This window comes from Schistocerca piceifrons, unplaced genomic scaffold (assembly GCF_021461385.2).
Source record: "Schistocerca piceifrons isolate TAMUIC-IGC-003096 unplaced genomic scaffold, iqSchPice1.1 HiC_scaffold_1886, whole genome shotgun sequence".
Classification (NCBI taxonomy): domain Eukaryota; kingdom Metazoa; phylum Arthropoda; class Insecta; order Orthoptera; family Acrididae; genus Schistocerca; species Schistocerca piceifrons.
In genome coordinates, this window is record NW_025727774.1 from 718,488 (window position 1) to 790,576 (window position 72,089).

Here is a 72,089-nt window from a genome sequence, read left to right on the forward strand (position 1 = left end):
GTAGTTGAGGGAACACTGATTCATGAAGGACTGTGGCAAGCTTTGAGGAATACGTAACTTCTCTTGTTGCCCTGTTAAAATCTGCTTCTTTTGTCAAAACATACCAGAGTGTAGAAATATTCATGTCACTAACTTTCTAATGCATTTGAAATTGTGACAGAATCCTGAGGTAGTGAATTATTAAACTAACAACTGAGTGCAAATCAGGTCAATAGTTAATGAAACAGCCCATGCTCAGTATAAAAATAAACAGTAACCTCTTCAGCTATACTGTTGCAAAAACAGCAGTTCTCGTTTCACCAGCTATCAATGGCCCTAAGTAATTACATTACATCACTGAAAAATCTGTAGTCGCTTTAATATCGTGGTAGATATGGATGTTTTGCATATTAATCATATGGCAAAACACTCATCTTTGCATGCTGTCATTTGCCAAAATCTTTAGATATGAGGAATTTGTGAATATTTCATTCTACTTTTTTCCACCGACACCTGAGTTCGTGACTGAGTACTTTACATATATTGCATTTCCAGACAGCTTTCCTTCAAAATTTAAGAAATAATTCAATATATTGTCAACATTTAATACGTAGCAACACGCAACCTAACACACACACAAAAAACAATTTCATTGCGGCACCTATTTTTCGCTGCAAACTAAGGATTTCTCTCCGGAGTTTACCTACTATGGGTATATCACAATAATTATGCCACCAACAAAATGATAGGGGGTTCACCATGAAGCCGATGAATTAAACTACAAGATATGCGAGAATCAGTTTTTTGTTACAGAATAGTTTCTTTAAAGTAATTTTAGAAAAATCGCAGATCCATCGGTTTGCTGTTCATACAAGTCAAGCGAGTCTGCCAGGTTCCACACTGAGAAGGCCTGACAACATACTGTCGTCACCTGCCGATGCGCCCCGCACATGCTGGCAAATGCGCTTCCCTCCACTCACTCTGTACTGAACTGTCAAAAGCCGCAACTCATTTTAAACGCACTGTAACTCTTCCCCAGACAACAACAAACTGACTGCAGACAGCCTCATACCAGCAACACAATGCCAGCAGCTGGTATCACCTGCAATCTGTCAATGTCTCAGCTCCAACAAATGAGCCATTTACCAACCAATTTCAATAAGTATTTCTACCAACACCATTACATCGAGGTCTACAGTGAACAGCTACATTGACCAATAGGGGCAATGGCAGTTGATCTGTGGATATCAAACAATGACAAAAGGGTGAAATTTACTAATCTTATTCTGAGACACAGATCCTGCTAACTAAATATCTGCTATATTAGGGAATACATTTTTGATTAATTCCAAATGTTTTACATATATGTGTCCTCAATTCTTGTTACATCACAATTCCTGCTCAACTTCAAGTAGGACCTACTTACATTTGCACTTTCCAATCTGTTACCTCATATGTTACTATATCAATAGCAAAACATAGCAGGGACATTTGGTTCCCACAAGAGTTGTGAATCGTAGTAGAGTGAGATTATATCAGGCGAAAAGGGATGTGAGTAGACTGTGGCCTAACTGTAGAATATGTACCATTTTTATACTACCTGAATAACTACGAATTTCAACAAAGTTCTCACTACAAGTAACCATTCTTAAACAAAACCTAGCACACATGGGACACTACCACATCCGCATCCTGCCCCCCCCCCCCCTCAATCCAGCAACACCGCACCCAGACATATTCGTGGTAGTAATAATACTAGTAGTACTAGTAGTAACAGACTAATCTGTAGTCTAGCCAAATGTTTTTGTTCGTGCCATATTTAACACCTTTTTTATTTACAAAAGAGTAAATTGCAAATTCAGGAAACCCATATTAAACACTGGATATGGCTTAACGAATATTTTTACGCATAACACGGGTCGACAGAAGCGTCCGATCCCACGCGTCGGCTTTGACCGGTGACGTAAGGGTGTTGTGTGTGACGTCATGACGGCGCGGAGTTTGGTTTGAGTGTGGCTGTCTCCAGTTCTGTTTTATCTTATTTTATTTACTTGTCTGATCTGTTCGTTCTATCCCGTGAGATTTTTTTTTTTAAGACAAAAAACACTAATCAGCTACTGAAGCATCTTTATCTTCTAAGGGTTGCAGGGGTTACGACCCCTGGGGAGGTGGGTGGGTATTCATGCATGGCTCTCTTCACTTGCACGTTGTAGCTACGCAAGGCGTCTAAATTTGTTTATATTTAGTTTGCCCCCCACCCAAAACACCCCATTTCCCGCGCTTGTCCCGTTAGTGTCATTAGGCTGCTTGTGGAAAGTGTGTGTGTGTTTGTTTTTGTTTCCGCCATATTTGTGACGTCATGGGTCACAGCAGACGGGCGGGGTCGGACGCTTCCGTATTTCCCATAACACGTACACACACTGCACAAACTACAAAAATTCAATGGAGTCCATTACATAACATTTACTATTATTGTCTGTCTTATGAAACAAAAACTATTTATGAAAGCAATGCCTTACTGTAAACGCATTACAGCTAACTTCATTCTGTACATGAATAAATGAATTCTTAATCTTTACGAAAATCCGCCTAGTTCACATATTCAACCTCATTTCCGCTTAAGCGAAATTGAAGACCACATGCTGTTCGAAACCACTTGGCTGTAAAATTAATGATACCGATTACAAGTTTGCAAGGAAGGCCAACAAAATTACTATTGTTACCTACAAAAAAAATTGCATCAATATTACCTTTTCCGTATCCTACTATCAGGACGCACAACTTCCTTGAGCTGACATACATCACATCATCTATAGTAACTATTACGAGCGACAAAGCGCAAACACACTGTCTCGTTAATGTACCATAATCTTGCTGCGGACGAATCTATAATGTATTTCATGCACAATACTAAAGTAAGTTCTCGCATCAGAGAAAAATCCTTTGTAGTACGACTACAAAAATTAGGACTCAACTGTTTCAATGACTGACCAACTCAACCACCAGACAAATGAACGGCAAACAGTAACTAATTTTCGGCTACTCAAACCGAGTCCCAGAAGACAAATGAACACCGATGACTACGAAATGACAGCAGTGCCTGCAGCACCATGAATTGTTTCAACTTCTTTCCGGTATGGTCGAACTTATAGGTACATCTTTGGTTCTTTGTTGCGGCCTAAAGGCCCGTCCACACGCAACGATCTGTCTGCGCAAATGTCTGCGCACATCACATCTGCGCAGACAGATCGTTGCGTGTGGACAGAAGATCTGCACCAACCTAAGGTGTGTGCAAACCTGGAAGTTGGAGTTGGAGGTTTGAGCGAAACCTCTCAAATCTATCGGTTCAAATCACATCTGCGCAGACAAGTTGGAGCGTGTGGACAGGAGATCGTCGCAAATCTGGCGCGAAACAGCTGTTTGCTCAGTCTAGTGTTTGTATTTGTGTGCACAGGGCATTAAAATGGCTGATACTCGTCAGTGTTCTCGAGAGTTTGTAAGTGAATTCATTGAAATATACAGAAATCACCCATGTTTGTGGAAGATTAAAAGTAAAGAATATAGTGACCGAGACAAAAAGACAGCAGCATATAATTGAAAAATTGCGGGCAGTTGGCGCCTCGGCAAACAGAGAAACGGTAATAAAAAAATAATTTCTTTGCGAACTGGCGAAATTATTTGCGGATGGATGTCGAAACTTATAATTATCTTTTAAAGCATGTAACCCCTCATATTATGAGAAAAAATACTTGTATGAGAAGGGCAATTTCTCCTCATGAACGCCTGGCAGTAACATGAAGATTCCTAGCAACAGGAAGGAGCTACAATGATTTGGAATTTTCATCTGCAATATCGAAACAAGCATTGAGTGAAATAATACCCAACACATGTGAAGCTATTTACGCTTTCCTGAAGGATGAGTTCATGAAGGCAAGTCAAGTAAATTAGTCTGTCAGCGAACTGTTTACCGAAAAGAGTTATCCAAAGTTCAGAAATCTAGAAGACCTGGTGTAGGAGTAGATCAAGTATACCAGCTAACGTTATGGTATTTTGATCTACTTGGCTTTCTTAGTGATCAAGAAACGCCAAGACCAAGCAGGAGTACAATTGAAGATGAAATTGGAGTGCCAATGTGCGAGGAAATGGATCACGAGGTTATGTAAAACAAAACAGGTTCGCCCTGCAACTCTCGCAGTAAATTTACGTGACAAAACTGCTTTCGCTTTAGCAGCTACTGTCTGCACCATTTTGACCGCTTTCTCTGTTTCCTGCGGTTGGTCTGAATGTTTTTTGCAACACAAGTTGCGAACACAGACCACAACAGAACTTCCTCCATTTCTATTTTTCAAAATATCTGAATTAAATTTTGACGTTTTCGGGGAGCGTAGTCGCTTGCCACTGATATTTCTTTTCTACACCGACAGATGGCGGGCGAGTAGTAGGTTGGGGTTTGTGTCGTGTGAACACACCACATTTGCAGCGATCTTTTGCATGTACAGACATCTGCGCCGATGTCTGCGCAGACAGATCGTTGCGTGTGGACCGGGCTTAACTCTTAGTTTTTATTGAAATTTGCGCAGCTGAATAAGTATTAAGGAGAAAAAAAGGACACTTTACTAATAACTATATTTGCACATTCAAACAAACAAAATTTACAGCGAACACAACAGAATAATTAGCGCACACAAAGAGTGTTAGACAAAGTCAAAGAGGTCTATTTTACACAGTGCACTTTGCGCCGTCACACACGAAATATATTGTTCACACAATTCCAACACTCCTCCTTGAACTTATATTTTGTGTGTTGCTTCCACAAGATAAGCCAAATAGTCCCACAATCTTCTCAAACGTCTCCCTTTCCAAGGGTTTGGTCAGAAGGTCAGCTAACATGTCTTCTGTGCACAGATAGTCCACGGCAATGTTCTGTCGCTCTATGTGGTCCCGAATGAAATGGTGCCGATATCAATATGCTTTGTCCTAGCACTAGTAACATCATTTTTAGCTAGGTTTATGGCTCCCTTATTGTCACAGAAGATGATTGTAGGTTCCTCAATTAAATTGGGTTCTATTTCACTTATTAATGTTCGTAGCCATAATGCTTCCTGTGTGGTGTAAGATAGTGCCATATACTCGGCCTCTACGGTGCTCAATGCAACAGTTTTTTGCTTGTGACAGGACCATGATGTGAGGCCCCCCATTAATTTAAAACAGCAGCCAGGGGTGGAGTATCTGTCTCCCAATTCACTCCCCCAGTCCGCATCGCTATATCCCTCTAGTTTTGCATTATCATCTCTATGGTATTTTAACTCATAGTTTGAGGTTCCTCTTAGGTATCGGAATATCCTCTTTACATCTTTCCAGTGCTTTTCCTTTGGGTATCTGCAATATCTGCTCACTGCACTGGTGGCAAAAGCAATGTCGGGTCGTGACGTTTGAGACAAATATAACAGACTCCCTACTGCTTCTAAATAAGGAACATTCTTGTCACATTCCACATCAGTCTCATTTACACTTAACTTCATTCCTACTTCCATTGGAGTAGTTATGGGTTTGCAATCACTCATGCCAAATTTCTTTAATATTTTTTCCATGTATGATGATTGACTTATGCTCAATTCTTGTCTTTCTTCATCCTTAGTAATCTGCATACCTAAATAACGTTTGACTTCTCCCAAATCATGCACCTTAAACTTGGTTTGCAGCTGTTCCTTGAAAATTCTCATTTGGCCTTCACTTTCAGTCAGGATAAAGAAATCGTCCACCCATATCGCCATTATTATTATTTCTTCTTTTATCCCTTTATAGTAAATGCTGGAATCTGCCTTGGATTGCTTCATATTCATATTTATTAGAGTTTCATGTAGACATCGATTACAGCAACGTCCACTTTGTTTAAGTCCATAAATACTTTTTCTCAAACGCCAAATCTTTTTACTTTCTGATCTGGTTTTTATGGCTTCCCTTGGTGGAATGACATATATCTATTATTTATTATTTTTTTGAGCTTTTCCTCATTACAGAGGCTTATCTCCAACATAATAATTTACCTGGAAATGACAATGCAAACAATAAACGTTCTTAAACTATACTCTCAAAATATTTCTCCAGGTGTTTCGATCTTGCGTGTCCTCTTCCTCTGCGCCCATTCTCCTCATTGTGTGCTGTACATTTTGGAGCCAGGTGGTCATAGGTCGTCCTCTTCTTCTTCTCCCCTCCGGTTCCCACTCCAGTATCAATTTTGGTATTCTGGCTTCCTCCATTCGTCGTACATGCCCGTACCACTGTAATTTCTTCCTATCCATTACGTCATATATTCTTTCTTTTATTTCCATTCTCCTTATTACTTCGGTGTTCCTTATCTTTTCTTTCCTGAAGATTCTTGCCGATCTTCTCCAAAAGTCCATCTCTAGAGCTTGTAATTTTTTAATGTGCTTCATGTTAATTGTCCAGGTCTCCATTCCATACAGAACCACACTCTCTAATATGGCTTTGTATATTAATTTTTTAGTTCTGCTCATTACATTCCTGCTCCATAAGACTGAGTTAAGCACCCCAATGACCCTCTGTCCGCTACTAATTCTTTTATTGATTTCTGAGTCTGATTTTCCCTCGATTTCTAAAATGGATCCCAAATAACAGAAAGTGTTTATCTTTTTGATTTTCTTTCCTTCAATGTAAAGCTCATCTGAATCATTAGTCAAGTATTCTGTTTTTTGGTAATTAATCTTCAAACCCCAAGTTTTGTATGCTACTGCTAGTTGATTGCACATATAGTTAGCATCCTCCCCATCTTGTGCTACGACTACTTGATCATCAGCAAATAATAAATGATGTAGGTAAACTCCATCTCTTATTTCTAATCCCATACTATTACATTTACGAGACCATGTTCTAAGGCTAATATCTATATAGATTTTAAATAATGATGGTGACATGGGACAGCCCTGTAAAAGGCCTTTGCTTGTTCTAAATTTCTGTGAAAGTTTATTACCAACTTTCACTTGGCAAATGTTATCTTTATACATCTGTCGTATTATTTTAATCAAGGAAGGGTTTATGTTTGCCATATGTAGTGCTCTCCAAAGTAATTTTCTTGGAACAGTATCATACGCTTTTTCTAGATCTATGAAAATTAATCCTATACTTTTTGATTTTTCCCTATGTTTTTCCAAAATCTGTCGTAATGTGAAAATATGGTCTACACATGATCTCCCAGCCGTGAATCCACATTGTTCTTCTTGGGTTCTAAAATTTTTTTCCAGTTTGTTTTTAATTACTTTCGCAAAAATTCTCATTAATGTGTTTGTAACACAAATTCCTCGATAGTTTGAACAAATTTTGCGATCCCCTTTCTTAAATATTGTATTAATGTAACCTAGCTTCATTTCGTTGGGTATTGAATCTCCATGTATCATTTTGTTGAAGAGCTGTGTTATCAGTTTCACAATTTTGTCACCACCATATTTCAGACACTCCAGATTGATATTGCCTGGTCCCGGTGATTTACCATTCTTTCCTGTTCTCAACGCCTGAAGTACTTCACTTTCTAAAATATGGATCTCATCGTCTTCATGTCCTTTATCTTCCCCTGTTCCGTCTTCTCTGTCCTCATTTAATAATTTTTGGAAATACTCTTCCCATTCCTTTTGTGTTATCAGTTGGAGATTAGTTTTGCTTTTTGTATCCTGTCGAAGCCCTTTCAATACTGACCATGCTTCTTTTGCTCTCCCAAATCCTAATTTGCTATTCACCTTGGCACATGTTCTTTCCCATGCTTCATTTTTTGCCATCCTTATTTTTTTTGTCGCTTCATTCTTCTTTTCCTTGTATATTGACCTTGTTTCTTCTGATTTATCATTCAACCACTGAAGGAATGCATTTCATTTTTCTCTAATGAGGACCTCTAGTTCCTCTGACCACCACTCTGCTGCACGGTTGTGGTTGCTATCTTTTTTACCCAACACCTCTGTTGCTATGATTTTCACATTAGCTTTTATATAGTCATATATTTCCTCTGTACTTCCTTCAAATGATTCAACCAGTTTCCTTTCCATCCTGGCCGCAAAGAGTGTTCTGATACTTTCGTCTTGTAGGCTGTCAATATTAAAAGGTAAATTTTCATCTTTCTCAGTCTGGTTCATTTTATTTATGTTACTTGTATCACTCCTTGCATTCTTCCATGGCCAGAAAGACTTCATTTTAACTAGATAGTGGTCTGATCCACACTGGGCTCCTCTATAAGATCTGACGTCTACTGCCTTGAAACTACTTATTTGCCTAATGATAATATAGTCTATTATAGAACGAAGTTCTTTGGTGTTCTGTTGCCAAGTATATTTATGAATGTCCTTATGTTTGAAAAATGTCTTGGTAATTTTTAGATCAAATTGTTCACAAATTGCAATCAATCGTTCTCCATTGTCATTATATTCGTCCTCTACAAGATTCTCTAATTCCTACCCTTCCATTCAGATCTCCCATGATAATCAGTTCCTTTCTTCTTGGGATTTTTTCAATAGTCTTCCTGAGGGTGTCCCAAAATGTATCTTTCTCCTTATCTTTTGTGTCGTTCGTGGGTGCATACACGCCAATAATCACAACTTCCCTAGCAAATAATGTCATTTCAACAGTTATTATACGTTGATTGATGAATGTCCAATTTGTGATTCTTTCTTTCCATGATTTTTTTATCATAATGGAGACTCCTGCTTTGGCTCTTACTGCTTTTGATACCCCACTCCAGATATGTACATAATTATCCAGTTCTTCTTCTCCTTGGCCTTTCTTCTTTGTTTCAGAGAGTACGACAACATCCATGTTGAACATGTCAAGTTCTGCGGGGAGTAAATGTATTTTAGTGGAAATACCTTGCACATTCCAGCATCCAAACATAATTTTCCGTTTCTCATTGCCAGTTTGTCGTCCAAAGTTCCAATTTTTCCGAGGCATATTATTAGGTTTTTTAGCATTTTTATGTTTTTATGTAAGTGAGGAGCTGGCCTACTGCACAACCCCCAACCTGGAGGACCAGGTAATTTTTACTCAAGGTTTTCTTCCTTTAGCCTTTGATAAGCCAATATCATACTACAAGGCAGCAGTTGCTAGTTTTGGTCCACCCCGGGTATTTTATTTCCTCGGTACCCACCATATCTGGTGAGCATTCCCCTATCCGCCACCTGGGGAGGCGCCCGATGGGAGACCAGCAAACTCCACACAGGAATGACATATATCTCCTCCTCCAATTTCCCATTTAAATATGCCGTTTTAACATCCATATGACGAATTATTAAATTTCGTTTTACTGCCAAGGCTAAAAGATATCTCAATAATGCATACTTGACTACAGGTGAAAAAGTTTCTTCGTAATCTACCCTTTTTTTGTGAATATCCTTTTACCACAAGTCTTGCTTTGTATTTTGGTGATGAGCTTTCAGGGTTCTTCAAATTGAATACCCATCTTGCCTGTAGTGGTTTCTTATCTCCTGGCGTATCTACCCATTCAAAGGTTTCGTTCTGATATAAAGATTCTAATTCTCTCTTCATCGCTTCTTTCCATTCTTGAGAGTTTGGGCCACTCATTGCTTCTTCTGCTGTTCTTGGCTCATCATTAAAAGACTGTGCTGTATACATCTCAAAATATGGATATTCCTTCGGTTTTGGTACACGAGAAGAACGCCTTACATTGATTTCTTCATTTTTTTCATCCTCTAACTCGTTGTCATCATAAATTGTATCCATTTGTCCTTGGCTGTCGTCTTCCTCTTCTTCACTTTCTATTTCCTCACACAAGGTTTCACCTTCTGAACTAGGTGCAGTTGACTTAGTGGTTTTGCTCTCTTTTGAGTCCTTTCTATTTTCAAAGAGTATTACATCTCTACTTGTGACAATCTTTTTAGTCAATGGATACATTAATCGGTAGCTCTTTGAATTTTCACAATAGCCTACAAAAATATACTTTTTAGTTTTCGGATCTCATTTTCCTCTTAGCTGTTTTGGAATATGTGCCATTGCAACACACCCAAAAACCCTTATATTGCTTGGATCAGGTTTCTTTCCTATCCATATCTCATTAGGGGTTCTATTCTTTAATGCTTTTGTAGGTGATCTATTGTTCAAATATACAGCTGTTGACACTGCCTCTGCCCAAAAATCTTTGGATAATTCAGCGTCAGTCATCATGCTCCTTGCTTTCTCAACAATGGTCCTATTAGCCCTCTCAGCAACCCCATTTTGAGATGGACTGTACCTTATGGTAGTTTGATGCCTGATTCCCTTTTCTGCCAGAAGTTTCATCAATTTCTGGTTAATATATTCTCTCCCATTATCAGACCTGATGATCTTGATCTTCTTTCCCATCCACCTTTCAACCATATTGCAATATTCCTCAAAGATATCTCTCACTTGGTCTTTAGAACTAAGAAAATAAACATGAGTATATCGTGAGTAATCATCAATAAACGTAAGAAAATAATTACTCCCACCTATGGATTCACATTCCATCGGGCCACATACATCTGTGTGGATTAACTGTAAGACTTCTGTGGATTTACTCTTACTAGTCTTGAAGGGTAACCTTGCTTGTTTTCCCTTTATACATGCCTCACAAGGATCCTTGGACACACTAAAATTCTGTATTCCCTTTACCATATTCTTTATTATACACATACTCTTTCTATTTAGATGTCCAAGCCTCGGGTGCCATAAAAAACCTTCTGCTGAATATACTGAATCACTAACATTTTTATGTTTACTGTCAATGGTATCCAACTTAAAAATACCCCTTTCGTTACTTGCTGTAGCTATAACTTCACCACTTTCACTGATTACTCTTGCACCCTGCATGTCAAAAGTGACTGTATTTCCTTTCTTGACAATTTCCCCTACAGACAGCAGGTTAGTTGCCACATTTTTCACGTAATGAACATTGTGTGCTGTAACCATATCTGATTCACCATTTACACTTACATGTAGATCTAGTTTCCCAGCCAGGTACACCAAAAGAATAAAAACAGGAGAGTGCCTTACCTTTGTTATTGGACCTTCTCTCTGGGCTATCAGTAACATACCTCTTTTGCTGAGTGTCTGATCTTGGACTTACTTTTTCTTTGCACTGAGACGCAATATGTCCCATCTTCTGACATTTATAGCACCTCACCAATTTCTTCTTTTTGTTTTTTGAGTAGAGAGCAGATGCACCTTCCTTCTCCAATGTACAACAGCTTGGAGCACTCTTTACGTCTTGCAGGATTTTCACCTTAACACTGTCGCCTCTGATTTGTATACCCGAGCTTTCAAGTCCCATAATCATAGGTGCATACCTTTTGGGCAGTACTGCCAACAGCAATGTTCCTATCCATTCGTCAGCGATCTCGAATCTGATGTTTCTCAGTCGGTTCGACGTGGTTGTTATTTTGTTAACGTATTCGTCTACACTCTTACATTTGTCCAGACGAGTGGTAATTAACTCGCGTAATAATCCTACTTTTCTCGTAAGACCACCATCCTCGAATGCACTTCGTAAATTGTCCCAGACTTCTTTCGTTGTAGCAGCTTTTTCAACGTGAACATAATTCACCGAATCAATCAGTAATATCAGTTTTGATTTTGCTTTCCTATCCTTACTTGAACAATTCTGATCTGTGAATTTCATTGTCCCATCTACCACGTCCCATAGGTCGTCTAAACGTAAATACACTTCTACTGCGAACTCCCAGGTTGCATAGTTTTCGCAACCTATAAGTCTTTCAATCTGTGGAATTTGTGCCGCACTTATTCTTAACGGTAACTTGCTTTTTATTGCCGTAAAGAACACCGAAAAATAATGCGGAAAAAACTGCGATCGTCTTGTAAGGATAACTCGCACTTCACGTAAATTGGAACTTTTCCAATACTTTCTCCCTACCATTTTATTGATATACTTATTCCAAATGCACACTGGGCCCATAACCTATTGGAATTTGCGCAGCTCAATAAGTATTAAGGAGAAAAAAAGGACATTTTACTAATAACTATATTTGCACATTCAAGAACAAACAAAATTAACAGCGAACACAACAGAATAATTAGCGCACACAAAGAGTGTTAGACAATGTCAAAGAGGTCTATTTTACACAGTGCACTTTGCACCGTCACACACGAAATATATTGTCCACACAATTCAAACAGTTTACCAGTGAGGGTATTGGATGCATCATACAAATTTAAATACATGTCTCCTGACAGCATTTACCCTGCAATATTAAATCACGACTTTATATATATATATATATATATATATATATATATATATATATATATATAGAATCATAGAAAACAGAACTACACTTATCAGGCACATAACAGGTTATTAAATACTTTCAGTTACAATATAGCCTCGAAGATTTAGTTCCATTTTAGCTACTTCCACATGTTATAGACATTTCACATTTTTTTCATAACTGATTTCAGTTGCTTATTAAAGAGTATTTTGACTGCTTCACCAGGTACACTCATCGTTAGTTTCACATTCATCTGTCTAGTCTAATAATTTTTTTATTAGGAGCCATAGTACTGCGATATCCAATTTATAAATGGAAACGTATTTTTCTTGCTGCAGTCTTTATTTGCCTATACTCCACTACAGTTTCGCCTTTTAAGGAATCTTCAGTGGATTTATTCTGGAACTGCACAGTTTTGCTTTTATACACGATACTGGTTGATCAGAAAATAGTATGCAACACAATTTTTACATTAATGAATTACTGCTTACAGTTGTACGTATTTCCAGCCGATATCTACGTCTCCTGTCATCTGATCACACTAAGTGAAGTGATTGTTCCCCTAACGTATAACGAGGGCAGAGAAAATCCAGATTTTTGGCTGGAAAACAAATTTGTTGGTGTGTCTTTAATCCACAACAAATATATACTTATTTGTCTTAGAAGTTAGAAAGTCTTTTTCTTGCGGTATCTACGTATATTTATGTTTAGACGCGTTTTACATGAATACATATTTAGGTGTAATATTTGCTACTGTAGGGTCTTGTACCATGGGAAGCAAGGAGAGGATGTTGCTTGGTAGCTGCTGTCCTCTTTCTATAACACAACTGCACACATATTTTAACAAGGTTCTTTATTCATAAGAAGAAGGAGCTCTTTAACCAAGTTGTTGTGGTACAAGCTCTTCAGTTATAATCCACATTAGCCTCACTGTTGGTGAAGTACAAGTCCCACTATAAATGGTAATGTAAAATGGCAGACGCGAACCAGGATAGTGACTGAGCTAGTAACTGAGCTGACTATGACTGACCGACTTGGTTGACCGTCTGTGACTGACTGGGCGCGGCGGCGATCTAAATACTGAAGGCCGAGAGGACTTTGGCGGCGCATTGCTTGCGAGTCTGTTTTTCCCCTCTCTTCTGATAAGTGCGCTTGATTCATCGCCTATTATCGATCTTCTTGCAAACTCTTTGCCGATCGGTGTGCTGGTGACAGCTTATGCCAGCAACACATAGTGTGTGTGTTGTCAAAATTCGGTGCTGGAACAAGACTGCGGCACACTCAGTGACAAGGTCTTTTTAATGATAAGTGAGATGATAGATAATTCATCACTGTAGCAGTATATGACAATAACTTCTGACCAAATAAAACACATATAGCACAGTAAAATGTGCCCAAACAGTCGCATCAATACATACACTATGTGATCAAAAGTATCCGGACACCTGGCGCCCTGCATCGGCAATGCTGGAATTCAGTATGGTGTTGGCCCACTCTTAGCCTTGATGAGAGCTTCTAATCTCGCAGTCATACGTTCAGTCAGGTGTTGGAAGGTTTCTTGGGGAACGGCAGCCTATTCTTCATGGACTGCTCCACTGATGGGAGGTATAGAAGTTGGTGGATGAGATCTGGCACAAAGCCGGCGTTCCAACACATCCCAAAAGCGTCTATAGGATTCACGTCAGGACTCTATGCAGGCCAGTCCATTACAGGGCTGTTATTGTCATGTAAGCACTCCGTCACAGGTCGTGCTTATGAACAGTTGCTTTATTGTGTTGAAAGATGCAATTGCCATCCCAGAATTGATCTTCAACAGTGGGAAGCAAGAAGGTGCTTAAAACATCAGTATAGGCCAGTGCTGTGATAGTGCCACGCAATATAACAAGGAGTGCAAGCCCCCTCTTTGAAAAACATGACCACACCACTACACCACCGCCTCCAAAATTTACTGTTGGCACTACACACGCTGGCAGATAATGTTCACTGGGCATTCGCCATACCCACACCCTGCCATCCGATCGCCCCATTGTGTACCGTGATTTGTCACTCCACTCAACATTTTTTCACTGTTCAGTCGTCCAATGTTTATGCTCCTTACACCAAGCAAAGTGTCATTTGGCATTTGCCCATTTGATGTGTGGCTTATGAGCAGCCGCTAGGCCATGAAATCCAAGTTTTCTCACCTCCTACTTAACTGTCATAGTACTAGCAGTGGATCCTGATGCAGTTTGGGATTCCTGTGTGATGGTCTGTATAGGTGTCTGCCTATAACACATCACGACCCTCTTCAACTGTCGGCAGTCTCTGTCAGTCAACAGACGTGGTCTGCCTGTACGCTTTTGTGCTCTATGTGTCCCTTCACGTTTCCATTTCACTATCACATTGGAAACAAAGGATCTAGGGATGCTTCGGAGTGTGGAAATCTCGCGTACGGACGTATGACACTGGTGACACCCAATCGCCTGACCACGTTCGAAGTCCGTGAGTTCTACAGAGAGCCCCATTCTGCTCTCTCTTGATGTCTGATGACTACTGAGGTCGCTGATATGGTGGCAGCACAATGCACCTAATATGAAAATCGTGTTTTTTGGGGTGCCCAGATACTTTTGACCAAATGGTGTACTGTACCCCTACCTGGTGATTGCACAGACGTGTACTTTTGAGTCCAAACCATCATAAAGGTGCCAAGTGATGTTCTGTGATAAACTGTCCTGAGCATCTTTTACCTTTTGTTGTAATCTGGCAATGGTTATTCCAGGCTCTGGAGAATGAGTAAGTTATTGCAATTTACTAGAGATGAGGGCAGTTGATGCACATGACGAAGAGCACATTGCACCAAAGCACTCATACATTATCCTGCTAAAAAGGCACATCACCTTCCTGTCGAAGAAATGGTCTATGCCTGTGTAATGTATTGGGCACTGGTTACTTTCTCTTGCAGAAACACCAGATATGACCACTAACTTAAGTGATTGCCTCTCTCCCACCACTACCATCAACTCTGGAATGAGACGTACGTGTCATAGGTGAATGCACTCTAGAATAGGCAGTTCATCAGGTGTACAGCAGAAGTATGTCCATGGCTTGCATATAGACAGAACCTACTCGCTAATCACTGAAGACAACAGCTCCATTCCACTCTACAGTCAACACTTTAACGACACCAGAGTGCTGGTAGCCATGGTTAGTGGTGTCATGGAGGCTGTGGTATCCTGGCCAAAGATGCATGTGATCTTAATCCTGCTGCAAGCTGATGGTTCCCAATTATCCCTGACGACACAGCAGATGCAACATGAGCCCTGATTTCGATCCTTCATGATGTTCGGCCGGCCACCACTCTTCACTCAATGGGTCGACATTGACATTCATCTGTACTAAGTGAAAGTCCAGAACATGGCCTACAGACATGGAAATGATCCACAGCCCACTGATGAAAGCAGCGACGCATTACCAATACATTGTGCCCAACATGTGTAGCAATCTGTCCATCCATCTTCCTGCTGGCTGTAGCTGTTCAGCAAGAGTATGCCCTCTTTGGTGAGGTATGGTTGTACGCCAGAATGAATGTTTCAAACACTTTTCACCTCTAAACTCGACACAGTTATTGCATGCTTAGTCAGAACCCAGGGTCCTCAAATAGCCCTACCGAGCATCAAGAATCTCTAACACTACAGCCGCTCAGAATGCACATCTTATACGCTGTGTGTCTGAACACAGTTCTTGAGAGTGTCGAATTTTTTTTTCTGGCAGTGTATTATGCTGCACAAAGCCTTCCGTACATGACCATCTGTGCCATATTCTTTACAATTGCCTCACTGCTCTTTTATGAACTGCAAATATTCTGTTTTAATTTGGCAACATGTAGACTGCACTGAAGAGAATAGTTTGGGAAACATATGTCCACAGAACATTTTTCAGATAGCTTTGTCATCAACACACAGGCACGCTTGTCTAACACGTTTTTCAGAATATTGATTTAGTTCAATTATCAAAGCACTGACTAGTGTGGTGACATCGACGTTACACTGTTGCTAATTGGAAAAAAAAGTAGATCATCCACTTTCAAACTGTTAGACGTATCAGTGGACATATTAACACAGCACATGGATGCTTCTGTTACAGGTACTATTCTTGTAGTTGATGCAATGATAGCATACTCGTTCTGAAGTACTTGTGCAGCGTTCTCTGCCTCTTGAAATGTCCTGAAACAAGTTTTTAAGCCTACGGTCTAATAACGTCACCAGCATATTAACAGTCAATGTGTTAAATGATTTCACTCTTTCACTGACTAATCAAGGAATCCAGAACACTTTGTCCTTCATTACTTGTCAAGTTGCTTTACAAGTCCGAAAATTTTGCAGCGACACCTCATATAAGAGGTAAAATTAAAGAAGCAGTGATGTATGACTCCCCCGAGATTGTTGTTGCTACTATTTCAAAAGGTTCAAAAAGATCTATTATATTTTGTGCAGCTAGGTAATTATCTGCTGTGAGGGCAGTGCTTTTGAACTTTCATTGTTCACAATGCCAAGCTCACTTCGTACTTCCAAAATTCTTTCGAGCATGTGGCATGAGCTGTTCCATCGAATCAGCACCTCTTGCATCAGTCTCACTTCTTTTTTGTTTGCTCTTTTTTGAACGTTGCACAGTTTGTCACTGGCTAGTTTAGAGCTATGAAGGAAAGTCACAATAGCCTTTATTTTCAATAAAATTTTGGAAAACGTTTCTGCTTAGAAACAATCTTCACTGTTACATCTACATCTACATCTACCTCCATACCCCGCAAGCCACCTGACGGAGGGTACCTTGAGTACCTCTATCGACTCTCCCTTCTATTCCAGTCTCGTATTGTTCGTGGAAAGGATTGTCGATATGCCTCTGTGTGGGCTCTAATCTCTCTGATTTTATCCTCATGGTCTCTTCGCGAGATACACATAGGAGGGAGCAATATACTGCTTGACTCCTCGGTGAATGTATGTTCTCGAAACTTCAGAAAAAGCCCGTACCGAGCTACTGAGCGTCTCGCTTGCAGAGTCTTCCAATGGAGTGTATCTATCATCTCCGTAACACTTTCGCGATTACTGAATGATCCTGTAACGAAGTGTGCTGCTCTCTGTCGGATCTTCTCTCTCTCTCTTCTATCAACCCTATCTGGTATGGATCCCACATCGGTGAGCAGTATTCCAGCAGTGGGCGAACAAGCGTACTGTAACCTACTTTCTTTGTTTTCGGACTGCAATTCCTTAGGATTCTTCCAAGGAATCTCAGTCTGGCATCTGCTTTACCGACGATTAATTTTTTATGGTCATTCTATTTTAAATCACTCCTAATGCCTACTCCCAGATAATTTATGGAATTAACTGCTTCCAGTTGCTGACCTGCTATATTGTAGCTAAATGATGAAGGATCTTTGTTTCTATGTATTCGCAGCACATTACACTTGGCTACACTGAGGTTCAATTGCTTTTCCCTGCACAATGCCTCAATTCATTACAGATCCTCCTGCATTTCAGTACAATTTTCCATTGTTACAACCTCTCGATATACTACAGCATCATCCGCAAAAAGCCTCAGTGAACTTCCGATGTTATCCACAAGGCCACTTACATATACTGTGAACAGCAACGGTCCTACAACACTCCCCTGTGGCACAACGGAAATCACTCTTACTTCGGAAGACTTCTCTCCATTGAGAATGACGTGCTGCGTTCTGTCATCTAGGAACTCTTCAATCCAATCACACAATTGGTCTGATAGTCCATGCGCTCTTACTTTGTTCATTTAACGTCTGTGGGGAACTATATCAAACTCCTTGCGGAAATCAAGAAACACGGCATCTACCTGGGAACCCGTGTCTATGGATCTCTGAGTCTCGTGGACGAATAGCGCGAGCTCGGTTTCACATGATAGTTTTTTTCGAAACCCATGCTACAGCGTAGATTTCTAGTCTCCATGAAAGTCATTATACTCGAACATAATATGTGTCCCAAAATTCTACAACTGATTGACGTTAGAGATACAGGTCTATAGTTCTGCACATCTGTTCGACGTCCCTTCTTGGAAATGGGGATGACCTCTGCCTTTTTCCAATCTTTTGGAACGCTACGCTCTTCTAGTGACCTACGGTACACTGCTGCAAGAAGGGGGGCATGTTCCTTGGTGTACTATGTGTAAAATCGAACTGGTATCCCGTCAGGTCCAGCAGCCTTTCCTCTTTTGAGCGATTTTAATTGTTTGTCTATCCCTCTGTCATCTATTTCGTTATCTACCATTTGTCATCTGTGGGACAATCTAGAGAAGGAACTATGATGCGGTCTTTCTCTGTGAAACAGCTTTGGAAAAAGACATTTAGTACTTCGGCCTTTAGTCTGTCATCCTCTGTTTCAGTACCATTTTGGTCACAGAGTGTCTGGACATTTTGTTTTGATCTTCCTACCTCTTCGAAGTAAGGATTTTCTGCCAAGTCAGTACATAGAACTCTACATTTAAGTTGATGCAGTGGGAAAAACAGGGTGAATGTCGAATCCTTAAAATTTAGACAGATTTTTCGTAATTGCAGTGTTGTCTGTAACCACTACTACTGTCTTATCACGGGTATTGTATTCTAGTAAGATTTGATCTGAAAATATGTAATGTTAATGTAACCTGCAAGTATGTCCGAAATTTTGCATAATATTGTCAAAAAATTTCTTTGTTTAGCGTCTTGTTATCTGAAAAATTACTTTCATACGTAAAAAATAATTCACATAAAAATTTGGCCAATATATTATTTGTCGATGTTACATCGAGCTTCAGAGTCTTAGAAGCATGGGGAAAACAGGAAGAGCAAGAGGAAGAAGAAGGTGGTCGTATGGGATAGGGATGTGAGAGGGGAAATGTTCACCGTTCAGCTACGCAATGTTGCTACGTTAGGTGTGCATGCTTGCTGATGAAGTGCAGCAGTTATGGTATAAACTGCACATTGGAATAACAAGGCTGAAACTGGGTTGAAGAGATCAAGCGTGGCTCCTTCACTCATGTTTTTTCTCGGTTGAGTTGACACTCAGTACGAAACAAAAGGGCCATCACTCTACTGCAGTGCTACAGCTGCTATATCGCAGAGATCGGCAGCACTTGTGATCTTAGTGCAGTTGACATAAAGCATGTAGCTTGTAGAAGTTTTGTTGGGTGTTTTGCCTTTCGTCGGGGGGAAACACACGGAGCGGTATAAAGAGCACGGTATTAATGAAGGATATGGTAAGGTGCAGCGAGAGACCGATGTATTCCTATAATATACCCGCGTTGCTCGAATTATACACTTGACAGAACCTGAGAGATAGCGTTTCGTCAGCTTCACTGCAGTGGCGATACGACAGCTTCCATTACTCAATAGCTCAGAGTTTACCATTACCACTGGTAAGTTTCGATTTGTTAGTAAGGCTTATATTTACAACTTGCTATGGTTAGTCTTTTATGGCAAATATATGTGTTAATTTTTGATGCCATTTTATAAGCACCGAAAGTTTTAATTCTTTCCAATTCGCTGACATAAGGGAAACACTTCCACATAAATCGCCACAAAAGCAAGTTGTTTATATACTCAGAAGACAGCAACATTGTAATTGTAATGCCACTGCAGCTGATTTTTCTATGCTACATTAACTTTGGTTCAGATCGTGTTGGGGTTACCATTCATTTCTCACTTGTTAGTCTGCTATTGCACGAACTCTCAAGAGAAAACTATGGGCGGGGAAGTAACAATATTTTGAGAGAGCGCATTACAGAGACATCTATGTTCAAATGTGTTGTTTATTTGTAGTAATGAATAAGAAAATATACTAAGCCTGTTGTAGCACAATTACTCAATGATCTGTTGCAGCTGGCAGTGTCTAAACAGAACACAAATACACGATAACGTCAGATTTCTATCGACAAGATTGGCGAGTGTAGTGGGGGCGGGAAGGGGACGGGTGAAACTGCCAAGAAATATCTTACAAGTTACGCCGACTTGACTTATACCGACATGTACCGATCACAAGAACGAAACGAAACTCAGCATGGCATTGACAAGTTAAAGGAGGAAACGTTTTTAAAAAATGTTAGTTGCATGTGCATAGATTATGCCTTGTGTAGCCTGTAGTTTTTGTCACTTTTAATATGGGTGAAACTAATTTTTCGTTTATTATAGAGTGGCAAGTCAATGGCAGTATGAGTTATATGTGTCGCTTTTCCACATGTCTGTTATAACACTAAAAAATTACATTTTGCAAGGGCTTACTCCGATTTATTTTTTATCGCTTCTTATAGTTTTGAGATCGGTAAACATTTAAGTGTGGTTTTTATCCGCTGTCTAAGGCACAAACAATTTTTTTCAAGCATTGATGGTCGGAAGTTGTGTATGGCAGAATGTAGATAGCAGTCATTTGTGCATAAAGAGAACCAAGTTCTTTTTTTTACATTTGAACTGGCATCGTACAACTGTCTTGTGTTAAAATAATTGGTTGTAGAGGTTCTCGATGTTTTTGGTTTCACCTCTTGCACTTGATCTAGCTCACAACTCGATCCCTTCCCTTTCGCTTCTATTGCTAATTCATGGTTCCTAGTTTTCACCATGATTTCTTTTTAGTGGTCTCTTAAATTAGTCCTATTCGCTGATCATGTTTATTATCTCAAATGCAGATGGTACACTTTACAAACTGACTGTTATCCCTCGCTTTCTTGAAAAAATTCCACATGGATTATTGATTTTTACGGTTCATTTTCAGAACAATAAGACGCAGCTCTTACATAAACAAAAGCGCGGAATTTCCTCAGCCAACAGAGACTGTCGCTGGCACGCAAAAAGTACTGATCGCTTCATGTCGGCACCATTCGGAAAACTTCTTCGCTACTGTGCTCTTTGTCTCACTGCTGCCGACAGAGGTTGAACAGTTGTGGCACTATAGTTGCATGATCAATAATAATGTTGTGTGGCGTTTAAATAACGAAGTGAGTGACGAAGAAGCGATTGTTGGCATATTGTGGTCGCCCCCTATGGTACCTCGTAGAGCGAGAAGCTTAAGGGATAGAATTCTTTCTCGTGACGTTCGAAAAATTATTCATCAGGTTGCAGAAAGATGTAAACACGAAAAATGAAAAAAAATGGTGAGCTTATTCACCTGCTGCATAAATTTCAAACAAGGGGTTTCAGCATTAACGAGCAAGAGCTTAAGAAATATATACAGGATTTGGAGCTTTGCAAAAACAGCCGTGGACATTCAGTCAACTCTTGGCAAGAAGTGATTAGTTTTGTCTCACATCCACTAAAACATTCACATTTCGCCCGAATTACTTATGAATACGCCCTACAATGCTGTGAAAGCATATAGCATGTAAATACAGCTGTATATTTTAATGTTTGTGACCAGCCATCACTTTACGTATTAATATGTACAACTGAAAACACTTGTAAGTGCATTGAGGACTCAGAAACAGAAGAGGGCAGTAGCAGGTGTGTTTACTTGATAACGACAATAATTGTATTTATTTTAAAATGCATTACACGTTACAATCAGAAACACTTAAAAAATCTTTAAAATGTCATATTTTCCTCTACTAACTGCGTTGTATTACAACAGCATTATTTACATTTGTATTCCATTTTACAAGTAAGTAAGCCCACACATTTGAAGATGAAAATCAGTATAACACACATTCACAATTACGTGTTATTTAGCTGTGTAGTTTTCGCCATAAGCATCTGATCGGTACGAGACACACGACCATGAGTTGTCATCATTGGAAGACAAACAAGAAAATTAAAATTCCCTTTTTCACGAACCCCTCTCCCACAGCGAACAATCCATTAACAACATAGCTTATAAACAACTTAGACTGGCTTAGGCGCCACCGTATTTGTTGTTGATTAAATAGCACCATACAGTCTACATTTCCTCTGCACTCCAAACGCCATGGAGGTAATAGGAACCAACAATTTTTCAGGCGCCAATTACATTATAAAAGATAGGACTAACGATAGTTAAACCAGACTACCGATAGCGCATATACTATCGATTAATCGATAGTCTGACGATGTAAGTAACACTGTCGAATGTTAAGATCATTCCCACCAGGATATTATGAAGGTATTCGTTACTCATTAGCTTGTTGTCGAAACGAACGGATAGGATTTTTGCAGACATAGGTAATTCATCTTTGGTCGCAAGTCCCCGTGGGATGGAAAGAAATGAATTAAATGTTATCAAGGCAACAGAAGAGTGGAAATTTGATTATTCTTTTTCTTGTGCCGCGGTATCTTTGTACACGTATGTTTGCGACAGGACCAAATGTGCATTTAAATGCATGCTTGTAGAATGTATTTAATGCGGAACTCTTAAAACTTGCCCACAAAAAGTCCAGGTCTAGTTTAGCAGGGGATACAACCCGTCGGCTTTGACCAATGGCTTCGGAATTGGCCAGAAATCATGTATTATAAAGATGAAAGAGCTGAGAAGAATGTTCAGAAACAAAGGAATGCAAGACAGAAAGACTGTACTTCACATATATAAGGGCTAGTAGTATTTTCACGTTAATGATATCGCGTGTTTGTATCTTAGTATTTCTCCGCAAAATACAATGGAAATACATGAATGAAATATATTACTAGCAAAGAAGACATCAAGTTACATGTACATCAGTTGTATGTCGAAACTCTTTCGAACTGTATTGCTTAAGTGCAGTACGGGATACAAATTTAGCGTACGTCGATTTCTTAATTTCAACTAGCATTGCTGTCCTGTTGTTCACTTGAACTATGTATCCCCTGCTTCACTAACCATAAATGAAAAACCCGATACAAATTAAAAGCTCATCCGAAGTGTGTTGCTTAAGTACAGTACGGAATACGAGTTTGTCATAAGTCGATTTCCTCGTTTTCACCAGCATTACTGTCCTGTTCTTCACTTGAACGATGTATCCTCCTCTTCAGTAAACCCTAAGTGGAATACAGGATACAAATTGTAGATGTGTTGTTTATTTAGTCTATTACTAACAGTCTTTTCTTATGTACATATCAGTACCACTGATGACAGAAGGACCTACGTATGTAATATATGTATACCAGACTTCCGTTGACCTCTATATATGTACACTGGTGACGAAACGGTGGAAATAGACGTACGCTACATTCGCAACTGTACCTCAATTGTACTACACGGAGACAAGAAGACGACACATGTACAATTTGTATCCCGTACTTCACTTTGGGGTACAGTTTCCTTGTTGCCTTGGAAGCTAATGGTATCCCATTCGTTACTTGAGCTATATAGCTATACGCAACATTTGTATCTTGCTCGCCAATTGACATATATAGTGTCAGTTAAAGGCGAAGTGAAGGATGGGATACAAATTTTCGTTGTGTCGTCAGTGTTAATGCGAAGTGAAGGACATGATAGAAATTTTAGTTGTGCCGGGGGTTTAGCCTGTAATATAGCAAGTACACATTCGAAAATGTCGTACTGATACTAGTGCTGGGAAACGAAAGAAGATCGACAGCTGAGAAATTTCTATTACGTACTTTACAACACGAAAATACACATATTGGTGGAATAAAACAGTGAAATATGTCAAAATAGTGAAATACAGTGAAAGAAGCAAATGGAAAAGTGAACTTACCACACGGAAATATCGAGGAATAACCGAAGCTCACCTAGACAGACAGTAACGAAAGTTCCATACCCACAAACAAACAAATCCATTCCTATAAACGAAAATAAGACACTAAAAATTTTTCTACAATAACAAACTAATACTCCAAATTACCTCAATATCATTACGAATAATTATTTTAATGTACAATGATAGCGCTTATCCGGGACACAGAACTGTTTTATTATCTATGCCTCGAAGTGAAGACATTACTATCTCTGACTAATGCATGACGATTGACGTTATTGGTCAAAGCCGACAGCGGACAGATGATATTCCCTGCTTCATTAGACCAGAAGTGCTACGCTTGTGACTGGCTTGACGATAATTTACGTCTTGTAAGAGTGTGTGGTCGGATGTGCTCGATAAAATTCAAAACAAAATTGTGATACTTAAATGTCTACTGGCAATTTATAGTTACGGCAGTTACATGAATTGGTAAGAATCGTGAATGATTTGTCATAACACACTAATTTGTGTTAAAATGTTCAGTTTACTTGGTGTATGTGGTAATGAAGATTCTAGTGCCTCTTCTTATGTCAACAGTTCCTGTGAACACGACCCTATTCCAGGAAGTGAACATTGGTGAACGTTAATTATTAGCCCATTTGTCGCTTCCTCGTGTTGCCGGGAAGGAAGACCCACTGGTTGATTTCGCTCCTGTTTATAAGGTGAGAACGCGTCCCTTTTCATTCGTTATTTTTTTCAACGTGTTCCCTAGCTCCCATCGAAAATGAGTTCCATCAGGGATGCAGAATGGACGAGATATATGGAACAAAAGCATGAGAAACCTAGAAACTGTCTGTATACAGTATTAACAGTAAGCTGACATAATATTTGAATGCTGTTCACACATATGACATCAAAACTTAGTCGAGTAAATTAGAAAGTGACTAGTGCCTATATACCAGTACTGTGAGCAAATCAGCAAATTCCTTAAGCTTATCAAGTAGTTCACTGCATATTTCATATTGCTAGTTTAATATTTGCGTGACAACACAGGAAGATAATCGTTGGCTTACAAATTTAGTTATCAAGTCACAATTTTGCAGTAGGGCAATTCCATAGTTACGGGTGTTACATGTACACACCTTAAAATTAGGAAAAATAATGTAAGGAATAATATTTATTGAATTTAATACTGAAAACTTTTAAGGCTTACATTATATTTCATGTGACAAATGTTGATACTGGAATTGTTTTATTATTCTCCTGGTTATTAATCAAAAAAGTAGTGTTACGGGTGTTACCAAAAGTAGACCTGGCCCCTGTTATGAGTTAGGGAACTCTCTAATTTCTGCAAACTTGATGAAGCTTTTATTCTTGTAAAACAACTGTTAAGAGGTATTGCCCCAAATTTTATTTTGAAATATAAATTTTTATTTTTTTGGACATCATAACTCAGTATATATATATTTTTTTCTGTTACGGGTGTTACATTAAATGTTACGGGTGTTACATAGATGCATCAGTTTTGATTCTTGAGGAATAAATCTACCTCTTACAATTGCATCAAAGTAAAAGAAGTACTGTAGTTTATTTGGAATAAAAGTATGTACTTAAGAAAACATATTTGAAGGATAAAGCTATTTATCACACAAAAAATTTTGTTACAATTTTATAGTACAACTAGGCCAAGATATCATTGCTTACATTAACCTAATTTTGTAGGCCTAATAAATTTATGACAAAAATGTTTTCTTATTATTGATAGGTTTAAAAACTTCATTTAATAATCTTTTTCAGCAACATCCAACTCAAAATTGAACTCAAAGTACGAACGGTTACCTTGTTGTTTGATTTCTGGTGTTACCTTAGATAGTACTTGACTGAATTTCACAAAACAAACATCAGTTTCATCTAGTTTAAAAAGTGTTTTACTTTTTCCTACTGACTTCAGAAAGATTATTTTCACATCCTCCTCTTCATCAACCTCACTCTGGCAGATTCCCAAGTAACAGTACTGACTTTTGGATAGGGTTGGCTTCTTTTTATCGCTTGCAATGTCAACCAAGTCAAATAACCCAAATTTTAAATCAGACTTTTCAATTTTATTAGTTAGGCTTAACTCACAAGCACTTCCAATATTGTCTTGTGATTCAGATAGTGAAGCAGTCTCCTGATCAGAATCATCAGAACTGCACACTTCATAGAAGTTTATGCATCTTTTTGCATGTAATGTTTTAACTTTGGCGTCGTCAGAAATAATGACACCCTTGTCATTAATGACTCTGCTGTTTTTGAAACCAGCAAATCAGTTGTGTTATAAGGCCAAAAGTGATGTCAGCCCTGGATTTGAAGAATCGCTTGTAAATTTTTCCACCTTTCATCCAAAATAAGAATGTTATGCTCCTATCTTATCAACCCATAGTACCTTAAATTTAGAAAAATTCTTCAGAGTGTAGTCATAAAACTCAATTGTGTCATTAATAATAATTTTCCTAGATCTAACAGCGTGTCCACATGCTCCTCTTCAGCACACCTCCAATGCCATCCATGGCGCCTTTACCATGTGAACTGGCAAAAAAATTCCACTAGACTGTCAATCCAAAGTCTCTCTCAAAATAACATAGATTGGACAAAGTATATTTATTTTTGAACTGCCCAGCACAGTACATTGTTAAACATAGGCTCTTATGAATGACTAGAATTTGCCTCAATAAGCAGTTTACTGGGCCTATGTAAAATTTAAAACTGAGGTTATAAATATTGTTCTTGGAAAAGTTAGAATGGAAAACATAAACTATATGTAAAGAATTTTGGGCTTAATTAACTTTTTAGGAGAACATCAGTTGAGTCAGGTTAATGCTCTAATTAACTTTTATAATGTAGGGTAGTGCTTAAAAAATGTATGCAGAGGAATAAAAATTTTAGTTTTCATGCTTAAAACTGTTTTCATATGTAATAAACATAGTAAAAACTTTTTTCATTCATAATAATACCCTTTGGTTATAATTTAAACGTAGGGCCTAGGCCTACTAAAGATGAAGGTGGCATTAAACCTTCCAATTCAAATTACGGGTGTTATGCATGTGTTAAGTAACACCCGAAACGAAAATTAGTAACACCCGTAACAGCTCTAAGAGTGTTAAATAAGATTTCAAAATGCCATGCAATGGTATGATATTGTAAAACATGTGCATAACCTCACTTTTACAGAAAGGTATTGTACAGAACAAATTTACTAGATTACAAATTAAACTTTTGTATCATTTTTGTTACGGGTGTTACAAGCTGCATATATGTTATAAAACTAACAAAATAAACAAATGCAATTAGCTTACTTCAACAAAACGAATTATTATGAGCTATAACAATGTTGACTTCAATATTCTTTGCAACAATAGAACAATCAGCCATAGATAACACAACTAATACTCATCTGGAAATAGCATAAAGCATACCTCTGTGGTGCCATAGAGTAGTGCACTTTAAACACTTAGTGAAGGTAGAAATTTATTTTTTTCATATTCATGATTATTTTGCAATGAACAAATGTACTTTTAACTTGGCATTTTTAAGGTTATATTTGTAATATTGTCATTTTAATTTTTTTGTCACAAAGTCTCTTTAACATGGAATGACCCAGTACATTATTACCAACACTCCGATGAAATATGTGAAAGCAGTAGTTGGACTTGCGTATTCTATCAGGACGGGCAGTATCATCTTGGTACATAACTTCAAAGAGTTTGTATTTGTCATACATCCGTTTGACTTAAAATTAGTTGAGAAATTAACAAGAATGTTTCTTAGTTATGCAAAGTTCATACACATTTTCCTGTTTCCAGTCACTTTCTGTTGCTAGAGAAAAGTGACAAGTGTCGTGAAAACCTCAGGTTTCTGGTCATTTGGAAATATCTAAATACCATGGCTTTTTGTCGTTGCTAGAAGACATTCTTTGAAACGGTGTATTGTCTCAGCATTGACACTTGCCAGTAAGGTGGAGCTCTTTGTCACTAGTATACACAGGTGCATGACAGAGGGTACCTCCTACCTTACCAGGTATCAGGCCTTCTTCCTATTCCAGTTGTGATTGTGGGAAGAATGCCTGTTTAAACACCTCTGTATGCACTGTAATTGATGGGCTTCTCTCTTTGCTGTCCCTAAAAAAGCTGATGCAGTTTGTGCTCTAGTACATTTCTCATATTCTGATAACTGGTTGTTAACTAAGCTTGCGTGTGCCTAATTCTTTATTTCCTCTACAAATCCACCTGCCTCGAGTGTATTGTGAAATGGTCCACTGTGGAAAAGGTAGCTAAAAATAATTAACATAACCCAACATTATGGTGAACATTCTTTGTTTTATTTATTGGTGGATTATTGTTGCAAGGGTGTTGTACATGTACAGCAGTGCAATTTAAGAACAACACCGTATAGGTTAGAGAGGCAGTTACATTCTTACTGGTCTAGTTTCACAAGGATGGGGCAGGTGACTGGCCTTAGCCTAATAGTAGGAAAAATCCTTAAATTGACTTGGAGGTAATTTAGGGAAATGACACAAACCTAAATCTGGATGGTCAGATGGAGATGGGAACCTCCACCCACGCAAATGCAGGGGTCAGTCCACTTAAAACAGCAAGACCTCATTTGGTTCACCCCTAGTGTGCAGGGGTTTGTTTGCTAAGAAGTAAAAGGCTGGTGCTTCACTGTTCAGTCATACCTCACTACCAGTCCATCTTCACATTATGCACAAGTCTTCATAATGTAGTGATACTACACATTATCAACTGACATCTCAACTGCTGCGACATTATTTGGTTTCCATTTTGTGAACTGCAGCTTTCCATTTGCTACTTTGAAGAACAAGGGGAGGGGGGAGGTGGCTCACCATCCATCTGTAATGAGGGATATGTTGGGCTTAGAGATGGTAAAGTGTTAAGGTAGAAGAAACAGCCCTTCACATTTATCTGAGTTTCGATTAGTAGTAGACAGTAGGACCATTCTCTGTGGCGTGGATGTGAAAGTCTAATGCCTTACGATGTGGCAAAATTGTAGGTTAGCAGGTCCTCAACACAGCTTTGTTCTAGTGGAAGAGTAAACTATGAAGTGATTGTTGGTGTTCTGAGACCAGTTTTCAATATTTTTTGCAAAGGAAAATGTTATGTCAACTGAAGAATGGTGCAAAACTTATTAGCTTTGTCCATTGATGTCATATTTAACTCATAGATGACATTTTATTTTTGAGTCATAGAGCAGAGCATACATATCTGCAAATGTCACAGCTCAATGGCTGTTGGAAAGTGAACTTCTTATAAATCTAAAGACTATGTATGCAGTGTTTAAAAACAAGCAGGCTGTAGACGTGGATTTAGAGGTTGATGGAACAAGGCTGGAAGAATTAGAATCTATTACATTCTTAGGTATTCTTGTGGATAATGAACTGAAATGGGGGGAAAAAAACATATTAATAATGTCTGTAAGAAACAGCTCTGTCATATTCTTAATGATGCAGCCATCACAGTATTAAGACAACCTTCTGTGTACAGTGTATCATGGACTTTTCAAACCATACTTACTGTATGGAGTGACTGGGGGGGGGGGGGGGGGACTCAAACAAGAGACAAAACGAGTGTTCACATTACAAAAAAAAGCAATTAGGACCATTTTAAGTAGAAAGACCTAACTGCTTCAAGAAGTTAGGTATCTTAACTTCATCATTGTATGTATACAAAACAATAATGCACATGACAAAAGGTAGTGAGGACTGGATTACAAATGCTAGTGTGCACACCCACAATACAAGAAGGAAGAATGAAGTACGGAGCATACCCCACCGACTGGCAATGCTAGAACAGGACCCCAGTACTCTGGTATCAGTCTACTAAGAAGTCTGTCTAAAATGTGCAACGTAGTGTACTTGACAACTTTCCGAAGAAACTTACTCTCACATTGAAAAAGTTTGTTATTCATTATCAATTATGTAATAAAAGCTAAAGGGGTAGAAAAATAAGTGATAATGAATGTTACTACTTTGACACGTCCTGTATTACATGTACATTTACTGTACATAATGTAATCTTACAGGATCAGATAAAATTCAGTTAAATTCAATAGTAAATTGCATAGCTTGGGAAACGAAGTGTCAAGTTCTAAATTTGAATGAATGAATGTACCCTTAAAAGAAAGGAAGAAAGAATGTGTGTGTGTGTGTGTGTGTGTGTGTGTGTGTGTGTGTGTGTGTGTGTGTGTGTGTGTGTGATTTTCATTTGTTTTAAGGAATTTGTGTACCATTTACTTTACTGCAGTGCCGTAATAAATAAGACACTTACGTCAGGTTTGTCATTCTTTTTGCTGGGGGTAACACTAATATCGTATTTTTCAGTTGATCTGTATAGGATACCAGTGTTAAGTGTCATTTTCTGCCCATCAGTTAATATTCATGTGACCGGAAATGAGATACTGTGTTTGTGGTTTCCTCCACAATAGGTAATGTCATCTGACCTACAGGATACCAATGGAAGAGTTATAGTTTTCTTCGCAATACTTAATTCGTAGATGAACTGAAGTACACGATACCAGTGTTAGGTATGTTCTTCTTTTGGCTGTTGGTAATACCAGTGTTTGGCTGCTTGCTTACTTTTTCCTTCGTGGCTAACACTGGTATTTTCTTCCTCAGTTGAACAACAAGATATCAGTGATTAGATTAGATTGGTACTTGTTCCATAGATCATGAATACGACACTTCGTAATGATGTGGAACGTATCAGATTAATAAAAGGTGTCAATACAAGATATTACATTACACAAAATATTACATGACACTTAATCTTTTTATTTATTTTTTGTGGCTGTTGGGGAAATTACCCACTTACTATATCCAAAATTCATCTACTGAGTAGGAGTTGCCATTAAGAAATTCTTATTTCCTTTTATATGCTATATGGCTGTCAGACTTAAGATGCAAAGACTTTTGTGGCAGCATAATTTACCCCCTTCTGAGCCAAAGTTAGACTTAACCTTGAGTAGTGAAGATCATCCTTTCTCCTAGTGTTGTAGCCATGTACACTGCTATTACTTTTGAATTCGTTCGGATTGTTAATAACAAATTTTATAAGTGAATATATATATATATATATATATATATATATATATATATATATATATATATATATATTTTGTGAGGCCACAGTGAAGATCTGTAGCTCTTTAAATAAGTGTCTGCAGGATGATCTCGGATGAGCTCTAGCAATTATTCTCATTACACGCTTTTGTGCAATGAACACTCTTTTACTCAGTGATGAGTTACCCCAGAATATGACGCCATACGAAAGCAGAGAATGAAAATAGGTGTGGTAAGCTAATTTACTGAGATGTATATCGCCAAAATTTTCAATGACCCTGATAGCATAAGTAGTTGAATTCAAACGTTTCAGCAGATCTCCCATGTGTTTTTTCCAGTTCAACCCCTCATCAATGCATACACCTAGAAATTTAGAATATTCTGCCTTAGCTACCAATTTCTGATCGAAGTCTGGAGTTATTAATGGTGTCATTCCATTTACTGTGTGGAACTGTATGTATTGTTTTGTCAAAGTTTAATGAGAGCCCATTTGCAGAGAACCACTTAATGATTTTCTGAGAAACATCATTTACAATTTCACCAGTTAATTCTTGTCTGTTGGGTGTGATAACTAGAGTTTATCATTGGCAAAAAGTTCCAGCTTTGCATCTTCGTGAATATAGAATGGCAAGTCATTAATGTATATTAAGAACAGAAGACTCTTTAAAAATATCATCATTCCCATCTGTTAATTTTAAGGTAAGGTATAGAAGACTGGTAATAATTGTCATGGTCCAGTCTTTCATACCACCTAACAGTGATTGGCTCCAGGGTCTTATTTATGGTTTGAGTTCAAAACATATGTGACCAAAATTAATTACATTAAGAATTCCTATTGGAATTTTATGCTTGTGAATTTGGGTTCCAATGTCTGGTGTGGTCAGTAACTGGAGCACCTTCTTCCAGGAATGAGAACCAGTAGAAATTACAGGCGCAAATAAAGGGCAAAAGCTATAGAACCTGTCCAGGCAGGCAACTTAATGGCTGCCACAGCCAAACAACTTAGTGTGCCAAGGGTTGGTTTACAGAAATGTCAGATTCCACCCATCTGCTTTGACCAATGACGTCACCAATATGGCGGAAATGACCATTCACGGCAACTCCCATATCGCGACCATGACGTCATTACATAAAAATAACAAACACAAAAATAGATCAAAAAACCATCAAATACATATTCCTCCAAAAGTATAATGAAACTAACAGGACAAGCGAGGGAACTTGGGGGTATTTGGGTGGGGGCAAACTAAAAATAAACACACTCTGCTAAACTGGACGACAAAAACAGTAAAATAAAACCACAACCTTCCCAAAATCAACTAAAAACACTGGAATCAAACACTTCCCTTGACCTATATAGGTCAACAGCAACTACTGACCCAACATAAGTCTCAACTTTCACCACCACCACACTTAATCCTACAAAAATAAAAAAACTTAGAAAATTAAAATTGACCAATTCTCTTGACCTGTTATCCCTAAGACATCTCCACGTATAGCTGTCCCTTAGCCGAGACACCAGAACTTTAGTAAGCCCGATTTCTTCACGAGAAACTGAACACTTCACAACTTCAGCCAACAGGCCGAATAGCTGAAGAAGTTTTATTAGAGACAATTCACTGTCCCCCATCATCGACGACAACCTAAACTGTTCACCTTGTCAGTCATATCAACACCTAGCAAAGACATAAACAAAGCGATTTACAAAAATTCACACACGACTAACAAAACTACAATAACATCGACATAACAAAACCAAAATTGTTCACTCACTGAAAAATATTCCGCTGAAAGCACAGTCACAACCGATACCACACATATGCAATGCTACCATGCAAATGAACCCCATATGCCGCATAACACGCTAACCGTAAACACACCACCAGAGAGAACCATCGACCACAACAATGCGCTGCCTATAAACACACACACTGAACCAAAAGCATGACCTAATACACAACACATAAACACACCACCAGAGAGCATCACCAATCATATCAAAACGAAACACATGCAAGCACGCCACTCTCACAAACTAAACTCTGCGCCATCGTCTTTGTCACGGGTCAAAGCTGACAGGTGGAATCGGACGCTTCGGTTAACCCCCAAGGGTGACAGTGCATTACAAAGTGGCAAAAGTACCAAATCACGAAGCATCAGTCCTTATGTTGAACTGACTGGGGATCAAGAGAAATTGGTGTCAAGTGGCTTCTATAAACAGCAATAGTGCGCTACCTGGTAAGAAAATAAATGTTCTTTGGGCAGTTTCAGCAAATAAGGAAAGGGAACACACAAAATCTGTCATCACTGTTTGAGATGGTTTATTTAAATCAGGACCAGTTTTGTACGTATGCTGATCTTCAAATGACTGTACATTCAGTTTCATGTTGTGACGTTCGATTAGAGTTAATTGTTCACTGTTAGATGGAATATCCGTATCACAATTGAGCATTTCTCACCAAAGTATTCACTTGCACCACCATATTCAGATTTCCACACATTAATGCCACTAAAAATGTTGTTACCTGCAGACGAGACATAAACTCACACATTCAAAATGTGTACTACATTTGAAAACAGAATTTATAACCTATAAGGTATGATTACTTAAAGATAGGCGTAAGACTGAAAATGGCTGCGATCTAAATAACCCACCTTTGATTGTGGCTGGTAGCAGATTTTATTCAACATGAGCTGTGCCCAGCATGCGTTGCGATGGCTCTTTTTCTTTTGGAGTATGTACACACATGTGAAGCACACACATTTGCATGTGCAAAATAATGAAAGACGAGGATTCTTTGTGCAGTAATTAAATTTGAAGTTTGTTGGTATACTTTTGAACACAGAGCATTTTTGTCTTTGTCTTTCGCAATAACAATTTTTTTGGCAGACACTTTTGAGCGTGCAACATATAATTGACTCCAGAATGAGATCTTCACTCTGCAGCGGAGTGTGCGCTGATATGAAACTTCCTGGCAGATTAAAACTGTGTGCCCGACCGAGACTCTAACTCGGGACCTTTGCCTTTGTCCGCGAAAGGCAAAGGTCCCGAGTTAGTCTCGGTCGGGCACACAGTTTTAATCTGCCAGGAAGTTTCATATAATTGACTGTTCGAAAAGCCTACATGTACCTAAAACGACTGACTTGGGATTCAATGGTCATTACGAATGCAAGATGAATAGGGAGCTCCAGTCTTTTGAAATCAAATGGCACGCTTCCTTTTTGACTTGCCATTCAGAATTGTTGCTTTGATGACATTTGGGATTGGTATTTTGACAATGAGCCTGGTTCCACTAGACAACTGTCATTTCTTCTCTCTCCAAAACCCTCGGTGAAGGTTCGCTAGGGGTATTGTTACTGCCACAATTTTTCCAGGCAGCAAGCAATAAAATTACCAATCTCGATAGATGGTCCTTCAGGTGCTAGAGATAAATCAGAGGTAGGCAACAAGAACCTCGTAATTCTGTTTCATTAAATTTTACAGATGATGTGAAGAGGTTCTTAAAAAAATAATATTAAGTGAAATCAAACAATGGAAATTCCAGGTAGGAATATAAAGTCTCGGAAGAGAGATTGCTACTTACCATAACAACACACTAAGTTGCAGACAGGCACATTTAAGGGGAGGTATAATGGAAAAAAAAAAATTGTTCCCACATTTTCAGATTTTTATCTCTTTATAAAATTTGCAATTTTCTGAATAAAATGATTTGTGTATCACTTATAAACTCACGTGGGAAGTATTTTATTTTCTAAATATAATGTACACTAGTTAAAATTTGTATGTGTATTACTTAAAGATGTAACAAAATCGGTAATTTTTTTATATGGAAGGCTATTGATTGCTGTTATAAAGGTCATGTCCAGAAGAGGATGGGCCTATCTGTGCTTCAACTACATTACGAGGTTTGTCTGGAAAATACGTATAAAAGTTCAAGAATGTCTTTGTTAAAAGTTGCAGTCACCACCAGGTGGGACTACTGCTGTAATCAATCCCATCAACGCTCAGTCCGAGTTGGAGCACTCTGCGTGTGCGGCAGCTTGTTGTGACAGTCACCCTTTTTCACCTGCCGTCGGCCTGGAGCTCTCTCTGAGGAACAGCACGTCAACATCAAGTTTCTTGCAAAGCTAGGCAAGAATGGCTGTGAGATTTTTGAGTGTCTGAAACAAGTTTACGGAGACAAGTCTCCGAAGGAACCGACCGTGAACAACTGGTTAAAAAGGTTCCGGGATGGCCGAGAAGTAGTGAACGGTGGTCCTCGCCCGGGACGCCCGTCGACATAGAGTTCCGATGCAAATGTTGAACGAATTCGGGCTCGTGTTCTTAAAGACCGTAGATTGACGGTCAGAATGATTGCTGACGAGCTGTCAATCCCCAAAACAATCGTTCACGAAATCCTGGCACAAAAACTTGAAATGAAGAAATTGTGTGCGAAAATCATACCGAAGCTCTTGATGCCAGAACAGAAAGCGAAGAGGGTCGAGTGCTGTGAGGATTGGTTGGAAGCAGAGGAACGAGGGGACTTCCTCGACTGAGTCACCACTGGAGACGAGTCCTGATTTTACGAATTCGATGTGGAGCTCAAATCTCAAAGCGAGGAATGGAAACTAGCTGGAGAACCGAGAGCAAAAAAGTTGCGAAAATCGAGGTCCAATGTGAGGACTATGTTGATTGTTTTCTTTGATTCTAGGGACATTGTTTACAAGGAATGTGTCCCTCCCGGCCAGAGAGTGAAGGGACATTTTTACGTCAAAGTTATGACACGTCTCAGAGCTCGTGTGGCTGGAGTTCGACCGGAGTTGGCAAAAGGGGGCAGATGGATCCTTCATCACGACAATGCGCCCGCTCACACGTTGCTCATTGTGCGCGAGTTTTTGGCCCGAAGCTCAATCACCATGACAGACCACCCACCTTATTCACCCGATTTAGCCTCGTGTGACTTCTTCACGTTCCCGAAATGCAATATGGTGCTTTGGGGGTGGCACTCGGGAAATGTGGAAGCCACCGAGCCGGAAGCGACACGGCAACCGAACGACAACACAACTGAAGACTTTCAGCAATGTTATCAACAGTGGAAACGCCGTTGGCAGAAGTGTATCGCTCTCAGGGTGGGCACTTCGAAGGAGACCATATTGTAATACCTGAATAATTGTAAAATAGTTATTATTCAACTTTTATACGTATTTTCCGGACAAACCTCGTACATGGCGAGTACCACCACAGCCTGCAAGACGGGAAGCCACATAGAACGCCAGTTAACGTGAGACGAAACAGAATGTCGAGGTTTGGAGTCTTTCTCAAACTATTGAGTAAAACAGATTGATTCTCTCTCGTCTAATCACCTCATTCGGCAGGTTCGTAATGAAGTAACGTCTGTCATTTTGTTAAAAACCAGAATTATTGTGATGTTTTCATATTAAGTAAACTATTGCAAAAAATTGAATAGTTTGGATGGGAAAACAAGGATTGCTATGAATTTGCGTTTTGTTTGTGTTGCATACTTTCTGCAAACGAAACGCAGCTAATGTATTGAACTAGTCTTTAAACTTGGGAGGAGATCTCGGCAAAATGGATTGTATGAAATGGACTTGGTTCAGATCGTGCCACAACATCTCACCTGTATCTTACAAACGGTTTGGGATATAGAAACAAAATTTTGGCAAAGGATAGCATGCAAAGAGAAGAGTATTTTTCCATATAGTTAAAATGCAAAACTTCCTTATCTTCATGATGTTTAAATAACTACAGATTTTTCAATAAAATAATATAAATTTTTAAGGGATGTTGGTAGGTGGGGACAAGTGAATTGTTGTGGGGTTTTGCAACAACGTAAATAAAGAAATTAAATGTTTCATGATGGACTGTTGTAAGCTCTGCTGTGTTTTGGTAAAAGGAGCAAAAGAAGTTAGGTACTGTCAAAACCAGCTGTCATATTTTCCCTGCCATGACAGTACAAAAAACAAGATGTGTTGACACCATCTTAGAAGACGAGTCATTGAGGATTGTGCCTTATCTGGTACATTACATCAGTGGCAGACAAGGGGAGGGGGCTGCAAGTGGAGGGGGGCTGGGTTGTCTGTCTGTGGATGGAGGAGAGGGGGTGTCCTGATATTTTTTCTGAAAGCAGGTTGATTTTATTCAGAATTCTAGTACACCCTATTATTCCCCACTTGCTCAGCTGCAAAACACTATTATTCAACACGATCTCCATTCAGTGTGACAACCTCGTGTCACCTTACTGGAAGGGCCTATAAGCCCGCACGGTACAACTCTACTTGTCGACATCGGAGCCATTGCCTCGCTACATCCGTGTACCGCTTCCCGTGAAGTGCGTCCCCAATCGGACCAAACAGACGGAAGTCGGAAGGTGAGAGATACGGACTGTAGGGCGGGTGAGGAAGAACAGTCGAATGAAGTTTCGAGAGTTTCTCTCAGGTGCGTGGGCTTGTGTGAGGCCTCGTGTTGTCACGGAGATGGAAACAGTCCGTTACAAATGCCATTTTGAAGGCTATGTGTAGTGCTGCCAGCTATTGGAACTTCATGAAAATATAGGGGCTGAAATTCCGTGATGTCCTTCCCCAAATTCTGAATTCTTTTCAACCGATATTGACTGAGAAAAAGTGTTGCATTACTTATTGAACACCCCTTGTATGAGTGGAACAGGAAAGGAAATGATTAGTAGTGGTACGAGGTAAGCTCTGTCATACCGTGTCTTGTGGCGTATGTATGTAAATGTAGATAATGAGCTGGATGCAGCTATTCTGCAGGAAACATTTTGATGACTGTACCATCTACACAGCTTTACTGTAATTACAGTTAAGCCAGTATAGAAGACACGATTGTGGAAGTTGTGGAACCCATCTTAGCTTTTTATTTATGTTGGGAAAGACTGCAGAGGATATGTGAAAATATATTCAACAACACCTGGGAAAAGATGGTCTGGATATTGCAGTGAATGGATGAAGGTTAACATGATGCCATGTCTGTCTGATGTACATGGAGAAGTGAAACAAACAATTCAGAAAAGTCAATCCACAAGCTGTGTTCAGTCTGTGTCAATTGTTTCTTAAATCTCTGTGGAGTTTGTGCATTCGCGTCTATTCCTGTTTTGGAACTGTAGAGAATTTCATTCTTTTTGTCATCTACTTATAGATTTGAATTACTTGTAAGGGGAAAAAAAAATAGGGGACAGTTTGAAATAATTGCCTGGTATTTGCTGGAGTGCTCAATACTATTGTCAGTCATAACAGGAAATGTGAAAATAATTGTAAGCCCTTTGGAAAGTATGAAAGATCCATCTATGGCAAACCTTAATAGATGTCCGAGTTTGCTCTTTCCAGCTGCATGTGATATTTATCTTTATGACCTACATCAACTTTAGACGCACAGCACTGGAGGAAGTAAATTTAGTCCGACAATATGTGCAGTACCCAAAAATGACTTTGGATTAAAGACTTGTCAAATTTAAAACCCCGATTGAGTTTTTAGTGATGGAAAGAACTGTTACAGACAATGCTGTTAACTTTCAAAAAATTACTTGAGAATGTGCTTACAATGTTAATGTAATGAAAGTTAGATGATATTTCTACTGAAGAAGACACCTGTAGTGACACTGAAACCCAGCCATTGCTTATTACAATAAATGTTATGTAACCAATTTGCTGTAAACATCATTTGTTGCAAGTTTATACACACTTGGTGCCGTCAGCCGTGTTTAAAATTGTAACAGTTCTGTCACTTTTTGCTTCAAAAAATGCAATGATATGGGCATTAACATTGACAAACAAGGAAGGGGGAAGGTAAATAAAAAAATACCATGCGAACTAGCATCATGATGCTACACGCAGGTTGACGATATAAAGTCAGTTTGTAGTAAAAATGTCTGTTACTGATAAATCGGATATATGCACAGTATGTGACAACCATTTTCTAAGCATTGCTGGTGATTTAAATAAAAATATATTTTTTGCAGGGAGTCGTATAATACTCTTGGCAAATGCCTTTCTGAGGTTGTTGTCTGAAATACTCAGTGATACAGACAAGGGGGAGATTTAGTCAATAATTAAATCACTGAAGACTAAGGACTCTCCTGGTTATCATGGAGTGCCTAGCAGACTATTAAAGTACTATGCTGCACATGTTAGCCCTGTACTTAGCCTTATTTGTAATTTTTCCTTTAGGAATCGTCAGTTTCCTGAACGATTAACGTACTCAGTAGTAAAGCCGCTTTATGAAAAGGGAGAAAGGAATAATGTAGAAAATTTTGAACCTATTTCTATGCCATCAGTGTTTGCTAAAGTTATTGAAAAGGCTGTGTATGTAAGGATAATAGTTTGCCATCAAATGTATGGTTCGGCTTTAGAAGTCCTTTAACAACTGAAAATGCTATATTCTCTTTTCCCTGAGGTTTTGGATGGGTTAAACAAAAGGTTTCAGACGCTAGGCATATTTTTTGATTTAACAAAGGCATTTGACTGTGTTGATCACAAAATATTGCTCCAGAAGTTGGACCATTACGGAATAAGGGAGTAGCTCACAATTGGTTCACCTCTTACTTTAGCAGCAGGCAGCAAAACGTCATTATTCACAATGTTGATAATGGCTGTGATGTGGGATCTGAGTGGGGTACGGTCAAATGCGGTTTGCCCCAGGGATCAGTGTTGGGGCCACTCCTGTTACTTATGTAAATCATGTGCCCTTTAGTATTAAGGGTAACTAAAATATTTGTTTGCTGAGGACACTAGCTTGGTAGTAAGGGATGTTGTGTGCAACACTGTCTCAGTTTCAAATAGTGCAGTTCATGACATAAGTTCATGGCTTGTAGAAAATAAACTAATGCTAAATCACAGTAAGACTCAGTTTGTACAGTTTCTAACACAAAATTCAACAAATTCTGATGTTTTAATTTCACAGTATGGACATAAGATTAGCGAAACTGAACAGTTCAAATTTCTCTGTGTGTTCAGATAGTAGTAAACTTTTGTGGAAAGCCCACATTCAGGATCTTGTTCAAAGACTAAGGGGCTCCGGAACGCCCTATACTTGCAATGTTAAAATAACGCTTATAAATTACATCTTTCCTCACAAAGTATTGGAGTAGGAAGTTGAACTTTTTACAGATTATTTATTGGAATATGGGCTACAACTTAGCACAGGGATTTTACAAAATTTTAGTTCAGTTATTAAAGATGATTTTTTTCAATTGTAATGAAAATTCACAACATTTTTTTGCAATTTTTTATTTATATATTCAAAAATATACAGTTTTTTGGAAAAAGGCTGTGTCAAATTATGCAGAAGGTACTGTGTAACATTTACTGAAAGTTTGAAACAAATATGTTTGGAAGATCCTTAGAAAACATGTAATTAGTATGAGAAAATAAAAGTTTTGGGAATCGAGCGACAAAGATTGGATTAACTTTTTAGTGCATTCCAGGTCCATAGGACGGATTATCTTCATCCTCTGCAAACTCCTCCTCCAGCTTCCTCTTGTTCCTCCTCCTGTTAACTCTTGCTTGTATTTCTAGACTCTTTACAGCCCTGTCTGCGGCCCGAAGGTGTTCCTTGTCTAAAGCAAGCATCGCTCGTTGTTGTGTTCGTAGATTTTGCTACCATTTTCTTCAGTTGCAGTTACTGCAACACTGTTCCAAAAGGTGGTCATGTATGAACACTTATCACATTTCAGTTGTATTTCACTAGCAAGTCCTACGTGCTTTATTATGGAGAGTTCCAGACCAACTTCACTACAATGAATACATCTTACACAGTTTGAAAAAATTCCTTTGAGAACCGACATATCAAATAATTCATTCACATCCGATTCGCCCATAAAACATTCATATTTTTCACTCATTGAACCAAGCTTCTTCTGTGAAGTATTTTCTTTCCGACTTTGACTGCTATGGGCAGGTGTACTTGAGAGGTTAGGTTCACTCACTTGGTTATCGTCTTTATTGTTTACAGTAATAACACATACCTTTGGCTTTCCAACATTTCTCCTTTTCTTAAAAGCCTTCAGAGGATTTCTAATAACTTTACTTTTACTCATTATTATACTTCAACAAAACAGAGACTCAAGAAACAGAATTAATTACGAATATTTTCGAGATAACGACAGAGTAAATAAACATGAAACAATCGACAATCACACCAGCGATATATATTGAACCATCACAGGTTAGCCACAACACATACTTTCTCACATCACTAAAATGTACCTGATGAACACGGACGTTAATAATAACACCATTTGACAGCAGTTTAACAGCGCCACAGTGGGTCACGCCCATGTAGAACACATTTAAAAAAAAATTTAAAAATAGTTGTACTCTTCGGAATTGAATAAATTATATATCTATTAAAAGGTAATAGTCTGCAGATTCAGAAAACGCAAAAAAGTAAAAATTGAACTTTTCATGATTTTGAGCCTTTCCGGAGCCCCTTAATGTTTCCATTTTTACTATTGAAATGGTATCCAAAGTAAGTGAGCATTCAACACGAAAATTAGTCTACTTTGCTTATTTTCATTCGCTTATGTCGTATGGTATTATATTTTGGAGTAACTCTTCCCATTCTTCTTGTTAACAATATTACCTTATTCCCAAGAATAAGCAGCTTTCACTCTGTTAATACTCGGCAAAAATAAAACCTGCATTTGCATTGGACTTCCTTAACTCTTGTGCAGAAATGTGTGCAGTATACTGCTGCACCCATTTTCAATAAGCTACCACAAGAATTCAAAAATCTTAGCAGTAATCCACGTGCGTTCAAGTCGAAACGTGAAGTTTCCTCATGCGTCACTCCTTCTATTCTGTTTAGGTTTTCCTTGAAAGCTTAAGCTGATTCTTGTTGTATTGTTGATTGCATTTACGTAAACTTACGGATTGACTTTTTTTCGGTTTCAGAAACATTTTATTTTTATGTATTATTACTTTTATGTTGTAATTTCATGTACTGATATGTTCCATGACCTTGGAGATTTGCTCCTCAATTTGGTCCTATGGAACTTGACTTGTAAATAAAAATAAATAAATGCTGGATTATCAATTCAGGAAGTTCGTCAATCATCGATTAAATGCATTGACAGAATTATAAAGAAAATGTTGCAATGCTATTTAACCATGAAAAAATGGCCAAACTGTTCCAAATGGTTGAAACTAAATTTATGCTTGAAGCTGCTGATGTTCTGGCTGTAGCACTGGAGTATTTGGTAGAAATGTAAGAGATTGATAAGGAGCATGTGCTGAAAGAAATAAAGAGATTTTAGGCATCTCTGTACAAATCGATAAGTGTGTGGAAGTTGCTCTTAGATTGATGGCCTAGGAAACCTTCAAATTTATAATTAGATGGGACTTCCACGAATCATTACTCTGTGTGTCACTTACAGTGCAATACTTCTGGATCATTTATCTCTGTCGCATCATCCGAGAGCAGTTTCTCTGAAACTAATGATGAATCTAGAATGACTAGCCAGTCGAGCCATTTTATCAATTGAAAGGAGATGAATTTAAATGACATAATTGAGAATGTTGTTAAAATGAAGGCACAAACATACGTACAATAGCAATATTTATAACAACTAGTGTCTTGTACTGTGGTTACCAAACTGTTACTGTAATTTTACAGGCTTTGTTTTCAGGCATCAAAATAAAAGGTAATTTTCTTATTTTGTTGCTCTCTACCTGATAATTGCTGTGCTAAATGCTGATATACACTGCAAGTTTCGACCAATATCTTTGAGTATGTATATTACTGTTCAGGCCAGTTCAGTTCAATTACGGTTACATAAATATGTGGATGCTGGATACCACATTTGTATGGAAATGACATCTGTTGGACTCAAATGGTTTTCAGCTTGCAGGGATAGCTTGTATATTAGAGAAAGAAGAGAGAAGTGTGAAACAGTGCAGTGGGTCCAAAAAATGTTATTACGTGGTACAGAGGGGGATTTCTCACTCTACAAAGAGCCCGAGGAAGAGGAATCTGCATTTTATAAATATTTTAGAAAGTTGAAACACAATTTTTTGTTACAACAGACTGTTGTGACCTGCCATCACACCCTGTGAGAAACAATTTGTTCAAGGTTAAGTTTAGTTACTGGTTCGGTGCAAATTTTTGTGCAATAGTGATATTCTCCTCAATACCTTTCCCTTCAAGATTTAGAAATTTTCTTTACATTGTGTCTTTGGCTTTTAATAGTTAAACTTCATTGCAGTGAACTAGTGAAACCACGTAAATGTTGACCACTGATGCTTCCAAAACTGTTTCACACACAGTCCAGAGCGCTATTTTACAGTAAATAAGCCTGCCACAAATATGTATGTAAACAAGACTCTGATACATTAGTTGTTGTTATTGTGGTCTTCAGTCCTGAGACTGGTTTGATGCAGCTCTCCATGCTACCCTGTCCTGTGCAACCTTCATCTCACTTTACGTACTGCAACCTACATCCTACTGAATCTGCTTAGTGTATTCATCTCTTGGTCTCCCTCTACGATTTTTACCCTCCACGCTGTGCTCTGGTACTAAATTGGTGATCCCATGATGCCTCAGAACATGTAAACCAACCGATCCCTTCTTCTAGTCAAGTTGTGCCACAAACTCCTCTTCTCGCCAATTCTATTCAATACTTCATCATTAGTTATGTGATCTATCCATCTAATCCTCAGCATACTTCTGTGGCACCACATTTCGAAAGCTTCTATTCTCTTCTTGTCCAAACTATTTATCGTCCATGTTTCACTTCCATACATGGCTACACTCCATACAAATACTTTAAGAAACAACTTCCTGACATTTAAATCTATACTCAATGTTTACAAATTTCTCTTCTTCAGAAACGCTTTCCTTGCCATTGCCAGTCTACATTTTATATCCTCTTTACTTAGACTATCATCAGTTATTTTGCTCCCCAAATAGCAAAACTCCTTTACTACTTCAAGTGTCTCATTTCCTAATCTAATTATCTCGGCATAACCCGACTCAGTTCGACTACTTTCCATTATCCTCATTTTGCTTTTGTTGATGTTTATCTTATATGCTGCTTTCAAGACACTGTCCATTCCGTTCAACTGCTCTTCCAAGTCCTTCGCTGTCTCTGACAGAATTACAAAGTCATCGGCGAACCTGAAAGTTGTTATTTCTTCTCCATGGATTTTAATACCTACTACGAATTTTTGTTTCCTTTACTGCTTGCTCAATATACAGGTTGAATAACATTGGGGAGAGGCTACAACCCTGCCTCACTCCTTTCCCAACCACTGCTTCCCTTTCGTGCACCTCGACTCTCATAACTGCCATCTGGTTTCTGTACAAATTGTAAATAGCCTTTTGCTCCCTGTATGTTACCCCTGTCACCTTCAGAATTTGAAAGAGAGTATTCCAGACAACATTGTCAAAAGCTTCCTCTAAGTCTACAAATGCTAGAAACGTGGGTTTGCCTTTCCTTAATCTTTCTTCTAAGATAAGTCGTAGGGTCAGTATTGCCTCACGTGTTCCAATATTTCTACGGAATCCAAACTGATCTTCCCCGAGGTTGGCTTCTACCAGTTTTTCCATTCGTCTGTAAAGAATTCGCTTCAGTATTTTGCAGCTGTGACTTATTAAACTGATAGTTTGGTAATTTGCACATCTGTCGACACCTGCTTTCTTTGGGATTGGAATTATTATATTCTTCTAGAAGTCTGAGGTATACTACACACAAAATACTTTGCCATTGTTGCAGCCAAAATGCTGCCTCACTGTGAATGTTGTTCTCCAACATGGAATTAATTGGCTGACATTCATACGCAGCTGGAAATCGTCCCGAGTATTGTCAAAAGATAGGCAGTTGCTGCGAAGCGGTGCGTCGGGAGAGCTGCCGAGAGCTGTGTACCTCCTATACTGGTACCGGAGGTACCTCGAGTACCGTCCTCTCCTGTAAGTCGAGTGTCCTCTGCAGAAAGTACAGGAGCTGCCATTACTTGTGCACTCAAATGTAAGTGGCACGTCAGTGGTAGATCTGGGCCTGCCGTACAACGTGGAAGGGGACCGGGGAGGACTCGGGGTGTCGTACCGATCCCCGTAACCGACGAGTTGGAGTTGAAGTTTTTCACTGAAACTGGATCTGACTCTGTGGGACTCACTTCACCTGTTTGTGGGGAAACCTGTTTTATCCGAGTCAGGAGGAGGCAAACGCAAAAGTGTAGGGGTCTACTAATTGTAGGCAGTTCGAACATACGGCGAATGATGGTACCACTTGGAGAAATGGCTGCAAGAATCGGGGAAGGACACCGGGAGCCCTCAGTGTGTCTGCCCGAGGGTGTTATTCAGTATGCTGAAGAGCCTATTCCAGCAGCCATTGAAGGGACAGCATCCAACCGACTGCACGTTATCCCACACTTTAGAACAAATGCCTGTCCGGGGTCTGAGGTCATTCTTGGGTCATTCCAGTGACTGGAATAGACAGCTGAGAAGACCCGACTTGTGCTTAGTTTGTAATGGAGCTTACCAATAGAGCCCATTTTTTTTGTGAGACATTATACGATAGTTAAAGTAGTTTTCGAAAACTGATCACTTAGTATGATCATAAGGTAGGTCTTGCGATCAATTCAAATTTGGAAGTATATTTAAATTAAAACTTTTATTATTTCTAAAAGTTTGACTTGCATTATTTATATGTACAATTTTCTCACTCTTATTATTATTGTCACTGAATTATCCTTTATGCTATTTGATATTTCACGCAACTTCAAAATGTAGTATCAATAATCGATACAGAAATTGTAAGTTCTTTGTCGATACAACTCTGAGGTCATTGGTCAGCAACGTGATTTTGGCCACTCGCGTTTTGGCTGCGGTCGAGAGTTGTTGTTTTTGTGTGTTTCTCGATAAATATGTGGTATCCACAGTGCACGTGGTACTTTATTTTTGTGAGCAGAGATTTTCTAAACAAAAATAGTGGACTCCTGCTTCGTGATTTCGGTCGGTCTGGTAATAGTCAAAACCCACACCTTTTTCATCTGGAGCAGCAAAGGAATCGATCGTCGCCTAGACGACGAAGCCACGTGCACGGTGGCTATTCGGCAGCGTCGAGATAAGTGACAGCGTGATTATCTCTACAGATTACTTTACATCTGTCAGCCACACCGTGACAGTGTCTTTACGGGAATAACTTTGCATCGTAGTAGTGAGAGTCCGTGATAAGTTTTAACGAAGCTCACAATTTGCTGCACTGTTCGCAGAACTGATCGTGGCTGCTCGTTTCTGAGTCGAGTGGATGACTGAACCGGAGACTCTGAAGATTGTGTGACAAGCTAGGCTGTCACTTCCTGGACCTGTGCTATAGGGCTGAGAACTGCAGGGTCCCCTTAAATGAATCAGGTGTGCCCTATACGGCAGAGGGCAGTAGTCAGGTAGCAGACAGTGTGTGGGGTGCGATTTTTAGATTAGACGGCTCTCCGTCCAGTCCAGACAGTGATACTTGTACGATACAGGGAAGTATCAGTGTAAGATAGAAAGAAATGTCTCCTGCAGGTGAGAGTATTAAAATCTTAACGGTTAACTCTCGAAGCATTTGCAACAGTGCCAGAGTTTGAAGTGCTCGTGAAATGCGGTGAAGGTTGCATAACACTAGGTACAGAAAGCTGGTTGAAAACTGAAATTGATGGCGGTTAGATTTTCGGGAAAAATTTGAGTGTATATTGACAGGATAGGCAGTTGGGGAATGGAGGTGGTGTATTTGTTGCAGTAGAAAAGTCGTATCGACTGAGATAGAAATTGAAACTTCATATTGTTGGAACGAGGCGCAGTATCGATGGCGGGTGTAAAATACTTTTATCCTTCTGTCACCCACCAGACTCGTCTCCTGATGTAACAGAAACCTTCAGAGAAAGCTTCGGTTCACTTGCACGTACGAGTTCCCCGATCGTACTGTAATCGTCGGTGGAGACTTTAATCGTCAGACAGTTAATTGGGAAAATTAGTTCTGTTTCTGGTGGGCACGATAAGACGAGCTGTGAAAATTTACTAAATGCCTTAACTGAAAACTACTAGAACAAATAGTTAGGGGCACCGCTCGTGATGGAAATGTGTTGGATCTATTGGCAACAAGCAGATCTGACTTCTTTGAGGATGTCAGCATCGAAACTAGTATCAGTGAGCGTGATGCAGTTGTGGCGACAGTGAGTACCAAAGTAAAAAGGACAACTAAAACAAGCAGAAACTAGATAAAAAATCAGTCGTGTCATATCTCACTGAAGAACTTCAAACTTCCAGCACAGTGCAGGAGTGTGTACAGGAACTACGGGTAAAGTTTAAAAGAACAGCTGACCATGTGCTGGATGGATACGTACCCAGTAGAACAGCTAATAATGAGAGAGAACCTCCACAGTATACAGCTACTGTGGAGAAACTTCTAAAGAAACGGAGTTTACTATGTAATAGGCATAAAACAAAGCGTCGGGCTACAGATAGAGAGATGCCGAATGAAATGTCAGCTGTTAAGAGCAGTGTGTGATGCCTTCAGTGACTGACAGCAGAATGTTGTAGCGTGATATTTCACAAAACCCAAAGAAATTCTGGTCATATGTAAAGGCTGACACCAAAGTTGTGTCCAGCCCCTAGCAAAAGAGCCAGGGACTGTAATTGAGGTTAGCAAACCAAAAGCTGAAATGCTTAACTTCATTTTCAAATGTTCTTTTACAAAGGGAAATCCAGGAGAATTACCCTAATTTAATACTTATAACACAGAAAAGGTGAATGGAAGCGAGTATTAATGGTGTTGAGAAAAAAATCTGAAATCCTTAAAATTGGACAGCTCTAGTGCCCTATGGAATCCTTCTGATTCTATACTGAATTTGCTGCCGAGTTAGCCCTCTTCTTACTATAATCTATTGTACATCGCTTGAACAAAAGAACTGTGCCCAGTTCTAGGAAAAAAGTGCAGGCCACACCCGTGTACAAGAAGGGTAGAAGTGATCCACAAAACAACCGTCCAATACCCTTGACGTAGATTCTTTGTGGAATCTTAGAATGTTTTATGAGTTCAAACATTATGAGGTATTGTGAACAGTGTGACCACCTCAATGCCAGGCAGCACGGATCCTGAAAATGTCAGTCACGAGTAACCCAACTCGCACTTCTCTCGCAGACGTACTGAAAACTTTTCATCGAGGTAATCAGGTAGTTGCAGTATTTCTCCACTTGTGAAAAGCATTTGATTCGGTACCACAGCTCAGGGGTGTCAAGTGAAATTTGTGACCGAATTGGGGACCTTTTCGTGTGGACACAGTGTGTTACCTTGGGTGGAGAGTTGTCATCTGATGTAGATGTAACTTTAGGTGTGCCCCAGGGAAATGTGTTGGGACCACTGCTGTTGATGTTGCATATTAATAACCGTACAGACAATGTTAATATTAATAGTAAAATCAGACTTTCTGCAGCTGATGCAGTTATCTGCAATTAAGTACTATCTAAGAGAAGCTGCATATTCATATATTTATTCAGTCAGATCCTGAGAAGATTTCAAAGTGGTGCAACAATTGTAAACTTGCTTTAAATGCTCAGAAATGTAAAATTTTGCAGTTCACATAACGAAAAAAATGTAGTACCCTATGACTATAATATCAGAGTATCACTGCTGGAATCGGCCTACTCGTACAAATACCTAGGTTTAACACTTTGTAGGGATATGAAATGGAAAGATCACATAGGGTCAGTTGTAGGCAAAGCAGGTGGTGGGCTTCAGTTCATTGGTAGAGTACTGGGGAAGTGCAGTCGGTCTACAGGTGAGACTGCTTACAAACCACTCGTCTGACTGGTTCTAGAATATTGCTCAGGAGTGTGGGACCCATACCAAATAGGACTAGCAGGTATGTTGAACGTGTACAGGCCAGCACGAATGGTTTCAGGTTTGTCTGATTCGTGGTAGTGTGTCGCAGAGACTGAAGGAACCGAACTTCGAGACTCTGGAAGACCGATGTGAAATATCCCGAGAAAGTCTACGAACAAAGTTTCGAGGACTCGCTTTAAATGCTGACCCTAGGAATATACGACAACCCCCCTACGTATCGCTCAAATAGGGATCGTGAGGATAAGATTAAAATAATTACTGTTGGTACAGAGGCATTCGATCGTCTCGCACTGTGTACGTGAACGAAATGGGAAGAAACCCTAATACTGGTACAGTGGGACGTACACTCTGCCATGCACCTCACAGTGGTTTGCAGATGCAATGCCTGAAGGTTTCAGTCCATTTCTTTATCGAACATTATAAATGCCTGACCACTTCCAGATATATTCCACTTAATACCGGTACTCTGGTTTTAACCATAGTATCTCTTCCGCTTAAAGTTGCATGCATACTGCCATCCATTTCATTGTAAAATATTAAATAATATAGCGGTATGTATAGAAGTCCACTTTAGAAATGTAGTATAGAGCAAGTAATGAAGTACACTAGTGTTCTACAATTCGTAAGCTACCTCACTGCTTCAATTAATCTTTTGTCATTCATTATAGAATTAAACATTTTAACAAAATAAACAACAAAATGGAACAAATTATACCAAATAACAAAAATAACTAATAGAAATAACACAAAATGTGACAAACAAAGTTAGGAGATCCATATGTCACTGTATATCAGAAGAAAATGCGTTTCTGGATCGTGTGATAAATGCGTGATGTCAGCCATCAAAACTTTCTTCCTGAGAAACCTCGACAGTGATTTGATGGCCAATGTGGACGCCGCCATTTGAAATGCATTGTGGAATGTTTAGACGCGACATGACGTGAGGTGACGTGATGGGCAGTGAAAACTGACCTTCATTAGAGCATTGACTACATACATTATCAATACTTCACTCTTTTCTGAAGCATCCGACTCATTTTGTACAGAGTGGACACTACAAGCACATAAATTTGTAACTCCGACTGGGGACCTTGTTTATTTTTGCTGCCCTAGGCCTGCAGTAGTTTAACTTGCCACAGCATCTCAATATATAAAAACCTTGAACTAATGGCAGTTTTCATACCAAGTGTTGATGGAAAAGCACATCAGCCTCACACTGTCAAAATTAACAGATCCAGTGATCTTTCTAGCGATTATTGAACATTTCTTGTCACTTCAGATTTTGGTGATGCCTGCTTTGCTCCAGACTGCCGAGCAGAGAATGATTGAATGTAGTGTGGCACTGTCAATTACTGACTTTTGCTTATCCCTTGGGTAGCTGCCTCATTGTCATCATATGTATGCAATTGGACTGTATTTGGATTTAAATACATATTACTAAAATGTATTCAGTGTTGAACTGCTGTTAGTGTGTGACAGTGGATGCAGATGCGTAGAAAATGCTGTGCGTGTACTTGGCTTGACAATATTTTATATCTTAGAAGCATGTCCAGTTGTTTGTGCTCAATAAAAACAGAAAACAAAAAATGTGATGATTACATGTTTACTGGCAATTCATAGTTAAGACAACTATGTAAATTAGTGTGAATCTGTGTGTGAATGATAATTAATGTGAAATCAATCTGTGTTAAAATGTTCAATTTGCTGTTAAGATGTTAATGATTCAAATATCTGTTTACGAACAGTTCCCTGCAGCACAAACCAAATCGGAGAAGTTGACGCCTGTGAACATTAATCGTCAGCCTATTTGTTGCCGCAATGGAAGAATCGCTGGACGCTTCGTTGCCGGTCGACACGGTAAGAATGGATCCCTTTTCATTTCGTTCTTTATTTCATTAATTTGTCCATTGTGATCCGTAGATTTCCTCGAGGCCAAATTCCAGGTCGCTGTATACAGCAACAAACTCAATTGGTACCCTGATGCATTTTTCATAATTTATGTGCAACATACGTGAGTAATACAAGGTGTAAAACTTTGCTTCTGCCATTTTTTTCCCCCGGCATTTGAGGCTTTAATGAAAGAAATTGGTTACACACGTATCATTCAAAGTATTTTCCATCGCTGGCCACTACGTTCTCCCATCTTCCGGGCAGTGTACGAATCCCACGTCGAAAAAATGGTTCATCTTTTGAAGTGATCCACGAATTGATCCAATTTGACTTCTTTGTGAGATCTGAAGTGTTGGTCAGCCAGGCCGTGCGCCATTGATCTAAACAGGTGATAGTCAGAGGGAGCAATGTCAGGACAATACGGCGGGTGGGGTACGACTTCCCATTTTAACGTTTCAAAGTACGTTTTGACCCTTTTGCAATGTGGGGTCGAGTGTTGTCATACTGCAAAATCCCTTTATCATACCTCCCACTGTATTGTCGCCGTTTGTCTTCGAACACTCTGCTCAAACATATTGTGTTTGATAACGAGCACCTGTGATTGTTTAACTTGGTTTTAACACCTCATTGTACACGACACAGAGCTGGTCCCACCAAATGCAGAGCACGATCTTTGAGCTGTGAATATTCGGTTTGTCCCCAGTCCCAATGCGATGCAGAAATCCCTTTCGTTTTTTGCCTCTGAAGCAACTGTTCACAAACGCCATTCAGTCTCTCTCGGTTTCAGCTCACACGGGACTCCAAGTTCCTTCTTTCTGAATCGTGCCCATAGCCTAGAGACGTTTTGAATAGGCTCGCTGTGTCACTCCCACTAATCGTGCCAATTCTTCCCGAGTTTGACTCGAGTGTTCACTTGGCAGTGTCTCCAATTCTGCATCTTCGAAAACATTCTCTCTTCCACCGCTATGCCGGTCTGCGAAGTTAAAATCACTCACGAAACGTTCTTTCACTTATACCGTACATAATAGAGAGCGTTCAATAAGACTAACCTGCAGTTCTCTTCATATTGAAACTAAACAGTAACACCTCCTGCAAATGACTAGAATTAGGCTCGTAAACTGACATTTTCAATCCAGAACAACTTTATGGTGCAGACACAAATCGACTAATGTTTGAACGAGGTTATGTTGACCGAGGGCCGAGCTAACTGCCTGACATCTGCGATCTGTTTCTTTCGACCACTACTTCCCATTGTCGCCACCTATCGGTAAATGGCAAAAGCAAAGTTGTACACCTAGTACGTATTGGAATACGTGTCGCAGACGTGTCTGTTACGATACAGCTTTCCTGAATTTACTTTGCAGTTTCAGTTATTGTGATGAAACGTGCTACAGATCACTCCTGTTACCACGCACTATATCCCGTATTCACGTTCGTTGGCTTCGTTAACTGCAGTCAGATTAGACCTCGTGCTATGCAACAGATCAGTCTGTGCACACCACCGAAAAACACCTAAAGGTTCAACTGTTAATGACTGATATTCGAGAGGTGTGAACACGAACTTCTGTTTGGAAAGCCCGAGAGATTTTTGAACAAAGTCAAAGGCAGTAGTTCAGGAAGTATCACGTGTGGAAGGAAGACAGTATGAGGAGGAGAAAGGGTGGGTGTGGAAGGGGGGAAGAGGAGTGGATACATATTTCAGTAATTTGGTGGCACTTGATGTGTGGCATACCAGTCTTTTATTTGTTTTACTTACAGCATCGTATCACAGGCCTGCGTTACATGGCATGAATCCCCCTCAGAGTGTCAATTACTACCTTCCTGTTGTAGGCTATGGCGAGCTGGAGAGGTCTTCAGCAGCAGCAGCAGCAGCAGCAGCAGCAGCAGTCACCGGCGGCCGCGGACTCGACCACACCCACCCGCAGCGTCACTCCCACCGCGGCCACTTCACCACGCGCCGCAGCGGTCTGCAGAACTGCCTGCCTCTCGCTGTCCCTCACATCTCTGTTCACTCTGGGGACCGGCAGGAGCTTTGCGGCACCCTGTCTGTTGTATCCTGCCGCTATGTGGAGGCCCCCCTGCTGCCGCTTGTTCTGCATGTTGACGTCGGCCCCCGACTGCGGCAGAATTCCGCTGTACAGTGCGGTGGAGTGTAGCCGCATTCGCGCCGGTTGCTCGCGTCTGTTCCCCTGGCAGAGACCTCGAGGACTTTGGCCGCGTCTCCGTTCCCTGTGCATTTTGAATCTGCTTCTCGATGTCTTGCTCCTTTGCCGTATTATTTTCCACGGAAATGTGTTGCCGCAGTGGAAAATCTGAAAGTCTTTATAACCGTGCCAATTACGTGCTAAAAACCCAGTTGCGTGAGCAGCGTGTAAGACTTGACAACTTGGTCCAGTATGGGGAAGGAGATTTTGAGGTTAAACAGAATTACTTGACAACATTTGTAGAACTGAAAGTAATGTCAGAGGGTGGTGTTCCACATTACATCTGACTTGGGAAGCACCCTACAAAATCCCCTGTTCAGGGTTACCTTTGCTAACGCAGAAAACTAATTTTTGGCAGGCCACGTATTTGAGGCATATCCTGTAATTTTAATGTGCGGAATTTCAAATTGAACTGTGGCCTCGGGCGTAGATCCTTAAGCGGGGATTTGCATATTATTTAATGTGATTGAAGATATCTGAGTAAAACAAATTTTCATTTCAACATGTAAATGTATTCACTAAAACCATCTATTAACTTCACGTACAAAAATTGATTGTCAAAACTGTTAACAAGTCTGTTGGTGTTGAAATTCTGTTTAATGACTGAGTGTATAGCGGTGTTACTGGTTCACCTGTGAATTTACACACTGATAAACCACAGTGAAAACTCAAACTTTGAGATGGGATCAAAAAATACCTGGAATGCTGCAGTTGGATGTGCACGCTTTGTTGTTACGTGTTGTGGTACTAGGTGGTGTTGGTTAGGGGTATTCCACGTGGCTCAGGAAGCTGGCATCAGTTGGAGTTCAGTGGTTTGTTTGTTGTGCTCTGTTGCTAGTGTTTCTGTTCGCTTCCCTTGGCATTTAATGACACGGTTGACAACGAGCAGAGAGTCTGCATGAAATTTTGTTTCCTGTCGGGGAAAACTGCAGCAGAGACTATTGGGATGCTTCGGCAAGCCTTTAGTGACGATGCTTTGGAGAAATCGCAGGGCTAAGAGTGGTTCTTATTTCAGATCTCGCAAAACATCGACTGAAAAGTGCCACACTGTGGTTGTACTTAGACATCAAGAAATGATGAAAACGATTGCCACAATCAAACTAGCAATTCTCAGAGGACGATTGACCAAATTTCTCAGGAAAGAAAAGTGTCACGGAGCACAGTCCAGTAAATCTTAACTGAAGATTTGCACACGAGACTGAGTCTGCAAAATTTGTTCCTCGCTCACTCGCAGGTGACCGAACAGAAAACCACGTTAATGTTTGCCACGGTTTGAAGAGTGAAATGCAAAACTGTCCAACTGCCGGATGAGAGTCAGTACTACGGGTACAATCTGGAGTCGAGGGGTAAAAGCGAGTGCGGAGCCAGTGGAAAACTCGAACATTGCCACGGCCCGAGAAAGCACGTCGAGTGCAGTCCGACATGAAAACAGTGTTTATCTATGTTTTTGATATGAATGGAATTGTTTACAGGGAGTGTGTTGTTCCAGACAGTTTGTGAGCTGATATTTTTATGAGGATGTGTTAGGAAGATTCGAAGGTGTGTGCAGTGAACATGGCCAGAACTGGGGAAAAATGGGAACCGGTTGCTCCAGCGAGACAATGCTCCAGCCGTCACAGCTCCGACAGGCCGACAGTCTGTGGCAAAACGTGACACGGTGCTTGTCCCTCGTCCACCCTCTCACCCAATCTCACTCTGTCTGACTTTTTTTTTATTTTCACGGACGAAGCGAAGTCCAAAAGGAAACTGAATTGGTGATGTAGATGACGTCAAAGAAAACGCACTGACGGCTTCGAACAGTATCCTGCCACGAGAGTTCCAGAACTGTTTCCGGCAGTGGCGAAAGCATCGGGCTAAGTGTACCGTTGCACACGGATGATACTTTGAAGGGGACTAAAATACTGTAAATGTAGGGTTCAATAAAATGCAAAATAAAAATTCCAGTTACTGTGCCCCCTAGTAAACTCGCAATTACTGACAAAGTAGTGACCGAAAGCTCGGTGTGTAACCTCAGAAATTTGCATTCGACACGTGACTGTCGATCTCGAGACGGGCAGTAGCGTGTAATTCCACAGTGCCGCTTAAAATGCTCGCCACATTTGCAACTGTGGTGTTCCGTGCTGTCCTCTGCTGACAAACGGGCCCTCTGTGGACGGCACTCGGTCAAAACTCTGAGGTGCCACAGTCTACGTCCCGACTCGAACTGACAGGTCCCACGTGGAATTGACCGTGACCCAATTCGGAGGCATTGCGTGCTCTGCCACGACTCGATGCCTAGTCCCCGACGTGGCCACCGCCGGTACGGAATGGCTAGTCTTCGAAATTTTGGTAGTGTGTTATACCCTGCGAGAAGTGCTGGATGCTCCCCTTCACCTTAAAGGCGAGACGAGGGGACCATTTCCTGCCCGTTTCCCGGACGTAGGGATTCGAGGAAACGAACTCACCACTGCGGCTGCCGAGGAGGCTTGCTCCCTTTCTGACTCTCGCTCACTGTCGAACAACCCCCCTCCGTGTACGCTGTCCCCCCATTTCTGACCGGGAAGGCCACGTGTCGGCAGGACTTTCAGTTGTTGAAAGTGAGGAGTAATGAACTACGTTCAGTGTGTCCTTGGGTTACTTCCTTCCACCTGTTAGGGTCTGAAGGAGTAACCGTTATACAGCTCGTAGTGGAACATTCTACATTGACACGTGGCTTCTTTTTAAGATGCAAGACTGCCCCCAGCTTGTCACAGATGTGGGACACAGACATCAGCATGAGGTATTTTGAGTGTGTGTTATATGTCGATACGAGTGTCGATCTGGCTCTCCCATAGGACTTGCCCTCTATTGTAACTGATAATGAGGCGAGTAGTGTTCGTGTTTCAAGATTTTGTCTGTTTTCCGGAAATTTTTCCCTAATATAGAATGTCAGATTTTAACGTGTCACAGAGTGGCTCGGTCACTGATTATTTATAAGTAGTCACCTAGCGACACACACCTGACTCCTTGTTAATGATGTCTTTACTTCATCCACTATTTCATCTAGTTGTCGTGCAGCATCTCGTCGGGATTTTATTACGGGCTTTCCTGCAGCTCACATTATTGTGGTTGCCTTACAGTTCTCGAAGGGGAATGCAACTCGGTTTTCCATTTTATTGCCGTTTTTTGAAATAAGATTGTTCTCTGTGCTCGTCGGTACATCATTAACACGAGAGCACTGACGGCCTGGCTGTTCGGTGCCTTTAGTCGTAAATAGTCATCTCATTCCCACCTGACAGTGCAGTTACCAAATTAAAGAACACTGCGGCCCAACAGCAACTGCTCCTCCCCCCCCCCCCCCTGCCGCCCCCAACTGGAGAATCTCGTCAAAAATAGCGCATCACGTCTGAGGTCAGTCGCAAAATAACTCGCCCCTACTACTAAAAACACTCTCCTCAGCTTTGTGTCTGACGTTCACTCTCTGATATGCCAATCACGCGTTTTCTGATCTATGTTGCTGGCCTAGCACCAGGGTTTTATCTGCAGCATCGTATGACAGAACTGTGTTACACGGGACAAGTCACCATCACTGTACCGGGTTCCACTGTCTGGTTGCAGACCAGGGAAAGCTGTTCATTGTACTGGCCACAATCGCAAAGGTGGATAACACTTTGGTGCACCCCCCCCCCCCCCCCCAGGGGGGAGGGGGGGAAATAACGTCATTTCCATGAATAAATTCATAAAACTAGTAGTTTATTAACGAAAGTGAACGTATTCAGTATGCCATTATTCAGTATGTCTTAACAATCAAAATGTCCAAAACTGTCTCTTCACTTTTTAAAGGTGACATCGGAAAGATGTGCTCCCATTTGGTGTTCACACTCTAACAGCCTGTTACGAAAACTCTGCAATGCGCGGTGTAGGAAATCTCGGGGAGTGGCAGTGATTTCATTTTCAATGTTCTCCTTCAGTTCATGGATTGTTGCAGGACATGTACGGTACACCTCGCCTTTAAGATATCCCCACAGGAAGATGGGATCTCGCAGGCCGTGCAATGTCACCGTTACGTGAAATAATGCGTCTTCCAAACAATTGACGAACTGCTGCCATCGATTGTCGAGCAGTGGGTGACGTGGCTCTGTCCTGCTGAAACCACACGTTTTCGACGTTAAGATTAAGCTCGTACAGTCTCGGTGTAATGAATGTTAGAAGCATTTCAACATATCGAGCGGATGTTACTGTCACTGCACTATCATCCTCACGTTCAAAAAAATAAGGGCCGATAACACCGTGACATGATTCAGCACACCGTATTGTGACCTTGGCGCTATGTAGTGGTCGCTGTTGAAACTCACAAAGATTGTCCTGTGCCCGATAACGAAAATTCTGTTTGTTCACGAATCCGTTGAGGTGGAAATGGGCTTCGTCTGATATCCATAAGTTACCAAGGAAATTCGTGTCCTCGTTGATTTTAGCCAATATCTGGCTACTAAACTCCACATGTGTTCGTGTAAGTGTTGCGCAATCTGAAACTTATAGGGATGGAAGTCTAATTCGTGCAGTATTCTCCGTAAGCTTCGTCGCTTAATCCCTAGCGAAGATGCGTGCTGTCGAACGGAGCGGCGAGGACTTCTCTCGATTGCAGCCCTAGCAGCTGCAATGTTCTCTGGGGTACGTACCGTCGGAATGCCACCTGGAGGTTTCTTTTCAAGGCAGATCCTGTTTCTTCAAAATTACACACCCACGTTGTAATCGCATGCGCAGATGGGACGCGTCCGTGACGTCCGAGCTGGCAATGCTGTCAGAATATTCTCTGTGCGGCAGTCGCACTATCACCATTTTTGTAAAACGCCCTCACAGCTACTGCACGTTCCGCACCAGTCCAGTTCTACACGATTACTAAATGCCAATGCGTTAACATCAGTTGTGCAAAGTTTCCAACATCTGCTGGTGCTACAGTGCTGCCAACTGTAACGTTCAAAATTTCCCGTTCCCCTGCGCCACCCTGTACAAACATAAAAACAGTGCATGCGAGAGATGTACCTAGTGGCGACGTTAGTCAGTTTAGAAATATGTGTCTCTAGAAGGAAGCACAATGCTTCACGTTCGGATTTTGTCGGTGGAACTGATAGTCTCTCTCTCTACATGTCTATCCCATATCTGCATCAAGTCATCAGCACTATAGATTGTAAATCACGAGACTGACTTCAAAAATATTGCACGAGGATATGAAAATTTCAAAATACCTTCAAAGAAGAAATCATTTACGGAGTGTGTCTGTCGACAAAATACACGTGTATTGACGGTGCCGATTGTGGACCGTGTGAGATTTACATTACTGCATTACGGATGGAAGGAAACTTGAGGGTCGTCTCAAACCGTTACTTCGAAAGTGTGAATTTTATGCAAACTCGATTCTTTTTCTTCGACCGACTGCGAAACTAGTGCCGTCGGCTGTGGGCAGCTAGCCGCCCCGTCTCGTCAGTCTTCCCTTCTCCAGACGTCCGGGGAAGCCCCGGGAGATCGGCTCGACGGCGGTGTCCGGCAGGCGAGAGTACGCGTGCCGTGAGGCCGGCACTGCACGGTCTGCCACGTCCTCCGGTATCGAACCCAGGACCGATTAGTCTTGGCGAGCCTCCTTGTGGAGAGGGAGCTCACAATTGTCTGCAGCTGGCAGTAGTTTTGCCCACTCCCACTCCCCTTCCCCTTCCCCTGCGGCAGCTCGCCCGTGTACACTTCACGGAGGAGATGGTGCCTGACGACAACCTCAGTGTCCAGTATGTGGTCACAGTCTCTGGCAAATTGTGATGCACTGGTCTGCAGCCGCACGAGTGCGAAGGCGGGGCTGTTAATGACAAGCGGTGCTCTTATCTTGCCGTATCTGGTAATCATTTTATGGAACGTAACATAAAACTGCTGAATTTCAGGTGGAATTTTATTAAATTAAATCGGATACAGAGTAAGGAAATAAACATTTGAATTTATTACATTCTTACACATTCGAATGAATGTTGGAGGTTGGCTTCATGTGAAAACACTGTGGCAAATCTTAGAGATATACACGGTGAGTAGAAAACGTACGTCACAGCCTGGATAGACTCAAAATAACTAATTATGGAAAGGAATGAAAGCGGTCTTGTCAGGTGACAAGCATAAGTGTTTTTTCATACCACAGTTTGCACGACATTTTAGAGGCCCCTGCTGCAGTGTGTGTGTGTGTGTGTGTGTGTGTGTGTGTGTGTGTGTGTGTGTGTGTGTGTGTGTGTGTGTGTGTCGCTTCTGACTTTTTCTTTTCTGTCGGCACCTGTTGTTTGAATCTGTCGGGGTGTGGTGTATTACGTGGTAAACCTGTCACATTTCTAGTACTTATTTAACCAGTTAAAACATTAACTCTAAATTCCTAGTCGTAATCTCATACCGGTATACATCGCAACTGATAAATGGACAAAATACAGAAACAAATATTAATCGCGGCCTTCACGATTTTCTGTCAGTTGTATAGAACGGTGTCAGCTTTCAGTGCATTCTGTATTTGCACGATATGTGTTAGCTGTGTCAGGATAAGAAATTTGCTTCATGCTGCCGTCAGTCTCGTTTCTGTTCACGACAGAAACGTCATCTGGAGAATTGATCGTAGTTAAAAAATTGCCCTTCCATTGTTATACAGGATATTCCATCATTCCTTACTGGCCAATTAGATTCCGTTCTACTGAGTTCTTCGTGCTTCATTTGTGCCAAACCTTTGTGGTCACACATGAAGGTACCACAACTGTGTATCCCATGTTGTTTCAGCTTTCTGCTAGTGGCAAACTTGTAAGGCAGTTGTCAGAAATCGTGTGGTAACCTTCCATTTCCAGACCCTAGCACAAGTCAGATACAGCTCTTTGCCCTAAATTATCCTCAGCTCTATCTATTTTTGCAGTGTACACTTAAAAATCACAAACTATTCATCGGCCTGAAGCCTTACTGTAAATGCGCTTCTGGTGGGTTTTTTGGGCACTTATTATTTATAAATAATACTACCTTTGAATGTCGCCTTGCATTCGTCAACTGCTTGATGTGGTCAAACGTAGCTCTTACTTTATAAAAGTATACCATAATTTGGAGACTCTCTTCGTGGCGTCATGTTGTCGTTGTTGAAATGGATGTGTGTTAGTAGCCCTCCAAAACTTTTTAGGGGCATGAGTGAACTTGTACAGTTGTCCCTCAACTCTTTACAGCAAGACCAAGTGTCACAGTAACTAAGGGGGCATTTTATTCCCACGACAATATTATTTGCTAGAAAAACACTTTGTTTTTGGTTACACGTGTGGCTTTTTAGGTGGCATGCAAGTTAGTTTGAAGTGTTAAATGTTCAATCAAATCATAACCGAAAAACAGAAAGCAAATTATGCTGTGCCATGTTGCTACCTTCATCTTCCAATTTGCCCATTACACCAACATAAACATTGAAGTTGGGACACTTTGTACTACCACAATAAATTTTACTCCATGTATTAGTGGCAAGCGAAGACAAAGGCAAGCCATCACCACTGCTAAAACTATGATGATCATAATCACTTCACTCTCAGAAATGATTAGGTCTCCCATTTTTTATATTTTTTCTGATCAGTTTTACAATGATTTAGGTGTGTTATGTTGCAAATTTATACAGAAAGAAACAAATTTCTTGCAAATTTGTCATTTGTTCCATGAAATAATTCTGTAGTAAAGTTTACTGATAATATTTTTGTTTAGTGATATATGATAGCCTGTGTTCATTTACACAGCAGTCTAGCACACATAGGGAAAGTTTACAACCTAATTGTTGTTGTTTTCTGACATACTGCTAATAATAATAATAATAATAATAATAATAATAATAATAATAATAATAATAATAATAATAATAATAATAATAATAATAATAATAATAATAATTACTACTCGTGTTGGCATTTAGTCCCGCCACGTTAGACGAGTAACCGCAGAGGACATTTAAATTCGGGTCCTCTACCGCACATCTTATACTGCCTGAGTCGCCCGTTGCCCTGGAAAAAGGCGATAACCAGGGATGAGGTAGAAAAGGGCAGTTTTATGGGTAACTGCTGTGCGGTCTGCCAAGGGGCTCATCGTATCTCCCGCAGGAGAACTTGGATACTAGTTCACGCGTGAACCGACACCTCTGACGACTACCCCAGCAGCTACCCCATGGCTCCCTTTAAAGGGGTACTCGTTTTAACAAGATTTCTCTTGTCACATTGACGAGTTACTGTCAGAGGTCACTTGCGCAATCCTCTACCACACATCTCCTGCATACCAGAAAGTGCCCGTTGCCCGTGGGTTCTACCTATTGAGGCGCGGGATTGGGTAGCTTCCGGCAGTTTTGTGAGTAAACGCCGTGTGGTCTGCCAAGGGACATCGCCGTTACCAAACAGAGTTCGGATACTATTTCACGCCACCACGTGAACCGACACCTCAGACGGCTATCCCAGCGTTTACCGCTTGTTCGCATGGTCTTTTACCACCACGCTACTCGTGTTAGCGAGACTCCTCTTGCAGCGCGTGACGGGTTTCCGCCGAGGTCGCCGACGCGATCCTCTACTGCATTGACGATCTGCCAGTCTCGCCCTTTACGACCTAACTCGTGTGAGCTAGGGATCGGGTAGAAACGTGACAGTTCTAAGGGTCGTTGCCATGCAGTTGACAGGGTAACATCATGGCCAAATGGCTCTCTGTTACTAGTGATTCCCACGTTAAAGAACGTGGCCCGACTCCTCTAACGATGGCCCTGGCCAACAACCCTTCAACCGTGGACTGGTCTGGCATCACCTGTTCGGCATATTCGGTAGCAACCCTCCACTACAGAGGGCCCCATAACAGTCTCTTATTCAACATATTCGTGACGGTCTCCCACCATATGAGACCGGACCTGGTTCCAACTCTTGTTTGCCCCCCGACGGCAGAAAAGGGGACTTACTACGAGGTCGGCCTGTAGATCCTGCGTGGCACTGCCTGTTCAGTATATTCAGCAGCAACCCTCCACTACAGAGGGCCCCCAGAGAAGCCCACGGGGCCTCGGTCCGGAGCTACCTATTGACATACATTCGGCAGCTACCTCCTATTACGGGAGGCGTTCCCCTATCCGCGTAGCGTGGCCAGCGCTCGGACCTGGTTCCGACACTTAGGTTGCCCTTCGATGGGTCTTACGGCCACAAGGTCAGTCTTCAGGTCCCGAATAATAATATGTGTAGAAGAACTGAAGACTCTTTTACTTCATCTATGTTAAACACACTGCATAGAAAAATTAGGACATTTATACATTATTGCAATTCTGAGTCTTAGTCTGCACGTTTTCTTCTGTATTTTCAGCACTACACTTAGTTTTCTTTTTCCTTCTTTCAGGAAAATTAGACATTCCAACTAGTCTTGCGCATAACAGTTCGCGACTGGGAATGTTCAGTTTAGCTCACGGTTCTGTTGCGAACTAGGTCGCTCTTTTAGTTCGTTAGCTCCCATCTCGATTTCCGGAAAGACAGTTCACTCCCTTTGGTACCGCTGCTGCACACGCTCTTTTATTTGTTATGCTGGTCTTTTAAATAATGACCAGTGGTACCAATGCCTGTATTATCACAGTTTTATGTCGAGTAATTAGACTTAGGAAGGGCAAATAAACTAGTTATTTATACAAATGGGTAAAATGGGGTAGTAAACCACTTTACTTTATGTACAGTGCACTTGTAGTATTTTAATTTTAAAAAATATTTATTTATTTATTAGTTCAGTGTAGGAATATTACTTACAGAATATGCTAAATGCTTTTTTAATCTTCTTCTTCTTCTTCTTCTTCGCGGATGGATCACTTAGGACCACGCGTAATCAACATTCGTTGGCCTTTCTTTTAGCCCAGTATTCCTTCATAAACAACGAATGGGCTAGCTTTCGTTGTGTAGACCATGTATGTCAGTTAGGTTTTTCTCTCTTCTTCCTCAAAACCCTGTGTGTTTGTGATTTTTCTGATTTCATTTCTATCATGTAGATTTGGAGACCCTAAATATCTGAGGTCTTTTTCCGTCTGTTTGTACCAGTTCGGTCTTGTAGTTTTGTTCTTTAAAAATGTATGGATTTTGTGCATTAACCTTTTTGAGTCCATTCTTTCTAAGTGCCCCATGAATTGGATTCTTCTCATGTGCTTTGTGTCTGTTATTTTGGAGATATTTTTATATATTTCTGCATTGGGTTTTGGATAATGTACCCCATCTTTAGTTCTTGGTCCTAGGATTTTCCTCATTATCGCACGTTCTTTCACTTCTAATTCCTCTTTCAGTATTCTGTGTTGAAAGTTTAGTGTCTCAAATGCGTAGAGAGCTTCGGGTCTAATTACTGTTGTATAGTGTCGTATTTTGCAGTTCCATGAGACTTTTTGTTGTAGGTGTTTTTTGTTAACTGAAACGCCGTCTCCATTTTCTGGACTCTTGCTCTGACAGATTTCTTTTCATTACAATTTTCTGCAATCCATTCACCTAAATATTTAAATTCTTTTACTCGAGAGATGTAGTTATTACCAATTTTGAGATCAGAGGGCGCATCTTTGATGTCAGTCTGAAATTTTGTTTTTTCAAATGAAATTTGTAATCCTATTTTAGCTGCCTTTTCTTGTAATAATTCTAGCCGTTTCTGTGCATCGGTAATGTCTTGTGCAATCAGTGCCACGTCATCAGCAAATGCTAAACAGTCTAGTTCTTTGTCTTACTCCTGTGTCTATTTCAAATTCTGTGCTTTTTTTAAATAAAAATACACTTTCATAAATAAGACTTTTTTAAAGTTTTGGAAATAACCAACAAAAATATTTCTGCTTTAGCTACAGGTTAAGTACTATATGGCACAAGCAATAATACTTTCATCATTAACAGAAGAAACACTAACACTTCTAATTTGCTACCGAACAATTAGACATAGAAAAAATAACTATGACCGACTGAGTGAGATTATATTCTAAAGCATACATTTTGTGCTTTGCATTATCATTCTTTAAATAATCAGTCTTCTAATTTTCAAGTGAAATATTACAAAAATGTACATATTATTATGTAAAAACATTAATTTGGAAACTTTGTTCATTGATAATGTTATTCGTTCATTAAGGATTTTTTCCGTAACAGAAAAAACACGTTCACAGGGCACTAATGTCTCTACTATGCAAAATCTCTTTAACACACATGCATATACATGAGGATGTAACTGAAGACGCTCGTGCCACCACTCGAGCGGATCTTCTTTTCGATCTAAATACTCTTCGTTGAGGTATTTATAGAGTTCGCGAATACCGGCAGCAAGTTGGTTATCTGGTCTAGTGATTTTTCTTGTTTCTTGGTCATACTCGTCCCATATAGTCTTTTTTTATTTTCATTACTGCTGCTACTAGAATAAGACGCCAAAGGGTCACTAGCAGTAGGATCAGCCACTAAAATATCTCGATTCTCCCTCTGAGGTAACTGCACTCTACCAACTTTATTCTTGATTTCTAAGCACGTGATTTTTTTTTAAAGCCAACTGCAGGCTTTCTCTCCGTCTCGCTGTTGTCCGTCGGTCTTCGGAAAAGAGCAAACGAACTAAGGAGCTAGGTTATCCGTGAACTGTTTCGTGTACTTCGCCTGTGGGAATGCTCTCTCGAACTAGTTCGTTCACGAACTACATGAGATTAATTCCAAATAACATTTGTCCTATTGATTTGTCAGCAAGTACTGTTTCACCTTATACCAGCATCCAGAGATGAGGTGTCCCTTGAGTTTTCTTTTGAACATGCTTAGTTGCTTGATGCTCTTGATACTAGGTGGTAGTCTCTCTGTTTAGAGGTGCTGTACACTTTACCATTAGAAGTATTCTCTCATATATGTACAGACTTGGTACAGTTAATATTTTAAATTCCTCAAATTTGTTTTTGCAGGATTCTCGAGGCATTAGTTTAGCTGTGCATGTAATGGCTTTCTTTTGAAGCTTTAGGATTTTTTTATTCATGGACATCTGCTGCATCACCTCGTGTTGGGGTACAGTAAAATACGTGTGGGAAGGAAAGTCCATAGTACATATTAAGCAAGGTTTCTGTGTCCACTGTACAGCAATTTTTTTTTCATTACAAATATATTTGTACTTATTTTGGAACAGATCCTGTCAGTGTGGTTTCCACATGAGACATTTGTCCACATCTACACCCAGAAAACTGTTACAGTCCACTGATTCTAAGTGTACACCCCAATACACTCTGTAAATTCCTCTGATCTGTTGGTTTTGTTTGTTTCAAAATTTGTAAACATAGTTTTCTTCCTGTTGACCAATAAGTCAGTATCTGTAAAATACCTTTCTGCCATTTGTAAGTTTTTACTGGCTCTTTTTTCCAACTCCTTCACGGAGTCACTACGTACTAGTGAAGTTGTCATTGGCATGCATGATCACTTTATTTACAGCAGTGGGCATATCATTGATATAAAGATAGAGCAGAGATTGTAGTACTGAATCCTGACCTACTGCACAATTTACCTGCAGAAAATCAGAGTAAACATTTCTCTCTGTATTTCCAGATTTTTATTTTATTTCAGTACACTGTTGTCTGTTTCCAGCAGCTTTCTCTCTTGTGCCATAGCAGTCCAGATTCTGTAGGAGTTTAATGGCAGACACAATCAAAGGCTTTTGAACGGTCTAAATAGACACTAGATACTTTCTTTTGATGATCCATTGCCTCACTGATGTGTGTTACAAAGTTTGTCATCTGTAATCACTGCTTTTACCATTTAGACAAAACAGGTGTGACGGTTATTGGCCGACCGTTTCCACGGTCTCTTATATCCCCTCCTTTGAAAACTGGCACATCTTTACTTCAAACACTTCGGGAATACTCGTTGCTTCATTACTAAATGTATCAGGAATGCTATAGGTTTAGCAACATATCTAGCACAGTGTGTGACTGTTTTTTCTGAAATGCCATCCACAAGTCCTGTATTTTTATTTTTTAGTGCTACAATTTTTTCAAGGTTCATCTGTAGGAAGGACATATCAACTCTCAGCCACATTTTTAGGACTTCCCAATCTTTTTGATGCTGATATGTTTTGTTTTAGAAGTTTCTCCAGTATAGCTATATAGTGCTGGTTGAAAATATTGCACACTATTTGTGGATAGGTCACTTATTTCCCTTCTCTTGTCAACTATATTTGTATTTTTCAAGGCATCCGATTCTTTTCTGTTTCCATTTATGTACTTGCAGACTGTTTTAGAGATGTTAGATTGTATTTTAGATTTTTTTGTGGCTTGCCTTTGCTTCTCTTATCATACCAGTGTATGCTTCCTTCTTACACTTGTAAGCCTCAAGACTGACCTGACATTTTCCTTTCTGATGTTTCAAAGAGTTAAATCAGTTCATCTCTTGCTTTTTAATTTTTGTAGTAAACATTTTTTTTTGTGTGGTGTAACCGTAGTAGTTCTGTATATTTTAGGACAATCTGTCCCTATGTAGTGTCGTAATTCAAGATTCCCAGCTCTTTTTTGCACTCTGTTCTATGTACACATCGTACCACGCTATTCTTCTAGCAAAAATTCTAGCCTGCTCAGATTTCTAAGGTTAGTTTGTCTAAATTCAGCCACTTCCTTTTTCCTCTGTTTTTATGTGATCTCGCAGTTAAATTGTTTGTCCAAAATGGTCTGCAACAACAGTAGTAATAACCTGTCTGTAGGTATATTTGACAGATCATGGTCTATTAATGTGCCAGATGTGTCTGTAAGCCTTGATGGATTTGTCACATGAAACTGGAGGGTGTCTGTCCTTACGATGCCTTGAAAACTCCTTGTGTAGCCACTGACTTTAAGGTTATCTACAGGGTGAGTCACTAACTGTTGCCACAATAACAACTCAAAGTATGATAGGAGCTGAAAAGTTTGTGGGACAAAAGTTGCCTGGGGCAATGGGGGCCATAATATGTTGGTTTTTTGTTGCTAGGTGGAGTTGTCATAGATATGAAGGTCAACTTTGCCATTTTAAATGGAATGCTATAGTTTGGTACTTATTTTTTGATAGTGGCTTTTGAGACAAATTCAATGGTGTGGAACAGTAAGGTCTTTGGAGATCAATGAAGGTCACAAAGTTGGTACGAACGTCCATTTACAGAAGGTGTTCAAAGCGATGACCGTCGGTATCAATGCAGTGCTACAATCTTCATATCATGGACTGAGTGGTGTTCCTTATCACACAGTCACAGGGGTTCGAGCACATTGTCGGCCGCTGTCGAGCACTCGGAACACGTGGAAAGTTCGTACTCGACGTAAAATGTTCAAATTCAGTTTTGTGCGCGAAAAACGTTGTGTTGTTACGGAACACTGGCACAAGACTGCTGAATCACGTAAGATAACGGTAAGTTATTGTTCGTACCTGATACCAGCATTTGTGGCTGTGGGAATGCAGGAGCACTCTCCTGTCGAGTACTGCTGGTAGGTGTGTGCGGGAACTGCGTCGAACTATTGCGAACACAACGTGGATAGTTGGAAAACTGTGCCGACGCATCCGTTGGTCAACTTAGTTGGCACGTGTGTGGTGTAATGGGCGGCAAGCGATCCACTGTGTACTGCTCGACGGTACAAAAGTTTGTCGTAGCACTCGCGCACAAAATTCGGGGTCACCAGTATGGGTTTTACTGTTGTAAGACTGCCGAATCCAATGGTGCACACTATACCACATGTAATAAACACTATTTTATTTATCAGAGGCACACACATACAGTAGATGCATTCGTGATTCTCTGTCCACGTGTGTAAACTTTCGCGCCCGGCAACAGAATGCCGCAAAGAGCTTGGCGAAACAGATATTACACGTGACTCAGTCGATAGTCACCACACGTCTCTCTCTGTAACAGTCAGAGATAATGAACTAGAGACAGGGTAACCAACTTATGGGAACACAATGGCCACAAATGTAACCACTGGCCATTACAGGCCTCCATTTCCTTCAATATATTCAGCATAAGGTTAATGGCCACATTTGTGCAAATATCCCTGAAGAGGTGAAAAAAACAGTGTACCTTCATATCTCTGACGTGATCCCACCTAGCAACAAAAAACCGACATCATATAATTGCCCCCGTTGACCCGTGCAACATTTGTCACACCAACTTTTCGGCTATCATCTTTCAGGAGCTATCCTAGGTGGCAGTACTTAGTGACTCACCCTGTGTATTTGTCACCAGCTAGTATTACATAAGTGTATTGATTCGTGAGTTTAAGCAGTAGCATATCAATTTCCAGTGAAAATCTTTCAGTGCATGAAGTAGGTGGTGGATATATTCCTATTACAAGGCACCTTTCCTCGAGATTTTTACTCAAAGCAAAATTCTGTGTAGTTTATCCTCCAGGGAGTGCAATTCCTCTACTTTGCTGTCTACATATATTGCTACTCCCACACTTCTGTGTACAGTTCTGCAGTAATATGCTACATTTTTATATCCCATTAGACTGAAGACATTTAGTTCACTCTCCTTCAAACCGTGCGCAGTCATTACGAAAATGTTGGGCACTTCAGCAGGTAAAAACACTTCCAATTTTCTGATTTGTTGGATGCACATTAAACATTTGGATGCAGTATTTTTAAATTGAATTTCTTTGAATCTATTGTTCTACTTGTTATACTGGTTTTTCCCTACCTTTGGGAATAAAAAGTTTTGGGCCTTTTGTGAGGGCTTCCTGTTCCCTGTGGTTCTCAACATTGATCCAGGTGCTACTTCTGCTGTCAGAAGATTTGCAGCTGATGTTTGCACTGCTTTTGCTGTTGATCTTGGAAATACTACTTCCCTGGACACTGGTGTGATTGCCGTGTAGTATATAATGTGTGTAAATGCAAAGAGGTTGGGCAGAGATGTCAGTCTGCTTGTGTCTGTGTATGTGCGGATCGATATGTGTGTGTGTGTGTGTGTGTGTGTGTGTGTGTGTGTGTGTGTGTGTGTGTGTGTGTGTGTGTGTGTGTGTGTGTGTGTGTGTGTGTGTGTGTGTACGCACGCGCGCGCGCGAGAGCGAGTGTATACCTGTCTTTTTTTCTCCCTAAGGTAAGTCTTTCAGCTCCCGGGATTGGAATGACTCCTTACCCTCTCCCTTAAAACCCACATCCTTTCGTCTTTCCCTCTCCTTCCCTCTTTCCTGATGAAGCAACAGTTTGTTGCAAAAGCTTGAATTTCGTGTGTGTGTTTGTGTTTGTTTGTGTGTGTATCGACCTGCCAGCATTTTCGTTCGGTAAGTCACATCATCTTTGTGTGTGTGTGTGTGTGTGTGTGTGTGTGTGTGTGTGTGTGTGTGTGTGTGTGTGTATATATATATATATACACTCCTGGAAATTGAAATAAGAACACCGTGAATTCATTTTCCCAGGAAGGAGAAATTTTATTGACACGTTCCTGGGGTCAGATACATCACATGATCACACTGACAGAACCACAGGCACATAGACACAGGCAACAGAGCATGCACAATGTCGGCACTAGTACAGTGTATATCCACCTTAAGCAGCAATGCAGGCTGCTATTCTCCCATGGAGACGATCGTAGAGATGCTGGATGTAGTCCTGTGGAACGGCTTGCCATGCCATTTCCACCTGGCGCCTCAGTTGGACCAGCGTTCGTGCTGGACGTGCAGACCGCTTGAGACGACGCTTCATCCAGTCCCAAACATGCTCAATGGGGGACAGATCCGGAGATCTTGCTGGCCAGGGTAGTTGACTTACACCTTCTAGAGCACATTGGGTGGCACGGGATACATGCGGACGTGCATTGCCCTGTTGGAACAGCAAGTTCCCTTGCCGGTCTAGGAATGGTAGAACGATGGGTTCGATGACGGTTTGGATGTACCGTGCACTATTCAGTGTCCCCTCGACGATCACCAGTGGTGTACGGCCAGTGTAGGAGATCGCTCCCCACACCATGATGCCGGGTGTTGGCCCTGTGTGCCTCGGTCGTATGCAGTCCTGATTGTGGCGCTCACCTGCACGGCGCCAAACACGCATACGACCATCATTGGCACCAAGGCAGAAGCGACTCTCATCGCTGAAGACGACACGTCTCCATTCGTCCCTCCATTCACGCCTGTCGCGACACCACTGGAGGCGGGCTGCACGATGTTGGGGCGTGAGCGGAAGACGGCCTAACGGTGTGCGGGACCGTAGCCCAGCTTCATGGAGACGGTTGCGAATGGTCCTCGCCGATACCCCAGGAGCAACAGTGTCCCTAATTTGCTGGGAAGTGGCGGTGCGGTCCCCTACGGCACTGCGTAGGATCCTACGGTCTTGGCGTGCATCCGTGCGTCGCTGCGGTCCGGTCCCAGGTCGACGGGCACGTGCACCTTCCGCCGACCACTGGCGACAACATCGATGTACTGTGGAGACCTCACGCCCCACGTGTTGAGCAATTCGGCGGTACGTCCACCCGGCCTCCCGCATGCCCACTATACGCCCTCGCTCAAAGTCCATCAACTGCACATACGGTTCACGTCCACGCTGTCGCGGCATGCTACCAGTGTTAAAGACTGCGATGGAGCTCCATATGCCACAGCAAACTGGCTGACACTGACGGCGGCGGTGCACAAATGCTGCGCAGCTAGCGCCATTCGACGGCCAACACCGCGGTTCCTGGTGTGTCCGCTGTGCCGTGCGCGTGATCATTGCTTGTACAGCCCTCTCGCAGTGTCCGGAGCAAGTATGGTGGGTCTGACACACCGGTGTCAATGTATTCTTTTTTCCATTTCCAGGAGAGTGAGTGTGAGTGTGTGTGTGTGTGTGTGAGTGTGTGTGTGTGTGTGTGTGTGTGCAGGTTCATCACACCAGTGTCCAGGGAAGTAGTATTTCCAACATCAACAGCAAAAGCAGTGCAAACATCAGCTGCAGATGTTCTGACAAATCTTGCTTCTAGGGCGACAGCATCCTTTTCTTTGCTACGTTTGTAGAACAGTTCACTTGACTGCGAAAGTAGCTTAACCTTCCTTTTCTGTTTAGGTGCAGGGCGCGGCTTGTGTAATTACCACGGTTCATTTCCCTAAAGTCTACCGATTGTACGTAGTTAAATTTGTCGCACAATTTTTTAGCTCACGATTGTACAATTTCACTTCATTTACACAGGACCATATTGGCAGATCATGTCGCACTGGAACAGTTGTGATGACGGCATTTGTATTAAACAATTTCGGCAATATGTTACGGAAAGATTGCAGGGCAGTCTTGCTTTCGTTTGTATATACATCGTTTCCGCCACCAATAATTAAGAAGTGATAACGTTTTTTTTGTTGGCTTGCATCTGTTCCAATATTTTTGCCCATTACATTTAACTTGGCACCAGGCTTTTCTGTCACTGAATGTTTTGAATGTGTTACTCACGCATAAGCATGTGGAGAGGTCTTTTGTGCGACTATTAGTGTACATTATGAGACCTTTTGCGCATTTTTGCATCGAGAAGTTCATTTTTGAATTTTTTTGGAGTATTTTAGCTTTTTTCCTGATTTTCTACACCAGTTTTATCATCGTAGTCAACGTCAAGTGCTGAAAATTTCACTGGAACTGTACTTCTAGTCCGTGTGATAATTGGTGCCTTGTCGAATGCAATACAATGACCATTTTATAGTGCGTGCTCTGCTACCGCTGATTTGTCTGGGTACCGTCGACGTAAACAACTTAAGTGTTCTACACAGTGCCGTTCAGTGGTACGCACAGTCTGTCCGTTATAGAACTGTCCACACCCACGTGGTATTTTATACGCTCCTGCCATTCTCAGGCCTACGTCATCTTTCACGGGCCTCAAGATTTGTCTGATTTTTGCTGCAGCCCTGAAGACAGAATCTATTTTATGCCTCTTTAGGAGTTGGCTCGTCTTTCCTGTTATTGAGTCGCAGAACGGCAAGAACGCAACCTTCTCAGTTCTCCTCAGAGTAGTCTTTCTGCATACACATTTTCAGAAAGGTAGCTTGCGCAATCTGGCGGTTGTTGCAGCTGTTTTTCTCGAATACTTCTCGCGAGTGGTTCGGTTCCTTCAGCAAGATTTTCAGAGTCTGAGACATCCACCACTTGACAATGGCAGAGGAGTATTCGGCCGAAAGCTCGTGGCTTTGTCGCAGCTGGAAGCCCGAGGAACTTTTATTACTATTTCCAGTAGTCACCCTTCACATCATACACTATATGTGTGGCAACAGTTGCTTTTCTCTTCGTGAGAAATCTAAAACCAATAATTTTTCCAATTGTTTTGTTCCGTGGTG

At 40.6% G+C, this 72,089-nt stretch overlaps 1 long non-coding RNA gene across 1 annotated transcript; it reads left to right on the plus strand.

The window, feature by feature from the left end:
- The first annotated feature begins 24,133 nt into the window (after positions 1 to 24,133).
- On the plus strand, positions 24,134 to 53,390 carry LOC124741218. Its single transcript, XR_007009927.1, has 4 exons — positions 24,134 to 24,338; positions 24,447 to 24,571; positions 50,540 to 50,651; positions 52,515 to 53,390. It is a non-coding gene; the product is annotated as an uncharacterized LOC124741218 (long non-coding RNA).
- The last annotated feature ends 18,699 nt before the right edge of the window (positions 53,391 to 72,089 follow it).